This window comes from Periplaneta americana, chromosome 10 (assembly GCF_040183065.1).
Source record: "Periplaneta americana isolate PAMFEO1 chromosome 10, P.americana_PAMFEO1_priV1, whole genome shotgun sequence".
Taxonomy (NCBI): domain Eukaryota; kingdom Metazoa; phylum Arthropoda; class Insecta; order Blattodea; family Blattidae; genus Periplaneta; species Periplaneta americana.
Window position 1 is genome coordinate 151,606,156 of NC_091126.1, and position 72,089 is coordinate 151,678,244.

Below are 72,089 nucleotides of genomic sequence, written 5' to 3' on the forward strand. Positions count from 1 at the left end.
AATCTCCAATCTTTCCCATTTTCTGCCTTCCTCTTAGTCTCCGAATATGATCCACATATCCTAATGTCGTCTATTATTCTTTTCAACCAGAGACCCAACCAATTCCTTTTTCTCTTTCTAATCAGATTCAGTATCAGTCTTTCTTCATTCACTTTTTCAAACACAATTTTATTTCTTATTCTGTCTGTCCACTTCACACGCACCGTTTTTCACCACATCCACACTTCAAATGCTTCAATTCGTTTCTCTTCATTTCGTCGTAATGTCCATGTTCCTTCCCCATACAATGCCACACTCCACACAAAGCACTTCACTAGTCTCTTCCTTAGTTCTTTTTCCAGAGGTCCGCAGAAGATCCTTCTTCTTCTATTAAAAGCTTCCTTTGTTCATGTTTGCAGTTTTTCTTGGGAAGGATAGGTCCAAATGCGGTAACATCCCGTTGCTTTCCGCACACCACTACCTCTTTCGCATCTTATTAAATTCCAGGGGGCCCAAGCGTGGAGATGAGGAGAGTGGATTTGACTAATTGGGCCCTCCGGACTTCACCGAAAGTCACGGCAAGGGTTAAATATTAATTCTATCAGGATGTTTGACCCGATCAGAGACCGGGAAATCTCAATTAGCCTTTGCCCCCCGCATCCTGGACTAGCTTCTACGAATCATCACAAAATCTTGCCCTCGTAGCTCAGCGGACGAACGTCGGAATTTAGATGTCAACGTCTCAGGTTCAATTCCTCGTTACTCCTTTTCATTTTATTGTGGTTCAAGATAGTATAATGAAATAATAAAAAAAGAAAAACTAATAGCAGTATTATGCAACTGGATTTTTCCAAACCTAATATTACAATATAAATAACTTGATTATTATTTATACAGTATCACTAAAGAAAGATAACAGAATATAAATGATAAATATCGGTTTGTTTAATTAATATAAGATATTATATAATATGTATTTAATTATCTAAATAAAATAACCTATTTTACAAAGAAAGATGGTTATTTGTGTTATTAATAATTACTTACATAAAATACAGATTATTTATATTGCGAAAGAACAATAACAATATAAATAACTTGAATATTATTTTATAATGCTAATGAAGGAAAACAGAATATAAATGATAACTTGAATATAATTTATATCGCTAAAGAACGATAACAATATAAAAAAAACGTGAATATTTTTCATATCGGAATTTTACAGATTTATTACAGATGTATTTAAGAAATTGTAGGAGAATAGTAATTAGTAACAGTGTCCTATTTATTCTTCTTGGAGCCAAATTTGTAACTTTTAAAAGTGTGGTTACTATGTTGAAGTGTATGTGTTGTAACGGATGCTTGATTTGGTATGTATGTGAGTCAGTTATGGGGTGCTTGATGTCGTCGCAATGTCGTAATTATAGTTTGATTGTGTTTGTGTGATTATTGTGTATTAATTTATGATGTATGGTACGGAAAGCTGCATATTTGTGTTATAGAAGAGTTACGTATGTGTGTTGTTATTGTCTTTGTATGTTTCAAATTGATAACTGATATTTGCAATCGCAATGCCTAATTTACGGATTGTTTATATTTTGTTTACATCGCGTAAGCTAATTTAATTTTCTTTTTCATTTCTCTTTATGCTTATCTTTTTTGTGTATAAAACTATAGCCCTAACATACATATGTAAAATAGGACTAACCCCCATTGGAGATACAATAATAATTATTATTATTCATATCGTTATAAAACGATAACAGAATACAAATGATGACTTGAATTTTATTCATATCTCTAAAGAACGATAACAAAATATAAATAACGTGATATCCATCAAGAACGATAACTGGATATAAATGATAATTTGAATATCTTTTACATCACTAAAGAACGATTAAAAAATAAAATGAAAACTTGAAGAAGGCCCGAACCCACAACCTTTGAATCATTAAACAAGCACTCTACCGCTGGTCTACGAGGCACAGATATGGAACACTTTCACAGTTCCGGAACTGCTTGTACAAGCACGTGCATCGTGTAACATCGCCGCGACCCGAAGTGGACTTCGAAAATATTCGCTGTTCACGAGTGCGGCCACTTTTTTTGTGACAACTGTACATGGTGTATTCCTCAACTTATTCAGGATTTCCGAATGGTGCTCTTCATTTATTTATAAATAGTGTTTCAGGGAAGATGCATAGCTATAACCAGTGATCTTTATTAATTCTTGTTCATGAATGCCAATGCGAGTAATATTTGAAACTGCTGTGCATCGACTGGAGTGGTTTGTAATTTTTTGTTTTTTTGACGTCCAGACCAGTGGAGCTTGAAATGTTGGCAAACAAAGAAACAAATGCTAAGGAAGCGATAAAATTAAACAAATGCTAGGGAAGCGATAAAATTAAACAAATGCTAGGGACGCGATAAAATTGTGCGATAAGCAGCCATGATTGGTTGGAAGACGTCAGTCCTTTCGTACCGTTTTATTGGTCAAAAGTAGTTTGACGTAGTAAAAGTGTAATAGTCTATAAAAAGAACTTGAAATGGTGTTATAGTGCTAAAGGGAGGTTTTCTTCTCCAGTTTGAATACATTAAATTGTACTGTATGCACAATTTCATAAAATTGTCTAAAGAAATGTGGAATTTATGAGAGAATTGGATTTGGAAAATTTGAGTAACGGGAAATGAGGAACAAACTTACCCAAAATGAGAAGTTCTGTCCACATGTAAATGATCAAGTCAATAGACAGACTCATAATTCGAAAAGTATTAGGGATAATTAAACTTTTTTCACCATACTATTGAGGGAAGTCTATTCAACGAAAGAAAATAACTTTTTAGACTTCCGAAGGTGCACCCTACATGGACTCTCATTTTCTCTACAATCTTTTACCAAAGGTTTAAGTTCACAGACTCACAGTTTTAAAGAAGAAATGCCGGAAGACTTTCTCCTCACTTGGTATGAAGTGTGGTAACCTGGGAATTGACCGTAACGTAATAATGCAACATCCTCCCATTTTCTCAGTCTATTTCCCTTGTTCTCCCTGTCTTCCCCTCCGTTCTCTGTATAACTAATTCTGCTTCCTAGACCGTAAATTAATTTAGCTTATATTTTTCCATTCACCAATTCCACACTCTGCATTGCAGCCTGATGACAGCTTCACGAAAGAGGCTAACCCTAACAGATTCAAGGTACAACTGATTAATGTGGTGGAACCCCTCTGTTGCCATTTGAAAGCACTTCAAGCGATCACATTTTATTACCGGCCAGGGGTGTGGGGCTGCCACATCAAAGACTTCACTCTGGATAAAGGTGTGCATATGAAACGGTCCGCAAACCAGTGTGTGCCGCTCACAGGTGAGGTGCCATTGAATCCGCCGCGCAGTGGTTCAAAACGCAAATCTAGCTGGCCAAAATTAATAACTTTTCTCCTATCTATCAGATTCTCATGAAACTTTGTGCAGAGTTAAAGGTAATATATTTGTTTCGTATACAAACTCTCATTACGTTTGTATCAAAGAAACTACCATATTATAGGGAGTGACTTTATAATAATAATAATAATAATAATAATAATAATAATAATAATAATAATAATAATAATAATAATAATGGTTTATTTTAACTGGCAGAGTTAAAGCCATTCGGCCTTCTCTTCCACTCAACCAGTATGATATAAAATTACTACATTGCTATGAATATAACATAATTAATACAATACAATACAATACAATGCAATAAAATACAATACAATACAATTCAAAGCAATACAATACAAGACAATATAATACATAATTAATATAATAAAATGACAATTCTTTTTATCTTCATAACACCAATAAAATAATTATATAATGGTAGTAGTAATAATAATAATAATAATAATAATAATAATAATAATAATAATAATAATATAATAATAATAATAATAATAATAATAATAATAGTAATAATAGTAATAATAGTCATACCTAAATTAAATTAAATTATTAATCTCGATCACAATTGTAACATAAATTTGACTGCGCCCGTAAGAAATCTTTTTCTTGAAGGTGGTTATTGTCTGGCAGCCCCTAATCTTCTGAGGTAGAAAATTCCTTTCATGGGAGACTGAGACAGTAAAAGAGGATGAATAGTGGGATGTTCTATGGGCAGGAATTGCTAGGATTTGGTTCTCTTGTGACCTAGTGTTTAGATTGTGATTGGAGGATAAGTAGTTAAACCGGGAACGAAGATAATTTGGAATAGAAATGTGGAGAATTCGAAACAGAATAGACAGCGAATGAAGTGTTCTACGGTTACTAAATTGCAGCCAGGATAAAGATTTGAACGAGGGTGTAATATGGTCAAATTTGTGAGCATTGCTGATGACAAAAATTATCAACTCTTCTCCTATCTAACTGATTTTCATAAAACCTTGTACAGTAGTTACAGGTAACATATTTGTTATGTATAAAAATTCTCATTACGTTTGTATAGAAGAAACAACCCTATTATAGGGGGTGCTTTAGATAAAATTGTCAACTCTTCTTCTATATAACACATTTTCATCAAACTTTGTACAGTACTTACAGATAACATTTGTTTCGTATACAAATTCCCATTACATGTGTGTAAAAGAAACAACCCTATTATAGGGGGAGGATATAGACAAAATTGTCAAATTTCTTCTAACAGATTTTCATCAAACTTTGTACAGTAGTTACAGGTAACATATTTGTTTTGTACACAAACTCTCATTACATTTGTGTAAAAGAAACTACCCTAGTAGGCCTATAGGGAGTGACTTTAGACAAAATTAACAACTCTTGTCTATCTAACAGATTTTCATCAAACTTTATACAGTAGTTACAGGTAACAATTGTTTCGTATACACACTCTCATTACATATGTGTGAAGGAAACTACCTCATTATAGGAGGTGAATTTAGGTAAAATTAATTACTTTTCTCGTATGAAAGAGATTTTCATCAAACTTTGTACAATAGTTACACGTAACATATTTGTTTTGTGTACAAGCTCTCATTAATTTGTGTAAAAGAAACTACCCCAGTATAAGGGGTGAATTCATACAAATTTAATAACTTTTCTCCTACCTTACAAATTTTGATTAAACGTTAAACAATACTTATAGTAACATATTTGTTTCCTATACGATCTCATATTGCATCTGTGTAAAAGAAACTATCCTATTAGAGGTGGAGGAAAGCAAAAGGAATAGCTGGCTATAAAAAGTAGAACAAGAAACAAAATGAAAATAGCAAACCACTTCAAAGAATGAACTTCTGCAGAATGCCATGTGCAGTTCCGAATTAATGCAGATGAATTTGTAAGTCCGTTAAAAAGATCCAACGTGTATTCTTCGTTTTAGAGCAACAGTCTCGTGGCGATATGCATCAGTAGTCAATATACATGATCATTAAATTAAAAATAGTGAACAAATTACACTGAAAAACAAATTTTTTCTTTTTGTCTTGCTCCGAAATAAAAATAGGTGATTACCAAAGCTCGGAACTTGGGGACTTGTGTCGTGTGCATGAGTAAGGTTACAGGTACAACGTACATAAAGCTCACGTTGCAAGTGCTCAGGGACAGTCGTGTGTACTAAGAAAGTGGCCACAACTAATGAAAGGAAGACGGACGAAGAAACTGTTATGTCGAAGCCAATGACATTGAGAATTAAAGGTAAACGGTCTGTTTGAGGAAATAGAAAATACGTGTTATTTCGAATGGGTAAGCCTATTACAGAAGTTTGAAAATACATTTTGTTTTAAATTTAAGATACAGAATTTCGTGGAGAATTCGGAGGAGATACATTATTTTTTTCGAATGGAGAGTTTACATTTTGTAAGTTGTGACACACACAAACTAGAGGCTGGAAACGAAATTCATTGAAAGGAATTGCAGTCCCTCAAATTGTAGAAAAATCTGTGCATAGCCATGGATCGAAACGTAGAGGGGCTTGCCCTAGAAGTGACACATTAATTGAAAACTATTTTCGAGAACAATTTAGGATATACTTATCTTTCTCAGATACGAGATCAGCTGAAAATCGAACACAAAACAGTAACAGTGAAAACATTCAGTATTTTAAGTCTGCTACCGAAAAATCTTCGAATGTAGGTAGTCATACACTGTAATAAAATGTACACAGCAGAACAGGAAATTTGATATATTCCTCATGTTTATTTTTATTATTTTTATTTTATTATATATATATGCTATGAAATTACGTGTTTCAACCTGCCATAATATTATCAATATGTTGTCGCAGCCAGAAACCACTTTTGTAGCAGACCTGACAGTACCTCCGTGCTGGAAGCGGGAGTATGTTGACTTTGAAGTCCGGTCGCTTAGTCACGTGCAAAGACACAAGTCCCCAAGTTCCGAGCTTTGGTGATTACTACTAATATGTGTGACCTAAATCTGAATTTAGAATCCAAATTGCCCCATCACGTACCATATTCCGGAGAAAATGAATTGAATATTTTATTATAAATTTTTTATATTTAATTTTTCACTGCTACTCATAAAATTACAACACACTACGGATACAAAATGCTTCAAATACTTGAAAAATGTGTACTGGACACAAAAATGATGGTACATAGTTTAAAAAACAACAATAAAAATTTTTCATGCGTATAATGAGAAAATCTCGGAATTTGAACTTACATTAATTAAAATAATTTTCTAGATGACTTCTGTTTATAACTAGACCCGAGACTGTATTTTACAAGCAACCAACAATAGTCTGCAAGCATGCTGGATGATGATCTTCCTTCATATCGCCTTTCCATTTCAGATATTTCTTGTGAAATCTTTCCCCATGCTCGTCGCTTACCGCTCCAAATTTAGGAAGAAAAAATCCAAATAAGAATGTAACAAGTATATTTTGAGGGACATATTAATCTCCATTTTGTCATATACACTTAACATGGTTTCCACAACAAGTTCTATGTAGTTCTCTGCCCTAGAATTTCCAAGGAAATTTGAGCAAACGTCTTTGAAAGCGCGCTAGCCATTCTTTCTGTAAGGGAAAGTTTCCCCTCAAATAATGGGTAAGCCATTACTTTGTGAACTTGTGGACCGATGAAAATGCCCTCTTTTAATTTGCCTTCACTCAAACTGGTAAACTTATCCTTTAAATACTGAAAACCACACCCTTGTTTGTTCATTACATAAACCTCGCATTGAACCATTATGAAATTTACTTAATAGAAGGGACCAGTATCTGTTTATTTATTAGAAGTACTAAATAACTAGCCAACAACCATAACAAACCGGAAATAAGTCAAACTCATAAAATGCATTAGTTTTGTTTTGGGTTATACCCCCAACCCACGCCAGATGTTTCCTGGAGGAGCGCTTATCTAAAAGTGAAATCGTGGTATATCTTAAAAACCTTACGTGATACGAAGAAAAGAGATGCATTTTCGGATTCAGCGCACATTAAACCATAAGAGACACATTGTTTTTAAGTCGAAGCAAAATTCTTGTTGTTCAGTGTTATTATTCCGTATTGTAGGTTACATAAGACTAGTACAAATTTTTCTGTCATGGGGATTAGATTATATAATAAGCTTCTCAGTCAGTATTATAAGTTACCGACCAATAGTTTCAAAACTAGATTTTATAATTTGCTTCTAATTGAAGAGTTCCGAGCCATAGTGGGCCAAGCGCCATATATTAAAAACAGAGAAAACTAGAATTAAAATTAAGTGAATAACATAATTCAATAAAAGTATGCACATTAAAACTAAATTACATGTTATTCTTCATTAAACTATGCTATTCACTTAATTTTAACTCTTGCTGTCTCCGTTTTTAAAAAATGGCGCTTGGCCCACTATGGCTCTGAACTCTTCATTTAATCCTTTCTACTCTGCAGATGAGTTTTTTAAAACATATATTCAAATTAAATTGTTTTTTTTTAATAAATAAAGTTGTCCATCTACATTTAGTTACAAATAACACATTCAGAGTGGAGTGTTTTAATTAATTTTTATTGTTCCAAAATATTTTGTGTTTTCATTGTTCTGATTAAACTTGACTGTTTCAAATTATATGTATTTGTACTGTGTTTTTTTCACCTTTTGTATTTGTGACGAAGCCTATCCTGTTTGTCTAATGGCTTAATAAATGAATTGAATTGAACTGAACGTGTCATATTTATTAAGGTACACGTACCAAATAACCCCACCTTAACACTTAAGTCACTGTTGCTCTGGAAATAAGTTATGTACAAACACAAAAATTACGACAAAGAAATTTTAATCTTATCTTTAAAAAGTAGCACAATGAAAATGGTGATATTATATACTGGAGAAGAAATACAACTCAAATAGAAAAACTTTGTATACTGGCGTTATTAGGAAGAGCTCATCCAATTAACGCCACCTATTTTCTAGTAATCTATAAACTTATAATTATTAATTAATTATTTTTCCTAAGCAACACAAATTGAACTAAATAACTACATTTGAGTTTCTGTTAATAAAAGGTACAAAATCACTAGTGAAATAATCTTGATCTGAAGTTGAAACACCAAATGAATTAGGAAAATAAGTTTTCCGGTAAATTCTTACTTTAAAAAAAAAAAAGAGAGAGAGAGAGACAAAGAGACACAGTAGAAAGTTATAAACACGAAATCATTATCCTTAGTTAAATATGTATGTTTTCCACAAGTAAAGCAAAAAAGAAAAAAATTAAGAGTCTGATTAGAAGTTGAACCAAAAGCATCACTGTGTACATTCTAGACATTTGTAAGTTGAAAGGTTAGCATTTTTCCTTATGTTTCCACATTTAACATGTAAATACCTCATACAATATGAATATAAAAGCAATGAAAATACTATTAAATACTGAGGACCATTGTTAAACAAATGAGTACCGTACTAACATAACTTAAAATTTTATCTGCAGACCTTTAACGCCACAAGGCATTACTTGATGTCAATGATTTAAGTACTGTTAAGAATTAGGGCTGATTCTTACTTTATCATGCTTAAATATTTAAATGTGTATCTTAGGTAACAAAGAATAATATATGTGTGTGTGTTTCATGATATGTTAACTTCTAGTTGCATGTTAGTTATAATCAGTTATACTATTTTAATTGGAACACATGTTATAAATAAATAAATAAATAAATAAATAAATAAATAAATAAATAAATAGATACATACATAAATAAATAAATAAATACATAAATAAATAATTAAATAAATAAATAATTAAATAAATAAATAATTTATTAAACAATTAAATAAATAAATAAGTAAATAATTAAATAAATAAATACTTAAATCAATAAATAAATGAGTGAGTGAGTCAGTGAGTAAGTAAATAAATAAATAAATAAGTGAATGAATGAATGAATGAATAAATAATAGATAAATAAATAAATTAATTAATTAATAATAATAAATAAATAAATAAATAAATAAATTAGTAAATAAATAAGTAAATAAATAAATAAGTAAGTAAATAAGTAAGTAAGTAAATAAGTAAGTAAGTAAACAAGTAAGTGATTAAATAAGTAACTAAATAAATAAATAATCAAAGAAACGAACAAAGAAAGAAACAAACAAGTAAATAAATAAATAAGTAAATATGAAAAAATAAATAAGTAAATAAATACATAAATAAATACATAAATAAATAAATGAGTGAGTGAGTGAGTGGGTGAGTGAGTGAGTGAGTGAGTAAATAGATATAAGAACAGCCTTTCACTATCAACACACAACAGCAAAATGGTGGAATATCATGTCACTCGTAAATGTCAGCGGACAGCTAGTAACTCATTTCATCACTAAATGGCAAGCGATTGCAGGCTACTACCGAAATCGGTTGTCGTTAACAAGAATTAATAGGGTGGCGTTAAAGATATACATGGCGTTATTTGTCTCAGGGACATTATTATAAAAACTTTAATTTTTCAAATATATACAGTCAAATACTTTCGTTGTAATAGCAAATTATTCCTCGAACATTTAATTTCGTATTTAAATTACCTTCGGTAATAGCGAAAAAATTAAGACTTATGTAGGGCAAAAATTATTTTGAAAATGGGTAACGTCTGCCCCTCATTGGGATTCGAACCCGTGATTGAAGCCGACACCTAGACATTCAGTTCTCGCGTTCCCCACAATAACAATTCTTGACTATCTACGTAGTGCAATTCCTGGCGCCATTCTACTGTCGTAACTTGTTGCAATATAATCACGGACCTAAAAATAGTCTCTCCTTGTTTACTGAGGAAGTCGTCGTTATTGCCTTACTCAAGTTTATTGGTGTTTTATTGCCGTTGTGAAGGCTAGGGGAGGGGACAGTTTCCTAAGACTTGTTCACATCCTGACTGCACATTTCCAAGCCAAATTCAGTGTATCCTGAGTAGACATTTCTACAAATTGAACAAGGTTCTGGAGTTACAAATTTCCTTCATGTCTTAGTCATTCATAGGGCCGTATTCATAGACATTTTTAGCGCGGGCATTCGGTGGATTATCAGCGTTTTTCGTATTCATAAACCAGTGTTAGCGATAGGATATGATTTGAATTCTGTACTAGTAACCAGTGGATAGCCGGGGCTAGCTTAGTACGCTCGTAGCGCGTGCTGCGAAATGTCTATGAATAGCACCCTTGGTGTTCTACCCAAGGGTAAGTCTTTCACTGCAAGCCCAGCATTCTCCAGTCTTTCCTACTTTCTACCTTCCTCTTTGTCCCTTCATATGATCCATAATATCATCTAAAATCTGTAATCTTCTTTTGCCCCGATCTCTTCTCCCGTTCACTATTTCATCCATTGCATCCTTCAGAAGACAGTTTCTTCTCAACCAGGGACCCAGCCAATTCCTTTTCCTCTTTCTGCTCAGTTTCAGCATCATTCTTTCTTCATCCACTCTTTCCAACACAGCTTCGTTTCTTATTCTGTCCCTCCATTTCACACATTCCATCCTTCTCCATATCCACATTTCAAATGTTTCTAGTCGTTTCTCTTCATTTCGCCGTAATGTCCATGTTTCTGTCCCCATAAAATACCACACTCCACACAAAGCACTTCACTAGTCTCTTCCTCCGGAGGTCCGGAGTAACGGTCAGCGCGTCTGGCCGCGAAACCAGGTGGCCCGGGTTCGAATCCCGGTCGGGGAAAGTTACTTGGTTGAGGTTTTTTCCGGGGTTTTCCCTCAACCCAATATGAGCAAATGCTGGGTAACTTTCGGTGCTGGACCCCGGACTCATTTCACCGGCATCATCACCTTCATTTCATTCAGACGCTAAATAACCTAGATGTTGATAAAGCGTCGTAAAATAACCCAATAAAATAAATGTACCGAATTTACGTATAAAACTTATTTTTCACATTTAATTGTTTAGTTTATTTATAACTAGTTAGATATTTGTTGTTCTTGTACTTTTAGTAGTAGTGGTGGTAACGGTGTATAAGCATTTAAAATTATTAAATTCCAGAAGTGAATTCCTAATTATTTGGAACATATTTTTAAAGAAAACATTATTTTTTTGTTAGAGTCTATTTTCAGTTCTTTAGAGACTATTTCCTACACTTTTAAGCCTATTTTAGGCACCTAAAATTACATTTTAACGACCTAAAAATCCGTACCCTAGTCATAGGCCTTCAAAATATTACTCATGCCACAAATCACAGAACAAAAAGGGATTTTTCTTTAGGACAATGAAGAATTTGACCTTGAAATTTTTTTAGTAGCAGACACTACTTGTGCTCCATTTATTTTTCGATAAAAGTGTTACACTAATTTGAGAGTATTAATTAGTGTTTTTTTATGACGATTCGAGGATTTTAATAGCTGTACACGTATCTATGAAGTACTTGTCCAAGAACTGGGGAGCATAAAAGAAACGCATTGAGAATGAAAGTAGGTTACCAACTGAACTTCCATACTTCACTATAATAATCATAAAATAATGTACTAACCCTGTAGCGTGGTGTTGAATTACATTACGTACACAGCAGAGTGCTGCGTTGGAGTTAATTCGCTCGCTTGAACTCGGTCGAGTGTCGCACCCTCGAGTGAGATACGATCGGTCGTGATACGCTCGTAATAAATAGAAGCACAGTACAAGGTCATCTCACCGACATATCTTATCTTGTATGGAAGGCGACAGATAAGATACACATATGTTTTGCTCACACGGTAAAAATAAGGCTTTATTTTCTGCGTTTATGACAAACGTTTAATGGAACAGTCAATGGAACGTACCAAAACAGGAACATGAAGTTATAAATAAAATAGTATGAAAAACTTCGATATACAGTTATTATTGCTAATTAATAATTATTCAATATTTGATTTACCATATATATAATATGATAGGTCCATACATAGTGTTCCGCCTACATACTGCGACAATGTAGAAATGTTTTACAAAATATTATTGATATAGCAGTAGATTAATAACAATATTAGTACAGAGATAACGTCACAGAAAATACAGGGACATCATTTTATTTTTACTTCAATTTTTATTGTACCTGTGTTTTTAATGTACTTCAATCCCACCCCTTCTACTAATGAAGTTCAACCGTCCTCCACACAGAGCCAAACCTCATATACAGTCATAGTAGCCTTATGATCAGAGTAAACAGTACGTTCCAAAAATATGTTCACGTTTTCCAACTTTCTATATTGAATAATTTTCGCACAGGTACTGTCGTCTATTTGCCTACGTCGTATCCCGGTTTCCCCCACCAGCTTTTATTCGCCAGCTAGTGGCTGGGCTGTCTTAGCTCTTTTCTGAGAACATTAATTTCTGTTAGGAATTGGACGTCTACGTAATATTATACAACTGTTTAAAATAACTTAAATAAAAGGGCCTCGTTAAGTAATTAACTGTCACGTGATTTCCTACCTACGACATAACCACTTGGACGGACAGTAGATAGTATGTCTGAGTAATTTTATCTTTTCGGATCGGGCAGAAGTGAAGATTGAATTTGCAGTACGTAAGGTACTCTTTTATAGAGTAGGTACAGAATTATTTCAACTTGGGTTACTGGTACGAAGGACGAAACTGGTAATTGGAATTAGGTACAATAGTCTATAGTGCGATAATATGGACATTAGAACTGAAGCCTGTATCGAAATAAACGGCCACCATTTTAAAAAATATATTTAAATATCCATAATATGATTATTTTTCAATTTAACTTCATTCTCTATATTGTACACTAATGTGCTGTAGACAGTATAATATACACTGCATAATGAATACGTCCACATGGACAGCTCAGTTCGTGAGTAAAAACACTCACTGTTAATACAGTACTGTATTTTGATTAAACAAAAAGCTAATGAAAATGATCAAACTCAAAAGCGCAATATTTCCTAGTTTACGTAAATGGATGAACTACTTTTCTTCCCTCCTATACCTAGTAAAGTGATTTGTTTGTATATTACGTCAGTATCATCGAACTCCAGTCGTGGAAGGGAGTAGCAAACGGCATTGATCCAGAGCTATAGACAAGTTAATATTAAAAATGTTAGTAAAAATAAAATGATGTCCCTGTATAATAAAACGAATAATCATGCTGCACAACTGTTACAGACGCAAAGATTGATACACTAATTATTAGAGATTATTATTATTATTATTATTATTATTATTATTATTATTAGAAAATTTGATACAGTTCTTGCATTATCGTGATTCTGTTCTCCGTTTATAATAATTACATTTACAGCCAATAACATCTATCAGATGTGGCAAAAACAAAATCACTCCTGTGTGAAAAAAAAAAAAACATTTACCTACAACATTTATATTACATTTTAAAGCAAGTTTTGTAGTTGTACTATGGAGAGGTTAGTTAAACATTGCAAAGTTTTGAAATGACAAACATCTATGATGTTACTACACAGTTAATCACTGTATCAAGAACGAATGTCTAACGCTCGGCTTATACCGTTCGAGGATTTATCGCTCGTGACAATTTTACCCATCATGCATGTGCGCCACGTAACGGATTATGCTATGAACTACTTGGCGCTCGAGCGAAAACGTCCAATGCAGACCTCTGGTACACAGCTAACATGTTTCAACTGAGTCTGTGATCAAACACTGGGCTTTACTGTCAACACATTTGAAGAGTTGATATCTCTGAAATCAGTGTGATGAAATAAACGAGGCGATGGTGACGATTATAAATAGAACATTGAAAGCCAATGTTTACGCTTTCAAATAAAGAGAAACTTGTTTCTTAGTTACTTTTAACAAAACAAACCTGCTGTATCGGAAAATAAATATAAATAAAATATCTCTGCAACAGGAAATAATAAAACAATGGCGTTGTAGGGGAAATGCCTCCCACAGCCTACATTGGTTACGCTTTCCTCTTCGTTATTTCGAGGCACACGCAGTGGAACTAGCCTTCAATGGAACACGTGGCATTCAAAACGAATTTCAAAAGTAAGCCATTGTGCTTTTCTGTATTCATGCGCAAAGACCGACAAAACAAACGGAACGCCTGTGGTGTAATTTAACCACACGCTTCCCTTATTCTATCCTTTATGCTTTCCCTTAGCTGAGCAGTGAAAACACACTCTTTCAAATATTCACACAAATAGTAATTTAATGGCTTCAATACCGGATAACACGCAGTACAGGATAGTGGTCCTCCATGATATATTTAGTCTAAGTTTGCCTCGGAAAGCTTTCATGGACCAAACCCTGTGCTTAAGTTCATATTGGTCAGTTGTAAGCCTTATATACAGTGGCAGTGCGTCAATAAGAGCACAAGAGCACGTGAACACCTTGTTTCCATTAATGCACGACTAGTTCTATTATTTAATACCGTATTGGCGTATTGGGGATGTATAATATCAGGATCGAGTGTTTTAAACTTCCCGCATCTTGCATAAACTTCTTATGTAAACTTGGCAACATCCATTTCATGTTGTAGTTTGCCGATAAGCTATTAATGTTTGACTATAATTATTTGTTTACTATGCCGCCTTTGCTTATCTTAAAAGTAAATAATTTGCATTAACGTTTTCGATACATGTGTATCATCTTCAGATGTGAAGTGTTAAATTAACATTTTTAATGAAAACCTTGCCTATTAGATGGAACTTAATATGATGATTATCGGGTCATACTAGTGTGATTGCTTAGGCTTAACTTAAGTTGATCTATGATATACATGCTATGTTAGGTTAAAATCACTTGCAGTTCATGTGGTATAATCTAAAATATATACACCTATTTAAGAATTGTATACAACTGTAAATGTTGTCCAATATTCTTTTGAGAAGATTAACTCCGTACGTAATTGGGGATCATCAGTGCGGTTTTCGGCGTAATAGATCGACAATTGATCAGATTTTTTGTATTCGACAGATAACAGAAATAAAATGGGAGTATAAGGGTACAATACATAAGTTATTCATAGATTTCAAAAAGGCATATGACTCGGTTAAGAGGGAAGTATTATATGATATTCTTAATGAATTTGGTATTCCCAAGAAACTAGTTCGATTAATTAAAATGTGTCTCAGTGAAATATACAGCAGAGTCCGTATAGGTCAGTTTCTATCTGATGCTTTTCCAATTCACTGCGGGCTAAAGCAGGGAGATGCACTATCACCTTTACTTTTTAACTTCGCTCTAGAATATGCCATTAGGAAAGTTCAGGATAACAGGCGGGGTTTGGAATTGAATGGGTTACATCAGCTTCTTGTCTATGCAGATGACGTGAATATGTTAGGAGAAAATCCACAAACGATTAGGGAAAACACGGAAATTTTACTTGAAGCAAGTAAAGCGATCGGTTTGGAAGTAAATCTCGAAAAGACGAAGTATATGATTATGTCTCGTGACCAGAATATTGTACGAAATGGAAATATAAAAATTGGAGATTTATCCTTCGAAGAGGTGGAAAAATTCAAATACCTTGGAGCAACAGTAACAAATATAAATGATAGTCGGGAGGAAATTAAACGCAGAATAAATATGGGAAATGCGTGTTATTATTCGGTTGAGAAGCTCTTATCATCCAGTCTGCTGTCCAAAAATCTGAAAGTTAGAATTTATAAAAACAGTTATATTACCTGTTCTTCTGTATGGTTGTGAAACTTGGACTCTCACTCTGAGAGAGGAACATAGGTTAAGGGTGTTTGAGAATAAGGTGCTTAGGAAAATATTTGGGGCTAAGCGGGATGAAGCTACAGGAGAATGGAGAAAGTTACACAACACAGAACTGCACGCATTGTATTCTTCACCTAACATAATTAGGAACTTAAAATCCAGACGTTTGAGATGGGCAGGGCATGTAGCACGTATGGGCGAATCCAGAAATGCATATAGAGTGTTAGTTGGGAGACCAGAGGGGAAAAAGACCTTTAGGGAGGCCGAGACGTAGATGGGAGGATAATATTAAAATGGATTTGAGTGAGGTGGGGTGTGATGATAGAGACTGGATTAATCGATGGCTGGCTTATGTGAGGGCGGCAATAAACCTTCGGGTTCCTTAAAAGCCATTTGTAAGTAAGTAAGTAATACAACTGTAAATGTAGTCATAGAAATGTGAAAACTTTGTAGAAACACTTTAAAAAGTTTAAAAACACTTTGAACATATGTTGGCTGTGTTTGCCGGTTTAGACTTCGTTGAATAGGGCAGTTTCTGTTGATCTTGATGATTGACAACGGACTAAAGCACAGTATCGTTTTGTCACTAACATGTCTATATTTTATTAAAATGTATGTTGTTAAAACGTTTCATCCAATTGTGGTTGATAAGTTTATGTAAATTATAGATACATATTACTGATACAAGATGGAAGTTGTCGGGTCCATAAGTTTAGTACAGCCTTGCGTGTCTGTAACAATATGCATAAATATTAATATGCGAATGGATTACAGTACTGGTATAGGCTATAGTGTATCAGTGTGTTGTGAATCAAAATATATTACTGAACACACGCTTTTGTAAATTGGTTTATGTATTAATTTTTAACAAACGTAAACAATGAACTCTGTTCAAGTAATTTTGAAGAGTAAAGAACTGGGTGAACAGGATTTCCAGGAAAAATTGGAAATAAAAAGACTAGGTTTCATTATTATTATTATTATTATTATTATTATTATTATTATTATCATTATTATTATAGGTTGTTTTGAATTTATATACGGGTTTTTCGACAGCGAAACATTGGAATCATGACATTTCATATTAGGCTAAAAAAGTACGATTTCAAATTCTCTTCGATTTTGGAATACAAAATTGTGAACACACTATTTTATCACGAGCCGCCACAGCCTATATAATATGGTCTGGGTCTTGTTATTCTATACCTTAGGGGTGAAATCTAACCATTTTCCGCCAATTAGTACATATGCTGGTGAATTATAGTGACGTTTCTAGTTGCCAGGTGCCTATTTCACCATCAAACTTTTTCACTTCGCAACATCTCACTTTTCAACTTTCGAAAAGTGAAGTCCTTGTGTTTCTGAATTAATAAGGGACTTTTTTTGTACGTTTCATTTTATTCCGAAAAGTGTTTGCATACCTGTGGTCACTGATTACAGTATATAGGGTCATATAAACATTTGTCCTAATCTCAATATTTTCAGAGTTACACAATTTGAAATTGTTAGTAAAATACATTTTTTCTTTAGTTTTAAGGGTAAAAGATATTACAAATAGAGAATGAACTATTCAGAAGTGTCATTTCTTTAACCCATCAGAGATTGCATATGTAATTTATAATAGAAAATTAATAAATCTGATTTATGTTTATCCTGTTTATATAATTAACACACTTACAGTATGTACTAAAAATTTGATAATTTATGTCCTAAATAATTTTTTAATGGCGTCTAAATTTTCATACGCTAGGCTCTGAGGAATACTTTCAGAGACGTCTAAATTTTCATACGCTAGGTTCTAGAAGATACATTCAGAGCTTTGAAGTAGAAATTATATTTTGCCATTTTATTAAACGCACAAAAAATGTGTCAATTTAACAGTTTTTCGTAATTTGTAATCAGTTGATGCATATCCATCTACCTTTTTCCATATTTTACTAAATTTGACATGACATTATACAAGTAACTTTAATTTTATTGAAACTTTTTTACTACATTTATTGACATACGTAAGTTATGTATCAACGACAATACAAAATCTATATTTTTGGTGTAACGTACTGTAATCTACATGTCATTAAAAATAACTGTAATTATATTTATAATATTAGAAAATAATAATTATTCAATATATTTTCATATCACACACTTTTTAGAAAAATGCTACAACTAAACTCACATTCTCTAGAGTAAATACATGAGAGTCAACATACTCATGACTTAGTGTGGTAGAGCATGAAGCATTCAATGTGTAAGGCAACGTTGCATTTTGTGCAAATATGTGTTACAGCTTTGTGGCAGCGTGCACATCTTCTTTGAGTAGGACTTTTACCTGGCCAGTGTTCTTTACCATCAAAGCGTACTTCAGAGAGGACACCAGAACTACGTTGAGGATTCACAATTCTGGGTCGTGATACTGTTGGTGCTGCAAGCAAGGGTATACTTATTCTTCTCAAAAATTCAAGTAAAGGTATCCCGCGCTCCACATGCCTGTACAAAAGCCATCCATTTACTACAGCAGCGTTAAGACAGAATCGCACAACAGGCCAATACCATTTTTTAGACCGGATACCAATACGGTAGGCACCCCTGAATTGGTCAAATAAGTCCATGCCTCCCATACCTGTGTTGTACTCATTTACCAAACTCGGCTGAGGCATGTTTACTCTGTTTTTGGAAGATGCACTATATCTTGAACACTTGGTGAGTCCTGTAACAAGACTGTCAGTTCTATTGGTACTTGGTTACTTGACTGTTGTCATTCCAACGCACGAGAGTGATGTTGCTGGCTGGATCTCGTATAGAATGAAAGGAACCCCTGGCAGATTTCTTCAAATCCTTTAGCGATGCTTTTTGAGTCCTATCTGCTCTTATTGTACCAGTCACATTGATTTCTTTCCTAGTCATGTTTTCCAGTAGTGGAATCGAATTGAAATAATTGTCAATAAATACTTGACTTCGAGGTGGCACAAATCCTTCGAACATTTGTTTCGTAATAGAACTATCCAGAGTCATGCCTGGATCTCTTTCTTCGCGGCCTTCGTACAGTTTGAAACGAACACAGTATCCATTGGGTTTATTCAGACACCAGAACTTGAACCCAAATCTAATAGGTTTTCCTCTGATAAACTGTTTTAGATGGTGTCGTCCGTAATATGGTTCCATAGCCTCATCGAAGGAATAAACAGAAGGCAGGGGTTTAGCACATTCCTCACACTGCTTACTGATGTACCTAAGCAAAAGCTGTATTTTGTGGATACTCCCAGCATTTGCATTTTCACAGTTATCACTGAAATGCATGTACTTCAATATAGACAAAAATCTGTCTCTTGACATGCAATTAGATACAGCAGCATTGTTGACGTCACTCTGTGTTTCCCAATACATTTTTCTGTTTGGCACTTTAGCATATCCTGAGAGCAATAAAATGCCTAGCATCTTATACATTTCGTCAATATCAACAGTGTAACTGTTGTCTCCATATTTGTACTGTGCATATTTTTTGCTTTCTTTGCAGATATGACTTATGAACTCTGGTTTCCAGAAAAGCTGAAAGACTTGCAAAGGCTGCATGCCATTCCCAACAATGGTTTCAAGAATTTCCGGGGGATTATCACTTGAATATTTTATTTTGAATTTGGTGTCTTTGGCTGTCTCTGGTTTTAAAGTTATACTATCCCAATGCTTCTCCATAACTCTCTTTTCTTTCTTCGAATAAGCAACACCATCAGAAGATTTTCTTTTTGTTGCACTTGCTGATGGGGCTTCAGGTGTTGTAATGGCTGTCTTTTCTAGGGGTGCAGCAGTGGACGAAGAATTAAGTTCCAAACTAATTTTTTCCTTTTCTTGAGTAACGATCCGAACTTCTGCGCCACGACCCAAGACACCAGGTCCAAGAAAATGGGGATTGTTTACATTTACTTCTAGATATTCTTCAGGAATTTCATCTATGTCTGTGTCATTTTCATTGTCAGGAGGAAGAATAACCAAGTCAATAGTCTCTGCCTTCTGAATTTCATCGTCTTTTTCTTCTAAAGTTGTTAGAATTTCTTCAACAGTAAGATTGCGTGTCCTGGAAGGAATATTCATTACTTGATACTACGAAAGCCTAACGTATGAATTTTTCGACACTCACATTCACATTGTTTTGAAGGTTACAATTAGCATAATATAAAAGTCATTGTTGTACAGATGTAGCTACATCAATACGCTTTATGAATCAACAATCAATAAAACTTCAACAAATGTGTAAAAGGAAAACTAAACAATAAACTTACCGACAGCACGATATTGGTAATTTTTCTGCGACATCATCTTGTTTATAGGCTTTGGCAGCCATTTTGCACAAACTCACGCGGAAGACACTACTATAACCAAATGGTGGAATGGTTAAACATACCAAATCAACATCCGTAAGTTAAAAAAAATAAAAAATGCGGCGCGAAAATACCAATTAAATATTACACATTTTTCGTATGAAAATTTAGACGCTAGTCTTTCATGGGTTAATTGGCTGGTATTCTGTAGCTAAAATATATATTGTTAATTGCTTTGTAGAGATTTTTTCAATGTTTAACTAAAAATTACATCATTCTTAAGCATTTCTCACAAAAATTGTTACAAATCATACGACTTTCGGAACTTGATTTTTTACACTTCAATTATGCATCCTAATGTACAGTCTTGAAGAATTTACAAGAGTGGAGAGATTTGTAACAACTTTTGTGATAAATGCGTAAGAAAACGTAATTTTGTAGTTAAAAATTGAAAAAAAAATGTGTACGAATCAACTGTGAAATTCACAACACATTTTTAGCTTCAGAATAATACCTAATTTAAAAATGATACGCCAGAATAGTTCATTCTTTATCTGTCATATTTTTTTTTACATTTAAAACTAAAAAAAAATGGTATTTCACAAACAACTTCAAATTAGTGTAGCTCTGAAAATATTGAGATTAGGACAAATAATTATATGACTTTTTCTGCTCAGATTGTCTTCGAAAGTAAGCTCCGTAAGTGACGTTAAATTCTCGTTAATCACTCTGTATATGTTATACAGCGTGTTCTGAAAAAAGTTCCAGTATTTAGAGAGGAGGTAGTATGCACCAAAATAAGAAATAAAAGTGATACAAACATGGGTCCTTAAATTAATATCTTCTGAAATGAGCAAATGTTTACCATCACTGTAAGAGCAGCATATCTTCCACTGTGAGCTCTTTGGCAAGAAGGAAATAAGGATACAGAATGCAACCACAGTGTAATATATACAGTCACGAAGCTCAATACGTAGTAAATATGCATCCATAGATAGTTGCTAATCACTAGGATCACTATTATCGCCTCATTACAGACAATGCGAAATAGTACCGGCACAATCTATCGTTCCTAGCACCCTCACAACTCAAGCTTCGTGACTGTATATACGAGACTGTGATGCAACCTTTTTTCACTGTGTGTTTCGTTTCTTTGCTAAGAGCTAACAGTAGAAGATATGCTGCTCTCACAATGATGGTAAATATTTTGCTCATTTCTCAGAAAATATTAATGTTACTGTTACAACAAAACATGGTCCGATTCAACAGGTAAGAATCTAATTTACCCCACTCTTACAGCAATAACACCGTGCAGCATGATTTTCTATGAATTGAAACTAAATAGCGTTTCTTACCGACATTTGTGTGGTGATGACGAAAATATACTTAGTTTTTGTCCATCACATCAGAATAGTAAAAAATTTCGCAATTTTATTTTTAGCTAAGGGACGCGGGGACTGAATTTTCAAAATTCCACATTTCTTGATAGATTTTCTTAAAATTTTTACTGTCAAAATTAACAGTAACAATATTACCAAATTTGACTTTAATCGGACTAATAGTTATTATGTTATTATTTTTTTGAAATATGTTTACATGCAAATAACGCCAATTAAGCAAACGTTTCATGGGCCACTGTTTTCTAGATATAAAATTAAATTTAATAATATATATGTTGAGTACGAATTTAATCCATAGAAGTACTTTTACAGTGAGATATTTAGTATAACTGATTTTATTTAATTGTAATATTTTTAAGGGGGATTGTAGATCCTATCCTCTCCATGTTAATTTTACCTACTTTAGGTTCACTTTTCTCAGAAACTATTGCACAGTTATGAAACGGCACATTTCTATTTGGAGCATTCTGAAGTTTTGTGTATTTTTAAAGTGTGTTCGTACAAAAATTAGCCTAATATTTTAATTATTTTTGACAATTTTTTTTGATGAAGGATGGGTTGAGCTGAGAAAAATTCTCTCCGACACCGGGACTCGAACCCGGGTTTTCAGCTCTACGTGCTGAAGCTTTATCCACTAAGACACACCGGATTCCAGTTCCGATGCCGAATTAAATCCTCTCAGTTTAACTCCTTGAGACCTGCATGTATATTTTAAAAATTTGAAAAAAAAAATGGTCACATAATCATTCTTGGGATCCAAAATTCCCAAATCAAGTATTCACAGAAAAGAAATAAAAATTTGGGGACAATTTTGACCCCTGGGGCTCCGAAATTCTAAATTTTATTTTTCATTCAAGTATAGAAATGTTTCAAAAATAATATTCTCCATTTCTATCACATTGAATTTTTTAAAATATTTAAAAGTATCGAAGACATTTCAAAAAAGAAAAAAAAAATGTACACTATAATGTACATCAGGCCTGAAGGGGTTAAGTTCCATCTCTTAGTTTTCCTTCAGTGACCAACCCTCATGCACTGTGTCACAGATGTGTGACAGTGGCACAATGTCCAACACATTATGTGCAGAGGTGCACTCATTACGAAGGACTAAGTGGCCGGGATCCGACGGAATAAGCGCCGTCTTAAATCACTAGGCGATTATTTACGCATATCATATTATTGTGATGTACCGAAGTACATATATTTCCGTGCAGGATTTCTGCATTACCATATGACAAAGGATGGGTGGAGCGGAGAAAAATTCTCTCCGGCGCCAGGACTCGAACCCGGGTTTTCAGCTCTACGTGCTGACGCTTTACCCACTAAGCCGGATCCCGGCCACTTAGTCAAATATAATATAATGAAAATATTTTCAGTTCAATCCATAAGACATATCTATTTGCAAATGTTTATTTGCTACAACATGTATAGAATATTAACGTTTTCGCCTTTTCGGCATCATCAGATATGTTAAAAACACGTAATCTAGAACTTGAACAAATTAACGAATATATATTGTAATATACATGACAGATAGATTTTCATGAGTTTTATGTATTGTGTTATTATAAGTAAAAAGGTTTTTGCAGAAAATTATTTCCAGGACATGTAAATTTGGAAAGTCAAATGCGATCGCATATACATATAACTCATGTTACAAACTCATATGAATGATTAAATGACAAGCATTAAATTATTGCCAAGTCTGAATGTCAGCAATATAAAAGGTTTAAATTGAATATGTTAATTATGAGTGAAATGGTGATGTAATAGCAATAAATTTTATAAGACAAAATTTTAAAGAACATTAATAGATGATTAATAAATTAATAATACTAATGATGATAAAATTGACTATTACACTCTTACTACATCAAACTACTTTTGACCAATAAAACGGTACGAAAGGACATATTTGAACCAATCATGGCTGCTTATCGCACAATTTTATCGCGTCCCTAGCATTTGTTTCTTTGTTTGCCAACATTTGAAACTGCGCTGGTCTGGACGTCAAAAAAAAAAAAAAAAAATATATATATATATATATATATATATATATATATATATATATATATATATATAAAATTACAAACCACTCCAGTCGATGCACAGCAGTTTCAAATATGACTCGCATTGGCATTGAAGAACAAGAATTAATAAAAATCACTGATCATACCTATGCATCTTCTGACATCCGATTTACAAATAAATGAAGAGCACCATTCGGAAATCCTGAATAAGTTGAATACACCATGTAGGCCTAAATCAACGAGTTCCACTTCTATTACGCACACGTCCAATATAACATCAATTGAACCACCAACCACATTGAAATTTGAAAATTGTACATTCAATAATTATTCCTTTTAAAATTATTCATGTTTATTTTTTATGTCACCGTCGTTAATTAAAACTTTTCTAACACTTGTGTATATTAGTTAGGTTATGTTATAGCTTCTGCTATATGATATTATGGATAGTCACATATCAGAGATAGTTTAATATTGAGATTTATTGAAAATCATCTGTCAATTGACGTTGATTACTGGGACTCGGATAATTGAAGTGGAATGTTGTATTTTAATAAAAATGAAACAATCAACAAAGCCTTCTTCATTAGTAACATTGCCATCGCGTATAATAGATAGAGAACTTCTCGACGAGAAGGCATTGCTCACTACTGCCATCTAGCATGCATCTAGCGTAATATTTGTAATGTTGAGGTGGTACATTTGAAGACAGTTGTATTTTCGTAAGTCAATTAATATTTTATTGTATTGGAGTACTTCGTTACTTCTAATCTTTATATACGTTCTTCTAATCGTGTAATAGTCAATTAAATCCCACTCGAGTTTTGATTTTCTCTAGATAAATCAAAACGTCTAGTGAGATTACTGTTGATAATATCTTATGTGTCGTATTGTCATGCAGTTACAAATTAATCCTTGGTAGTTGTTTAGCAATACATTTGGCTGTTCTTCTTTCATCAATCTTGAATTTATTGATTACGTATATAGGTGACTGCATCCAAAGTAGCAAAAACATCATTGTGTTAGCAGAAATATATGCTTGTAGATTTAGAATGGGTGATATGCTGAAATAAAGGGGGGAAAAAGGTGTGAATTTGGATCAAAGTTGTATAATCTTAATAGCTTGCATGTGTTTCAACTTGTATAAACAGTTGTTAAGAGGGGCAAAAGAATGGAAAAAAGATAGTTATTTAATTTTAAAGAAGTGAATTTATGATGAATATAAGAAAGTTTGTCATAATAGCATAATGGAAGGGTTTTAAGATTAAAATAAAAAAAAAATAAAAATAATAAAAAATAGTCAAATATAGCCTAAGTTTCACTGTTCTACATACAGTCTACTATGATATCCCAAGCATTTATTCAACTCGGGAGTTTTCATAAAAAGCGACACAATATTTTACCAAAATATTAATAAAAAGCAAATCACTTATCATAGAAAGATGAAATTTTGTAAATGTGTTATTATTAACCAGATTTACGAGGGATAAATTATTTCTGAATCTAGCTTTAAAAGTACGGAATTTGGTAATTTTAGTATAGTGCCTCCTGCCCCCAAAGTAGTTACAGTGGATACAAAAAGTATTTGCACACCCTTGTTTTTTTAATGTTCAAAGAAATAACGATGATTTTATGAATATAAGTTTAGTAAGTAGCAGCATGGAAAGAACAACTTACATAGTCAATAAAAATTACATATAGTTACAAAATAAAATTACAAACTAAAAACTGCATTTTTAGATGTCAAAAAAGTATTTGCACAGCCAGTAAATTAAATAATAAACTCAAGCAAACTAGAGAAGTCTCTCTCAGTACTTTGTGTGCAATCCACTGGCTTCAACCACGGCTTCTAGTCTTCGTGGCATGGAGTGCACTAACTTTTTTGTCGTATCGGGAGGAATTTTAGTCCATTCTTCCATAAGAGCATTATGAAGATCGGTCTTGTTTGATATGCTGTGTCTTCTGATTTCTTTGCTCAATAAGTGCCACAAATTCTCAATTGGATTCAGATCAGGTGATTGAGGTGGGGTCACATGCCTTCTGGGTGTGTTATACAACAACCAAATCTTTATTATTTGAGCAGTGTGGTTGGGGTCGTTGTCTTGTTGGAAACAATAATTTTCAATCTTTCTGCGCTAAGTGCCTCGTTTTATCGTGACAACGTTTTTTTTAGTTCTTTTAGCACTCTGATTATTGTATTTATGTATTTGTAATATTAAGAATTTTAGATAAGGGCGCAAATAGCCATGGTAGCTGGCGCGCCCTTCTTTACTACTACTACCACCACCACTTACTACTACTACTTACTACTACTACTACTACTACTACTTACTACTACTACTACTTACTACTACTACTACTACTACTTACTACTACTACTACTTACTACTACTACTACTTACTACTACTACTACTACTACTACTTACTACTACTACTACTACTACTTACTACTACTACTACTTACTACTACTACTACTACTACTACTACTACTACTACTACTACTACTACTTACTACTACTACTACTACTACTACTACTACTACTACTTACTACTACTACTACTACTACTACTACTACTACTACTACTACTACTACTACTACTACTACTACTACTACTACTACTACTTACTACTACTACTTACTACTACTACTTACTACTACTTACTACTACTACTTACTACTACTACTTACTACTACTACTTACTACTACTTACTACTACTTACTACTTACTACTACTACTTACTACTTACTACTACTTACTACTTACTACTACTACTTACTACTTACTACTACTTACTACTTACTACTACTTACTACTTACTACTACTTACTACTACTACTTACTACTTACTACTTACTACTTACTACTACTACTACTACTTACTACTTACTACTTACTACTTACTACTACTACTACTACTACTACTACTACTACTTACTACTACTACTACTACTTCTGCGCTAAGTAAATTATAGCGCAACAGATCGATATACAATCTCGAATTCATTATTCCATGAATTATTGCTAAATTTCCCATCCAAGAGGATTCTATGCAACCCCAAACCAAGATATGACAGTTACCGTGTTTTACTGTGACTTTAAGATTTTCCTTTTTCAGTTCCTGATTAGGTCTTCGCCACACTGACTTTCTTCCATCAGAAGCAAATAGATTGTACTTGCCCTCGTCGGAAAAACTAAACTTATCCCAAAATTGTAGGGGCTTGTCTTTGTATTCTTTAGCGAAATCCAGCCGTTTCTTCCTATTAGTTTCACTAAAATAGGGTTTTTTTTCTCGGAGTTCGGCCATGGAATTTACTACTATGCAAAACATTCCTGATAGTCTGAAGACTAACCCGTTTGACAGACGTTGTAGAAATGTCAGCAGCTAAGGTTACAGCGCTTCGGAATGGATCTTTGATGACAGTGTGAATTATTTGACATCTCTCCCTAAGTGTAAGAATTTTTGGTCTTCCTGTTCGAGGTTTATTGACTGTTGTTCCAGTCTCCTCGTACTTCTTGCACAAATAACACACAGTAGAAAAAGGCAGGGACACATCTTTTCCTAATTTACGGCAATTCTGGCCTTGCCAAAGTTGAAAAACAGCTCTACCCTGCATGGACTCTGGTAACTCTTATGCTTTCGGACTCATGTTGTTTATTAGCCTTCTATTATTCAATACACATACTAATCCCCACTATAACATCAAATATTTCATTTGATGTGTCTTAGCCAATAAAATAGGACTTATGCATTGAGAGTTTTAATGTGCAAATACTTTTTTTTACTACAAGAAATTAAATTTTTCTTATCCTTATTTCAATTTGTAGCTGTACGCAATTATTATCAAGTACATAGCTCTTAATATTACTACTGCTACCTGTTGCAATTGTATTTGTAACATTTTCCTTGATATTTATTTAAATATTAAGAAAAACAAGGGTGTGCAAATACTTTTTGTATCCACTGTATTTGTAACCGTAATGCAAAATCAAACAACGTTACATATATGGCCGTTCCCCCTGCCATTTTACATAATCTCATAAACACTGGAACGCCGATTGATTTTTAAATAGCCATCTACCAAAGCAGATTTGCAGCCGATTAAGAAATTTTTTCAATATCAGCCGCTAAGAGGGAGAGTATCTTGGAGTTGGTGAGCTTTAAGCAAGTTGGAGACTTTCCAGCTGCCGGCCACCCCCAGGCATTGTCCTCGAGTGTGAACTCGGACCAGCTAATTGCACGACCTTTCCGGGCGTGACAGCAAAGGTCAGAACCGCACTGACCTGACAGGGAGCCGTCCTTTCATTCCTTAGCACGCTCCCGTGGGCGTGTGCTGTCACCCGGTTTCGACGACACACCGACAAACGAACCGTTACAATAAGAAATTTTTGAACATGGTCAAGTTGTCAAGTGTATCTAATTATAGAGTTGCACTTGATATTCAACCACTGTACCACAAGGCTATTCAATTCATTATGGTACTAAAAATAGTACATTATGCAACGAGCCTATAATGAAGGTAATTAAGAAGCGAGTATGGATGTTTATGAAACGAGCGCAAGCGAGTTTCATAATTTTCATACGAACTTCTTAATTACCATTATAGGCGAGTTTCATACGACTTTTTATGCTCGACCATATTTCTAACTTGATATTATTAATTTTCTTTGTATCTGACCTTGACCAATGTCCCGTATGTTGTGAGATGTGCGCAGACGCGAAAGTATTGATTTTTTCCGAGGAACAGATGCCCACATTGACCTTGGCAGGCCATAAGAACCTACAGAGATAACACTGAAATTAAATTAGACATTGAAAAACGAGATGACAAATTGAATTTATTTGAATATTATTTACAATTAACGCTAATTATTATAGTAACAGAACATAACCATCTGCGACAGTATTGGATTTCCAGCCTCCATGACTTTTCGCTAATTCTCTTTCGATTGCATATCCGAGAATAATCGATACTTGCGGTTTTATAACGGTAGAAAGCTGACCTGTCATTGGCTGAACAGTTGTAACCTGAGTCGTCATTGGCTGAAAGACCTGACCTTTAATGAGTAGGTGTACTTTAATGACATGCATTAAAGGTCTGCTACCAGGTGTATAATTACTACATTTCGGCATGGTCGAGCATAAAATTCATTAGATTTGACCTACGCATTAATATCAGAAGACTAGCTAGTCATGACTAAATCCGAGAACCATAATTATACAACACCCAGCACTCTAAGTTACTGTAATTGGAAGTTACAGAATTTCAAAAGAATAAGCAAAATTGTGTTGATTATTACACTTTTACTACGTCATCAAACTTATGACCAATAAAATGGTATGAAAGGACGCCTTCCAACTAATCAAGGCTGCTTATCCCACAATTTTATCACTTCGTTAGTATTTCTTTGTTTTTATCACTTCCCTAGCATTTGTTTCTTTGTTTGCCAACACTTCAAACTGCAAATTCTTTACGGTACTATAAAACATGCTTTGCGATCGTCATTTGATAGTCGACTGAAAATGGCGCCTCCGTTCAAATGTTTTGGTGAAAGGAACATTAGTGAAATAGAATTTTAGTAAGTCAATTAATATCTATTTTAGAGTACTTTATTTCTTGTAATCTTTATTTATTTTCTTCCGTTTTTATCACCTCCTTATCTTTTGTTTCTTTGTTTAAAAACATTTCAAACTGCAAATTCTTTACTGTACTATAACATGCTTTGCGATGGTGATTTGATACTCGACTGAAAATGGCGGCTCCGTTCAAACGTTTAGGTGAAGGGATCATTAGTGAAACAGAATTTTAGTAAGTCAATTTATATCTATTTTAGTGTGTTAGAGTACTTTATTTCTTCTAATCTTTATATACTTTCTTCCGTTTTTATCATCTCCCTATCATTTGTTTGTTTGCCAATATTTCAAACTGAAAATTCTTTACAGAACTATAAAACATGCTTTGCGATCGTCATTTGATAGTCGACTGAAATGGCGGCTTCGTTCAAACGTTTTGGTGAAAGGAACATTAGTGAAATAGAATTTTAATAAGTCAATTTATATCTATTTTAGTGTGTCAGAGTACTTTATTTCTTCTAATCTTTATATACTTTCTTCCATTTTTATCACCTCCCTATCATTTGTTTCTTTTTTTTAAGGGGAGGCAGAGGTAAATATTTCAAAATCCACAAAATTTATCCGATTTGTTTGAAATTGATCATGGGTACTAAGTATGTTATTAGTAATGGACATACCAAGCTTCAACTTTCTAAGCACAATAGTTCTGTAAATATTAATTTTATAAATCTTTATATCGTTTGATATGAAATGGTCCATGCACCATATTGTAAGAAATGTTCAATATTTCTTTTTACTTATATGTTCAGAGAAGGTATATAAATAATGATGAGTATTAGTTTATTATGGGAATAATATAGTAATACAGTTATCTTGGTTTTAATTTCATACTTTTAAGGACACAAAATCAAAAATTAACATCGGAATATCAAAATAAAGAAAATAAAAATGGAAAAAAACAAATTTTCATTTTTTCTTCAGTTTTGTTCGAAAATTTCACCTCTGCCTCCCCTTCACAACATTTCAAACTGCAAATTCTTTACAGTACTATAAAATATGCTTTGCGATCGTCATTTGATAGTTGACTGAAAATGGCGGCGTTCAAACGTTTTGGTGAAGGGATCATTAGTGAAATAGAATTTTAGTAAGTCAATTAATATCTATTTTGGAGTATTAGAGTACTCTATTTCTTGTACTCTTTATATAATTTCTTCCGTTTTTATCACCTCCCTATCATTTGTTTCTTTGTTTAACATTTCGAAATGCAAATGCTTTACGGTACTATAAAACATGCTTTGCGATCGTCATTTGATAGTTGACTGAAAATGGCGGCTCCGTTCAAACGTTTTGGTGAAAGGAACATTAGTGAAATAGAATTTTAGTAAGTCAATATCTACTGTATTTTTTAGTATTAGAGTACTCTATTTCTTCTAATTATTATATACTTTCTTCCATTTTTATCACCTCCCTATCATTTGTTTCTTTCTTTAACAACATTTCAAACTGCAAATTCTTTACAGTACTACAAAATATGCTTTGCGATCGTCATTTGATAGTCGACTGAAAATGGCGGCTCCGTTCAAACGTTTTGGTGAAAGGAACATAAGTTAAATAGAATTTTAGTAAGTCAATTAATATCTATTTTAGAGTATCAGAGTACTCTATTTCTTCTAATCTTTAAATACTTTCTTCCATTTTTATCACCTCCCTATCATTTGTTTCTTTGTTTACCAACATTTCAAACTGCAAATTTTTTACAGTACTATAAAACATGCTTTGCGATCGTAATTTGATAGTCGACTAAAAATGGCGGCTCCGTTCAAACGTTTAGGTGAAGGGATCATTAGTGAAATATAATTTTATTAAGTCAATTTATATATATTTTAGTGTATTAGAGTACTTTATTTCTTCTAATATTTATATACTTTCTTGCGTTTTTATCACCTCCCTATCATTTGTTTCTTTGTTTAACAACATTTCAAACTGCAAATTCTTTACAGTACTATAAAATATGCTTTGCGATCGTCATTTGATAGTTGACTGAAAATGGCGGCGTTCAAACGTTTTGGTGAAGGGATCATTAGTGAAATAGAATTTTAGTAAGTCAATTAATATCTATTTTGGAGTATTAGAGTACTCTATTTCTTGTACTCTTTATATAATTTCTTCCGTTTTTATCACCTCCCTATCATTTGTTTCTTTGTTTAACATTTCGAAATGCAAATGCTTTACGGTACTATAAAACATGCTTTGCGATCGTCATTTGATAGTTGACTGAAAATGGCGGCTCCGTTCAAACGTTTTGGTGAAAGGAACATTAGTGAAATAGAATTTTAGTAAGTCAATATCTACTGTATTTTTTTAGTATTAGAGTACTCTATTTCTTCTAATCATTATATACTTTCTTCCATTTTTATCACCTTCCTATCATTTGTTTCTTTGTTTAACAACATTTCGAACTGCAAATTCTTTACGGTACTATAAAACATGATTTGCGATCGTCATTTGATAGTTGACTGAAAATGGCGGCTCCGTTCAAACGTTTTGTTGAAAGGAACATTAGTGAAATAGAATTTTAGTAAGTCAATTAATATCTATTTTAGAATATTAGAGTACTTTATTTCTTCTAATCTTTATATACTATCTTCCTTTCTTATCACCTCCCTATCATTTGTTTCTTTGTTTAACAACATTTCAAACTGCAAATTCTTTACAGTACTACAAAACATGCATTGCGATCGTCATTTGATAGTTGACTGAAAATGGCGGCTCCGTTCAGAAGTTTTGGTGAAAGGCGCATTAGTGAAATAGAATTTTAGTAAGTCAATTAATATATAGAATTTTAGTAAGTCAATTAATATAAATTATAGTGTATTAGAGTACTTTATTTATTCTAATCTTTACATATTTTCTTCTGTTTTTATCACCTCCCTATCATTTGTTTCTTTGTCTACCAACATTTCAAACTGCAAACTGAATCGGTTAGATCAATAACCATTCAAGTCCACTTCTGGCCATTCATTTTTTGCAAATTTGAAATTAAATTTTGGATATTTAACAAGAGTTACGACTTTAAAATTGGTATACTACATTGTCTTGATCTCTAAAACAACTAGAAATATTACGTGCAAAAAATTATAATTACGTAAGAAATAAAAAAAAACTTTTTTGCATTTTTCTCGAAACTTGTGTAAATGGACTTGAATGGTTATTGATCTCACCGCTTCAATTCTTTACGGTACTATAAACATGCTTTGCGATCGTCATTTGTTTACAGTATATTCAAATGAAAATCATGGCTCCGTTCAATTATTTGGGAACGTTAACATTAGTTATTCTTTTAGTTGGTTATTTAACGACGCTGTATCAACTACTAGGTTATTTATAGTCGATAATATTGGTGATAGAGATGTGATGTTTGGCGAGATGAGACAGAGGATTCGCCATAGATTACCTGGCATTCACCTTAAGGTTGGAGAAAACCTCGGAAAAAACCCAACCAGGTAATCAGCCCAAGCGGTGATCGAGTATCATACATACATACACATATACATACATACATAAATACATACACGCAGGGCGGCGAACTGGAACAAACACCATAGTGAATTCAATGCTAAAATTTATAGACCTTTATTCACAAGTAGGTTAACTCATACCACATTATCTTGAAGTATTTTCCATTCCCGTGATACCCTGTATGTGTTTTCGTGTTGTTTTCATAAGGTGGTTTCGACGTCAAGTTGATTCCTCACCAGAAAATTCCCTCCACTGTCCATGTCTCGTGTACGATCAAAAGAATTATCTTTCTTCTAGGGGCATTGGCTTGTAAAACTCACACTGGAGGTTAAACAAGGCTAAAGAAAAAGAAAATTACACAGAGTGGATGGTTTTCAACGACAGACTCTTAAAGGGACGAAAACTTAACTTAATATAAATTGGAAAATGTTCTACCACTTTGTTTCTTTACGCTTAGATTTCTTAAATAATTAATTAAAAATAATGCGATAAAAACTATCATGTAAACGTATTTAGGAATATAGATTTGATTCACACAGAATAATAACGGCAGATCCCAACCGACCTCGAATTTTCAGATCAATGTACGACTGTGCCATTTATTTATCTTTCATACGGTGAAGTGTCATATTAATTGGAATATTTCAAATTGAAAATTAGTCCTTAGTAAGAAAGAAAGCTTTGCAGTGAATAAATGTCTACCGTTGTGGCTCAGGGGTTAGGGAGTCTAAGAAAATAATCAACTAAGAAAACTACCACCTATAACAGCTATAATTAATAAACCAACAAATTGAAATTCTACCCCCAATTTAAATCTTAATCCAACATCGAGGTCGCAAACCCAACCGCTAAAGTAATAAGTTAGCAGCTTTTACTTGTTCTACACATTTCCTTAACTGGAATATTTAATTCAATTTTTTCCAATTGGAATAATTTTATCTTCAATTTCCATATTGGGTTTAATATTATGTACATTATTAATAAATATCTTTTAAAGGCTTCAAGTTAATTTTAAACTGCACTTATCTGTCAAAATAGTAATAATAATAATAATAATAATAATAATAATAATAATAATAATAATAATAATAATAAATTATTCTAAATATCTGGTCCTCTCGTCTCCGAACCCAGCGGTCCCGGGTTCGATTCCCGGTCAGGACGGATTGCCTGGGTGAGGTTTTTTCGGGGGTTTCCCTTCACTCCTATGGATGAATATCAGGTAACTTTATCAGGCGATTGGAACCCCACTCATCTTCGCCACTTCCTTCCCTCCCCCATCATTCTTTCCTCATCATCCCGTTTCTGGTTTTTCAGAATGTAGCTAAACGACGTTGGATGGCTTCTGCAACGAGCACCTGAGGCAGACCTACTCGGGGGAGAAGTTTCGCCTCGGACCGACGGGGGGGGGCCTTGGGGGAAGTTGCCGAAGCAGGAATGGTATATGAATTTCTGTTGGCTGTAGCGACCGGTCATCAGGGAGTCATGTGGTTGGGTTGGTGCGCGTAGGGGATCTATGGCACGCAACTCATTCCATATCGAGGGTTAGCGCAATAGATCTCAACAGGTCGCAATGCTGGGCCATCCGTGCCCCCTAACTTAAATTCCATTCCATTCCATTCCAGTGAATAAATGGAGTATTCCAACTTCGTGGGCTTTTGTTTACGTCCACTATAAATTCATGGTAGTAGTCAATATGATGGCGTCCACTAACAAATTTTCTGGACATTCGTATTGTCCCTCTTTGGATTTACTTAGTAAAAATTAAAGTTTACGATTCAATCATATATAGATTATTCATACCAGGACATATAAAGAAAGAAAAACTCACCATTATCCCATTTTCTTTTTAATTTCCATATACTCCCTTTAACTAAACACAGAGAAACATAACTACTAACGACAAAGGCTCAAGAATTTGGAGGTAAATTTTTAAGCACCATATTTAACAAATCCTGAAAAAATGAAGTCTTTCATTTGGGATCTGCCGTTATAATTCTCAGCGCCTCATTTTATAAACGTCTTCACATAGAGCTGTCAGTTTCAACAAGTAGTTTGCATAATATCTCTCTCACATAACCTCTTAAAATATAAGAACAAATGAGGATGAATCCGCTAACTTTAAGTATTGGTTGCGCATTCCATTTTATTAATGTTATAGTTTCAGGAAATGCTATGATGCTCATAACCTCTTCTATTAAATTCCTAAGTTAGAAAATTATCTTATGACGAGTTGCCAAACTAACTTACTATTATGACAAGTGTTGTATTGCATGTTTCCACGTATTCACATTTTTTTATATGTTCTAGTGATATTTAACTGTTTATTGCTACTATTAATATTATTATTATCATTATTCCTATTATTACTATTCTTATTTTTTATCATTATTATCATTATCATTATTATTATTATTATCATCATCATCAATAATTGTCTTATTTTTTATACTTTGTATGTCTCATTTATTATTTATTATGCTTTTTTCTTTCTTTCTGTATGTTATATATTATGTCTGATTTCTACTTACTCGTTTACATTTTATTATTATTATCTTATTCAGTTTTGTGTGTAAAATTGTAGTGTACTTTGTAAATTTGTAGTTTTTTTTTTGTAACGCAGTTTTACTCCTGGTTGAGTGTTAGAGAAGGCCGTATGACCTTAACTCTGCCAGGTTAAATAAATTATTATTATTATTATTATTATTATTATTAAAATATAAATTCAAATGAAGATGGACGTGTCATTATGATAACTGTAGGTTGCGCATTCCATTTGATGAATCTGTAGTAGAAGCACAACGTGGGAAAAAAAAATGAAGAAATTAAGTTATTTAACTAACGAAAGCAATTCGGGTGGTATAGACACATTTCCCATAAGGAGCAGTGTTGTAATTAATGTTACAATTTTTCTCTAGTGCGCACGAAAACGTTCCAGGTTAAAAAGAAACTTGGATTAGTATTGAATCTATGCATGCATTCCATTGAGTCACCGGAAAATAATGAGAAACGCCAACAATAAAACCCCACTGTTCTTTTGTGAACACAGTGTAGCCTACATATCGATCGTCCAGTTCAAAAGTGCGACAACTCAAAAATTGCCATTTTTTAGTTATTTATTCTACTGAAAGCCCCTTTCTGAGCTCTTTCTGATTCAGTATTGAGATAAGTCATATTTACAACCAAAAAGAATAAAAACGAAATAAACTGCTTTAGAAATAAATAACTATGGACTTTACCAATTCATTATTAGTACATTTCGAAATGTATTAATAATGAACTGGAAGATTGTGATAAACTCGTCCTGAATACCGACTCATTTCTAATTGTCGCGGTTATGAACCAGAACTCTGTTCCTTTCTAAGTTATTTATTTGAAACTTTCAACTGAAGATATCTCAAAACTTTTTTTTTGAGTTGTCGCACTTTTGAACTAGACGATCGATATATTGACTCGTAATAGCGAATATGGACAAAATCCGTTCAATAGTTCAGGAGAAATTGATGAACACAGAGGTACAGCTTTCCGGATTTACCTCATGGGTAACAGGGATGAAGAATACGCTTATATCCAGTAAAATCTGGGAATTTATATTTCGGAGCGTCATAACGTTTTCCCTTTTACACACCGTCTAATGACAAAGTAAAAAGTAAGAGTGCAAACAAAGGCTAAGGGTGCAGACAGAGACAAGCTCCTTCCCCAGCCGCTTGAGAATTCTCAAGAGCCCTTGTGTTGCTGTGCAAGTATCAATAACAAGAAGCAGTTTATTCGTTAAGGATGAAATTAACGTTCTCTGTCTTTAAACTAACGTTAAATGACACGGTAACTGTGAAAGACATATCGTGAGGTTAGAACCAGAAGGTTCTATCTCACTTTTAGTAACTTTTTCAAGAGAGCGATTTAAAATTTGAGACTAAGTGTGAAAAGAAGTATATATTCATATATAATTTTTATTATTGAAAACTACTGAATTAATGCAGAAATCAAAGGAATTATACTCACATTTTATCAATTTATATAAACTTTGCCCGCAGTTCTGACTCTGAATATAATCCACGACTTCAAAGCCATACTTACATACACATAGATTTTAAAGAACCCGGAGGTTTATTGCCGCCCTCATATAACCCCAAAATCTGTCCCTATCCTGTGCAACATTAAACCAGTCTCTATTATCACACCCCACCTCCCTCAAATCCATTTAAATATTATCTTCCCAAATACGTCTAAGCCTCCCCAAAGGTCTTTTTCTCTCCGGCCTCCCAACTAACACTCTATATGCATTTATGGATTCGCCCATACGTACTACATGCTCTGGCCATCTCAAACGTCTGGGTTTAATATTCCTAATTATGTCAGGTGAAGCATACAATGCATGCAGTTCTGCGTTGCGTAACTTTCTCTATTCTCCTGTAACTTCATCCATTTTAGCTCCAAATATTTTCCTAAGAACCTTATTCTCAAACACTCTTAATCTCTCTTCCTCTCTCAAAGTGAGAGTCCAAGTTTCACAACCATACAGAACAAATGGTAATATAAGTGTTTTATAAATTCTAACTTTCAGATTTTTTGACAGCAGACTAAATGACAAAAACTTCTCAACCGAATAATAACACGCATTTCCCATATATATATATATATATATATATATATATATATATATACATATATATATATTCTGCGTTTAATTTTCTCCCGAGTGTCATTTATATTTGTCACTCTTGCTCCAAGATATTTGAATTTTTCAACCTCTTCAATTTTTATATTTCCGTTTCGTAGAATATTCCGGTCACGGGACATAATCTTATACTTCGTCTTTTCGGGGTTTACTTCCAAATCTATCGCTCTACTTGCTTCAAGTAAAAGTTCCGTGTTTTCCATAAACGTTTGTGGATTTTCTCCTACATATTGACATCATCCGCACAGACAGGAAGCTGATGTAACCCGTTTAATTCCAAACCCTGTCTGTTTTCCAGAACTTTCCTAATGGCATATTCTAGAGCGACGTTAAAAAGTAAAGGTGATAGTGAATATCCTTGCTTTAGCCTACAGTGAATTGGAAAAGCATAAGATAGAAACTGGCCTATACGGACTCTGCTGTAAATTTCATTGAGACACATTTTAATTAATCCAACTAGTTTCTTAGGAATACCAAATTCAATAAGAAGTTTATATAAAACTTCTCTCTTAACCGAGTCATATGCCTTTTTGAAATCTACGAATAACTGATGTACTTTACACTTATACCCCCCTTTTTTTCAATATCTGTCGAATACAAAAAATCTTATCAATAGTCGATCTATTACGCCTTAAACGGCACTGATGATCCCCAATAATTTTATCTACGTATGGAGGTAATCTTCTCGAAAGAATATTGGACAAAACTTTGTACGACGTCAACAAAAGTGATATTCCTCGAAAGTTACCACGGTTAGTCTTGTCCCCATTCTTAGAAATATGTACAATTATCAGTGGCGGTTCCTCAGGGGAGGGAAGGGAAGAACGTCCTCCTCACATTTTTCTTCTTCTGAAAGCAAATACCAAATAAAATATGTGCCTTAAAATTCGGGGAAGATTCGATAATTTTTAAGTTCACAGCTATGAGTAAACCTTGGTTGATCGAGTTTTAAACGACGTGCGCTGATGTGCTGTAGAAAACTGTGAGAAGGATGCGAGATGGTTTGTGTGGAGGAAAGCCAATCCTTTCCTCCTATTACTGTAGTTAACACACATAGACAACAGCGCACTAGCGGCCGGAGAAAGAAGCAGAGTTTTAAAGCAAGTAAATGAACGGAGAGTGAGGAGATCCTCCTCTGAATCAGCGCATGGGCGGGAAATAGAAACCGACTGGTCGTGCAGCAAGCTCGCTACCGCTGCCATCTAACGATGCTGCATTCAACCAGACTGTAACACATCTAGGAGGAGGCATAATAAAAACAGTTTTAACGCAAATTATAAGACACCATATAAACTTTTTTAAAATTATAAATGAAAATATATTATTCATTGCACTTTATATGTATAGGGTACTATTCATGTTTTGAAACTTTCGAGGATATTTGAAAGCTAAAGTCGGGTTTGTATAAAACAAAGAGGAAGTAGATCTACGTTAGTATCATAGATCATTTTGGCCACTGAAATTCACTTCCATTCATTGTCTACTAGACAGGACAACATCCAAGTTGTCAGTTTTGTACAAATATATTTGAAATTGAATGTAAGTGAAAACGTATTATATTTTGGACAATTATTTAGGAAACTCAGTTTACAAGAACAGATTATTGCTATACAAAGGGGAAGCCAACCCGAACACTATCTGGTCTTACATGTATGCATGTAGGCTAATTTGTAGCATGTTTCATTCAAGAAGGTGTCATTTTGGGCAGTTAACTTCTTTCCTCCTCTTAAGAAATATGCGGGAGCCGCCACTCACAATTATGGACTCCTTCCATTGTTTTGGTACAATTTCCTTTTCCCAAATAGCAAGTACAAGCTTATAAATTTCACCATAAGGATATTAATTTCAAAATTGTTTTGTTGAACTCTACATCGACAGTAGGCATCCATTTCATCATTGACTACTCCTTCGGAATATTTTTCCCTGGAGCTGAAGAAGATTTAAGTTTTGGAAGTCGAATATGCTGCTTGAGGATATTGACTTTATAATATCTACTGTTAAGAAATCCGACTCTATTCCACGCCTGATCTCCATGACATGTTTTATAGTAAATGCTGAAGGAATCATCTGCAAGTAATTGAAGCTGATACACCTTCACGTACGGCACGTTACTATAATTAAACATTTTACTTTGAGTGTGCAGTCATGGAAATCAGATACTGTCATCTGAACAACTGTATAAGGTAATCTCGTGTTGCAAGAGAGAAGAAGTCTAATTAGAGAAACTGGAGACCAAACTTCTGTTCTGAAATAAAATGAGTGCGAATTTATTTTCCGAGACCGAACATTATCATTATTTCTAATCGTAAATTAGTTACGGGAAGCAATATTTCAATTTTATGCGATGCATGTTTTCAAATATGTTGAAAAATAATCCAGACCTAAGCAATTTACACATTCTTAAGTTTAAAAATAAAGTGAAAATGTTTGTATGATATTTGAAAAATTTTATTATAATTTCTTTAGTGTTACTAGTATTATGTGGTACTAATTTTATTGTATTTATCTGATGCATGTACCCTATAAAATAAAACATTGTAATAAATATAAATAGATCATTTTCTTAATTGATAACAGTGTATATCTCCAATAAATGATTTTCCTAGCATCGCCACAGATACACTTGATTGTACTTGTCACTATATCTTGTCACTAGAAAGTTTTTGAAATTTATATTTTCCCCGCCATTCATAAAATATTTTGATATGATACCTCTTACATAAAAGGAGAGATCTATAACTGAAACTCGATTAATTTATTTCAGTATTATTTGTATTTATCCTGGTAATAATGAACAGTTTGACTCCTAGACATTTTGTTTTTTCAGCATTAACTTCCCATGATTTTACGAGAAGATTAGAAGAGAATGGCAGTTACGTACACTTTCAGCTCCCCACTACTGGGTGTTCAGTTCAAAGTGTGTCATGGCTCGCTGTATGTCGTCATGTGGCTAGCCGATAAGCCTAGAGAATTCAATATTCCTACATCTCCGCAAAGGCGTATTACCTATATGCAAGAGAAGTTGCCTACCAAGTACGGCGTTCATTCTGAAGAGTACTTACCGATACGTACGGTAACGCCTGTAGTGGCAGGAATGTGAACTGTTTGGAAACACGTACTGAGGTGAGTTTTTTTCTTACTGTCGGGATATGGGGAGAGGGTGAAGACGATTACTTACTTACAGTATTTGTTGACATTAATTTCGACGGTCAACATGGACACGGAGCATTTGATTTGTATTGTGGAATGTTGCCGTACGCAACCGATGATAACAAATACCCTGGGTACGACTTGCCTTCGCAAAACACAGTTCGAAAGAGGTTATTGTAGCACACAGACCGTACAGACCGCCATCTGTTGCTACGACGTTCAAGTTATACCGTACACGTTCTTAAGTTCAGATTGAACGCCTTGATTAATAGGCAACTTCTCTAACATAAAAGCTGAAACTCGCTTCAAGTCGCTGACTCACCAACAGTGATGTCATGACACACTTTGAAATGAACACCCAGTACTACCATTAATGCACAACACAATGTCAATACGGCGGTTGCTGTCGTCTGCGATACAACGAACTTTTTTTGTTGATTTTCGAGTTTCGTACTTTTTCCGGTTATTATATGCTTATTTAAGTTGTGTTAACTCTCGCTAGTGGTTTTATATTTTATTTAATCCGTCTTAGTATTTATTTTATTATTGTAAATATTTTTGTTTTATCACTATTATTATTATTATTATTATTGTTGTTACTATTATTTATATCATCAGCATTATTATTTGAACCCTGTAAAATTTATGTAGACTACTGGACTGTACCTTAGCACGAGCATATGTCCATTTCGGGTATCTGTTCAGATGTATTCAATTCAAATGTGAATTGTAAATAAATTTGAAATTTGAAATTTGAAATAACGAATATAATTTCCTAATAAAATTATGAATATCATCCCTGCAGAAATTTTCAGTCCATGTCAGTGAAGTTGCTTGCATTCCCAATAGCTGGATTAGCACGATCTGTATATTTTCTCGGGGAACTCTCCTCTGCATTGTTAACTGTGGTTATCACCTACGGTCCAGCAGTGTAACAATTAACAGCTTGCATGTCCTGGTTCAATAGGGAGACTGCTGACGTTCCACATTGCCTGAATCGTAATCGCACCCCGTGAAGCGGGTGTGGCTCATTTCCAGACCCACACCTCCCTCTAGTCTCCAGTGTATTAGTTCAATCTGGTCCGAACTTGGCATGAATGCAACAGATCATATAATCACACAACCTGTGTTAAAATAAATAGGCTATATAGAATGCAAGCAGTAGCTGCCGGTGATCGAAATCCTCGGTGAGGCCAGATGCAACTAGTTTAAGTGCCTCCGATAGGAAATATTTATTTATGATTTTAATTATTATTGTTATTATATTAATATAAATATTACTGAATTATTATTAGTATTATTATTATTATCATCATTATCATTATCATTATTATATTATTATTACTATTAATGAAAAATAGAAACTAGTTCGATTAATTAAAATGTGTCTCAGTGAAACGTACAGCAGAGTCCGTATAGGTCAGCTTCTGTCAGATGCGTTTCCAATTCACTGCGGGCTAAAGCAAGGAGATGCACTATGACTTTTACTTTTTAACTTTGCTCTAGAGTATGCCATTAGGAAAGTCCAAGATAACAGAGATGGTTTGGAATTGAACGGGTTACATCAGCTGCTTGTCTATGCGGATGACGTGAATATGTTAGGAGAAAATCCACAAACTATTAGGAAAATCAAGGGAATTTTACTTGAAGCAAGTAAAGAGATAGGTTTTGAAGTAAATCCCGAAAAGACCAAGTATGTGATTATGTCTCGTGACGAGAATATTGTACGAAATGGAAACATAAAAATTGGAAATTTGTCCTTTGAGGAGGTGGAAAAGTTCAAATACCTGGGAGCAACAGTAACAAATATAAATGATACTCGGGAGGAAATTAAACACAGAATAAATATGGGAAATGCCTGTTATTATTCGGTTGAGAAGCTTCTATCATCCAATCTGCTGTCAAAAATCTGAAAGTTAGTATTTATGAAACAGTTATATTACCGGTTGTTCTTTATGGTTGTGAAACTTGGACTGTCACTTTGAGAGAGGAACATAGGTTAAGGGTGTTTGAGAATAAGGTGCTTAGGAAAATGTTTGGGGCTAAGAGGGATGAAGTTACAGGGGAATGGACAAAGTTACACAACACAGAACTGCACACATTGTATTTTTCACCTGACATAAATAGGAACATTAAATCCAGACGTTAGAGATGGGCAGGGCATGTAGCTCGTATGGGCGGATCCAGAAATGCATATAGAGTGTTAGTTGGGAGACCAGAGGGAAAAAGACCTTTGGGGAGGTCGAGACGTAGATGGGAAAATAATATTAAAATGGATTTGAGGTAGGTGGGATATGGTAATAGAGACTGGATTGATCTTGCTCAGGATAGGGCCCTATGGCAGGCTTATGTGAGGGTAGCAATGAACCTCCGGGTTCCTTAAAAGCCAGTAAGTAAGTAATGAAAAATAATAATTTCACTCACCAAATAATCTGTTATGCTGCGTGTTTCAGTGATTGTTTCAGTGTGATGAAGCAACCCATATTATGCGTTAAATTCCCCTTTCTTTCTTTCCTTTTTATTTTTTTCCTTTGACAGCAACAAACAAGGCCAACCGAAAAGTTTATTTTGCACCACATTACCACTTAACCATTTATGTTGCCCATACCAGGATGCAATATAAATTCGCGTTTTAAGATTATCTGTCAGAAAAATTTATCAGTGATGTCGTAGGTATCTCGGTAGGCTCTTTCTTTATTTAAAACTTCCTGTCTTTCAATTCTCGAAAAAGGACATTCTAACAATGAATTAACTACACCAGCATTATTTCTTGCATTTGTTTCTGTTTATATTTTCCCGAAATACATAACAACATTGGCCCAGATTCACTACTGTACTACGAAGTATAATAGTAGACCCTCGCTTAAGTCATAAACTCAGATATAAGGGGTGAGAATAGTGTGGTCTCTGCGTGCCAAGGAGCTAGAATTTTTATTATTTATGGCCTACTTAGGGAAGACAAGTCACTATTGCTATTCCCACCCCACTCTACCCTTGAGGCCGGCCCATGGATGGGAGGAGTGAAAGCTGACCAGGCCACGAGGCCAGACGAATTGTGCCTCAGCTACAGCGCTTCAAGCGCAACCTCAAAAGCCCGCGAAGACACACGAAATGCAGAAACCAGACCCGGCACGAGCGAGCCTGGTCTCAGTAACAAATTTTACTACAAAACAGGTCTATCTACATCACAAAGTTTTCAAATGCTTCTACAGCGATATACGTTTCATTCAAATAACTAATACATTATATAAAAACACAAAATTTGATTTCAGTTAAGCCAAGTGACTGAGGCCCGGCCTCACTTGCCTCAGTCAATCATCCGCCACTGAATGCAAGTAATACAAGAGTGTAAATTTTAATTACGAATTCCTTGGAGTGAATATAAAAAATCTTTATTGGTGTCAAATTCATCGGCAATGCTTGCAGATTGGGCCATATTACACCCACGTTCAAATATTTATCCTGGCTGCGACTGAATAACCGCAGAACATTTCATTCGCTGTCTCTTCTGCTTCGAGTTTTCCACATTTCTACTCCAAATTATCTACGTGCCCGATTTAACTACTTATCCTCCAATCACAATCTAATCACCAAGTCACAGCAGGGTCAAATCCTAGCAAATCCTCCCCATAAAAATCCCATTATTCATCCTCTTTTACTGTCTCGATCCCCCGTGAATGGAATTCTTTATCTCAGAAGTTGAAAGATGAGTGGAACGGAGAAAAATTCTCTCCGGCACCGGGATTTGAACCCGGGTATTCAGCTCAACGTGCTGACGCTCTAGCGACTTAGCCACACCGGTTTCCCATTCCGATGCCGGATTGAATCCTCTGAGTATAAGTTCCAGCTCTCGGGTTTCCTCTAGTGGCCAACCCTCATGCATACGTCATAGATGTATGACAGCGGCACAATGTCCAACACAGGTGCAGAGGTGCACTCTTTACGAGTGACTATGTGGCCGGGATTCGACGGAATAAGCGCCGTCTTAAATCACTAAGTGATTATTTTTCTCATATCATATTATTGTGATGTACCGAAACACATATTATATTTCCGTGCGGAAATTCTGCTTCATCATATGATGAAGGATGGGTGGAACGGAAATATAATATGTACTTCGGTACATCGTAATAATTTACCTCAGAAGATTAGGGGCTGCCAGACAATAACTACTTTTAAGAACTGGCTAAGCGATCTGTTACGGACGCAGTCAAATTGATGCTATAATTATAATCCTGATTGAGTTAATAATTTCATTATACTTACAGTAGGTATGATTATTATTATTATTATTATATTATTATTATTATTATTATTATTATTATTATTATTATTATTTTCTTATATTATTGGTGCGTTGAGAAGAGAAAAGGATTTTTTATTGTATTATACTAATTATGTATTGTACTGTATTGTATTAATTATGTTTTGTTTATTAGTAGTAGTAGTAGTATTTATTTATTTAACCTGGTAGAGATAAGGCCGTCAGGCCTTCTCTGCCCCTCTACCAGGAGATTCCAACTACAATATCAACAATAAAATTACAATTAAGTTAGTATTAAATTTACAATTACAATTACAAATAATATTACAATTAGTATTAAATTTACAATTACAATAGAATCAAAGTATGAAAAGATTACCTGAATAATTAAAGCTAGATAATTTATCATAGAGAGACAAAGAATATTTTATATTTACTGAATTACAAATTAAATCTAGAATAACAAAATTGTATAGTGATGAAATTACTGAATATTGAAATATTTTGTGATAGATTAAAGAAACTATTTACAAGTAATCAATTACTGACCAAGAGCCTAGTAAGTTTTCGTTTGAATTCAATTTTATTTCGACAGTCCCTGATGCTAGCAGGTAGCGAATTCCAGAGTCTTGGCAGGGCTATTGTGAAAGAAGATGAGTATGAGGAGGTGCGATGGGATGGTATTGTTAGTATTGTTTCATGACGAGAGCGTGTGTTCAGATTATGGTGGGAAGAAAGGTAAGTGAAGCGAGACGACAGGTACGAAGGAATAGAAGAGTTCAAGATTTCGAAGAGAAAGAGAAGTGAATGTAAATTTCTTTTCTTATCTAGTTTAAGCCAACCTATTGCTTCCAGGGATGGGGTAATATGATCATATTTACGAACATTGCTTACAAAACGTACACACAAATTATGAGCACGTTGAAGTTTCATTTTGTTGTCGCTGGAGAGGTCAGTCAGTAAAATGTCCGCATAGTCGAAATAGGGAAATGCAAGTGTCTGCACAAGGGACTTTTTTAAGCAAGAGGGGAGATGAACATTTATCCTTTTTAGCACATGGATAATAGAATATACTTTTCTGTTTATAGTAATAGTATCATACTGGTTGAGTGGAAGAGAAGGCCAAATGGCCTTAACTCTGCCAGTTAACAACAACATTAATAATAATAATAATAATAATAATAATAATAATAATAATAATAATAATAATAATACTTACTTACTTACAAATGGCTTTTAAGGAACCCGAAGGTTCATTGCCGCCCTCACATAAGCCCGCCAGCGGTCCCTATCCTGTGCAAGATTAATCCAGTCTCTATCATCATACCCCACCTCCCTCAGATCCATTTTAATATTATCCTCCCATCTACGTCTCGGCCTCCCTAAAGGTCTTTTTCCCTCCGGTCTCCCAACTAACACTCTATATGCATTTCTGGATTCGCCCATACGTGCTACATGCCCTGCCCATCTCAAACGTCTGGATTTAACGTTCCTAATTATGTCAGGTGAAGCATACAATGCGTGCAGTTCTGTGTTCTGTAACTTTCTCCATTCTCCTGTAACTTCATCCCGCTTAGCCCCAAATATTTTCCTTAGCACCTTATTCTCAAACACCCTGAACCTATGTTCCTCTCTCAGAGTGAGAGTCCAAGTTTCACAACCATACAGAAGAACCGGTAATATAACTGTTTTATAAATTCTAACTTTCAGATTTTTCCACAGCAGACTGGATGATAAGAGCTTCTCAACCGAATAATAACACGCATTTCCCATATTCATTCTGCGTTTAATTTCCTCCCGAGTGTCATTTATATTTGTTACTGTTGCTCCAAGATATTTGAATTTTTCCACCTCTTCGAAGGATAAATCTCCAATTTTTATATTTCCATTTCGTACAATATTCTGGTCACGAGACATAATCATATACTTTGTCTTTTCGGGATTTACTTTCAAACCGATCGCTCTACTTGCTTCAAGTAAAATTTCCGTGTTTTCCCTAATCGTTTGTGTATTTTCTCCTAACATATTCACGCCATCCGCATAGACAAGAAGCTGATGTAACCCGTTCAATTCCAAACCCTGCCTGTTATCCTGAACTTTCCTAATGGCATATTCTAGAGCGAAGTTAAAAAGTAAAGGTGATAGTGCATCTCCTTGCTTTAGCCCGCAGTGAATTGGAAAAGCATCAGATAGAAACTGACCTATACGGACTCTGCTGTACGTTTCACTGAGACACATTTTAATTAATCGAACTAGTTTCTTGGGAATACCAAATTCAATAAGAATATCATATAATACTTCCCTCTTAACCGACTCATAAGCCTTTTTGAAATCTATGAATAACTGATGTACTGTACCCTTATACTCCCATTTTAATAATAATAATAATAATAATAATAATAATAATAATAATAATAATAATAATAATAATAATAATAATAATGTACAGTTCTCTTGAAAAAAATGTATAGAATTTAATTAGTTTATTACTTGACAATCTCAAGTCTGATTATTTTAATATCTTATTACTCAGTGATGTATGTATGCAATGGAGGGGAGAGAGGAACTGATAAGCTTACTCCATTATATCCTGGCTTAGTTGACTTAAGAGTGTCTTATTGCTTTCACTTCTGAGGTTCAAAACTGTCTTCGGGCAGTTTACTAAACAAGAATTACTTGACACTGATTATAAATATGGGCCTGATTTTCACACAGAAGTAGAACAACTTTTTCATTTGTGATTTTGCTTTCATGTTGTCGATTTTAGAACAAATTGAATGGAGACGATATTAAATAACATTGCCGAGCGAGATGGTTCATGCGTATTGCAAGGGACTCGCATACGGGAGGTCCGTGGTTCGATTCCCGGACCGACCAACCAACCAGAATGTGGTTTTTCACAGTTACTTAGGCAAATGCCGGGTTGGAATTACCATTGCTACGGTCCATTTTCCCTTCCCTCCCGTGAAGAAAAATAATTTAAATTTTCATATCATATCATTCATATTCCTCCTCTCATTCAATAGACATATTCATGTCAAGACGCACGTCTTCATCCGCTTACGGGAGAGGGCATCATCTCCGCAACCGTTCTTGGGTTCCCAGCATTCCGCAATATCTCTGCCAGGATTCGTTCCTTAAGAGCACTTTCAAGGGAACTTCGACACCTTGGAAGGGCCGTTGGAATGGATCTTGTGCTGCTTGGTCACCTCGGCGGCATGAACTTACAGCGAAGGAGAGTAGGAGGCCCCATTGGGTGAGCGAGTGAGGGGTCACATGCGGCCGGTGGGCTGGTACACCCTCATCCTCATTCATCCAATAAAATCGCGGTGCACAACAGGCCTCAGTATGTCGACATGCAAAGGATAGTCCTAACCCGTCCGTAGCCATAGTGACCTATCTAATAATTTATTTAATAATAATAAAGGGTGCGTCAGAAAGAGCGCATGGATTTCACAGGGCAAGAAAATTGTAAGGATTCACCAAATCAAAAATTTATTGTTATCAACAGATTCACCAATACATGCAGTTTATTTACGGTATACAACATCATCCATATGATGTCCTTGGCTTTCGATACAGGCATCGAGGCGTTTTCCGAAGTTCGCCGTAACTTTCGCAGTCATAGTTGGTGGGATTGCCGCAATTTCTTCACGAATCGCCGTCTTCAGTTCGTCCAGTGTATGTGGTTACTTACGCCTTCAAATGGTCCCAAAGAAAGAACTCTCAGGGCGCGAGATCTTACCGTAACCTCGGACAATCTCACTGCAATAGCATGTTTGCGGCTGATCGTTGAGGTGGCCGGACAACCTAGTGTCTATCTCCACATTTGCAGGTGTACACGCGCTCCGTGTTCGTCCAGGTGATTTCTTCTTTAATGTTGAACCTGTGGTACGAAATGAAGCCACCCACCGCAAAATTATATTCCGAGTTGGAATCCTAGCGTGACGTCCGATGTCGAAATGAGTCCTGAGTGACGATCACAGACTCTTCATTTTTCAAAAATGTCTCTACGATGAAAGCACGTTGTGCACCAGACCACTCCATGTTCTCAACTGAAACTGCATTCTCTCGCTGATCCAACAGTCGTGGTCCCCCTCACTCTATCCCTCCCCTCGCTGCGTATCGATAGTTTGAAATCCATCCGTTCTTTCTGACGCATCCTGTATATACATGAAAAACGCTACATGAAAGTACACCGAAAGAGCAAATTTCGTGTTTGGGGACAGTTCCGTTCTGACAGAAAGACTTGAAAATGACATACAATTTTACATTGTTCACCAAATATACCTATCAATATTTGTGTTTACATACTTTCACGCTTATTACCGATCAATATGACTCTTACAGTATTTTCAAATACTTAAAATACAGCGTAGAAAGCAACATATTTTATTAATTCACAGAGATAATAGATGAAATCGTCCACACCTGTGGAGTAACGGTCAGCGCGTCTGTCCGCGAAACCAGGTGGCCCGCGTTCGAATCCCGGTCGGGGAAAGTTACCTGGTTGAGGTTTTTTTCCGGGGTTTTCCCTCAACCCAATACGAGAAAATGCTGGGTAACTTTCGGTGCTGGACCCCGGATTCATTTCACCGGCATTATCACCTTCATTTCACTCAGACGCTAAATAACCTGAGACGTTGATACAGCGTCGTAAAATAACCCAATAAAATAAAATAGATGAAGTCAACGCGAACAAGTTTTGTCCAGTAAGCTTTTTGATACTTCCAGTAGTTTTGGAATACGAAATGCAACGTGTTGCAACCATTCTTAAGGTCATTCCTCCGCAGTGGAAGTGAGTGTAACTCCAATCATCCACTCTGCAAGATTTGCGAGAGGAGAATGTAAACAAAAACGTTTAATCAGATACGTTTCGATCAAATTACTGTGGATGAAAACATATAGTATTGAAACAATTAACTACGCAAATGGTTTGGTTCTTAACATTCTTTATTACGCTGTAACCTCTTAACTGTAAATTAATACCATGAAATTTATTTAACATTCACAGTAAAGGTAAAAGGTAAAGGTATCCCCGTAACATGCCATGAAGGCACTTGGGGGGCATGGAGGTAGAGCCCCATGCTTTCCATGACCTCGGCACTAGAATGAGGTGGTGTGGTCGGCACCACGCTCTGACCGCCTTTTACCCCCGGGAAAGACCCGGTACTCAATTTTATAGGAGGCTGAGTGAACCTCGGGGCCGTTCTGAAAGTTTGGCAACGAGAAAAAATCCTGTCACCACCTGGGATCGAACCCCGGACCTTCCAGTCCGTAGCCAGCTGCTCTACCAACTGAGCTACCTGGCCGCCTTAACATTCACAGTACTTGTTTATTTCTTTGCTTTTTGCGTAATTACAAAAGAGTAACGAATATAGAATCGTCCACGCCTGTGGAGTAACGGTTAGCACGTCTAGTCGCGAAATCAGGTGGCCCGGGTTCGATTCCCGGTCGGGGCCAGTTACCTGGTTGAGATTTTTTCTGGGGTTTTCCCCTCAACCCAATATGAGCAAATGCTGGATAACTTACAGTGTTGGACCCCGGACTCATTTCACCGGCATTATCACCTTCATCTCATTCAGACGCTAAATAACCTAAGCTGTTGATAAAGTGTCGTAAAATAACCTACTAAAATAAATAAAAATATAGAATCTTTTATAACAAAACTATTTCCATTAAGGATTTCTTTGCAAGCAAGCAAATAAATAAATAAATAAATAAATAAATAAATAAATAAATAAATAAATAAATAAATAAATAAATAAATAAATAAATAAATAAATAAACTCAAAATAAAATTGCGAATACATATTCTGTAAATCATTCTCCATTTAAGTCACTTTCTATAAAGAAATTAGAAACAAATTAATTTAGGAAAAGAATTCAGTTTACAGTAATGTTAAGTAATGTCTTAGGTGTTACAAATGTACAGTAATTTTATTAAAACCTAATGAGACGTGTTTCGTTACATTCTCCTCTTGCAAGACTTACATAGATGGCGATTCTAATTACACTCACTTCCACTGCGAAGCAATGATCTCAACGAACGTTGCAGTGTTGCAACACGTTACATTTCGCATTGTCAAAACTATTGGACGTATCAAAACCTTATTTGACGAAACTTGTTGGCATTGACTTCATCTATTACTTCTGCGAATTAATGTAACAGGTTCCCTTCCACCCTGTGTAACTTACTTATCTAAGCATCTTTCGCTAAATCGGTTAAGAACACTACAATACTGGGTGTTCAGTTCAAAGTGTGTCATGGCTCGCTGTATGCCGTCATGTGGCTAGCCGATGAGCCTAGAGAATTCAATCTTTCTACACTTCCGCAGAGGTGTATAACCTATGAGGCAGAGAAGTTGCCTAGCAAGTACGGCTTTCATTCTGAAGAGTACTTACCGATACGTACTGTAACGCCGGTAGTGGCAGGAATGTGAACTGTTTGGAAATACGTACTGTCGGGATATGGGGAGAGGGTTAAGACGATTACTTACATACAGTATTTGTTGACATTAACTTCGACGGTCAACATGGACACGGAGCATTTGATTTGTGTTGTGGAATGTTACCGTACGCAACCGATGATAACAAATACCCTGCGTACGACTTGCCGGCGCAAAACACAGTTCGAAAGAGGTTATGGTAGCACACAGACCGTACAGACCGCCATCTGTTGCTACGATGTTCAAGTTAAACCGTACACGTTCTCAAGTTCAGATTGAAGAACGCCTTAAACAATACGCAACTTCTGTGACATATAAGCTGAAACTCGCTTCAAATCGGTGACCCAACAACAGTGACGTCATGACACACTTTGAAATGAACACCCAGTATAAGTTATGTTAAATTTCTTAAAATGCATTAAAGTTGATCAGTTTAAACGTGTTTCAAGTCCTTGCTGCCTCGTCTTCAGTAGCTGTATGTCTGTAAAACAGAAAAATCTTAACTTTTGGATCTAGTAAATTATATAGAGGATTCAATCACATCTAGACTTTAATTTATTGGATTCAACAATTAAAATATTTTAATTTTACAGACATACAGCTACTGACAATGGGGTGGCAAGACCTTGAAACATGTTTAGACTTATCAATTTTTTTTGTACTTTAAGAAATTTGAACATAACCTGTATTGTAGTGTTTTTAAGCTGTTGTATTACAGAAGATTTTAAGATAAATAAATTGAGGAGTGTGAACTCAAAAAGAGTCAAGGCCATTTTTATGAAAGGAGTGGGCTAGATTTTAATCCATCGGCCTATGGAGAGAGCGGGTTTTCAAGTGACATGTATAATAACAAACTTTTATACAATGGTTGGCGTTGTTATGGAAGAATATGAGCTTAAAATAAAATTATAAAGGTCTAAAATATCATACATAAAAAGCAGAATGGACCTGACGACATTTGGGATCACATTCTTCAATTGAAACGGTGAGTTCAAAAACTCTCCAAGCCCAAAAAAGTAAAATTTTCAGGAGCTGAAAAAGAACTGTGTAAATCTGCAGCCTATTTTTTTAAAACAAACTTAATTTTTCATGTACCATACATTATAATGATATATTAATTGAAGGGTTCAGAGCCATAGTGGGCCAAGCGCCATTTATTAAAAACGGAGAAAGCAAGGGTTAAAGTTAAGTGAATAACATAGTTTAATGAAAATTGATATATCACTTAGTTTTAATGTGTATACTTTATATTACTTGCTATCTGTTTCCATTGAATTATGGTAATAACTTCATTTTAACCCTTGTTTTCTACGGCTTTAGTAAATGGCGCTTGGCCCACTATGGTTCTGAACCCTTCAATTGCTCAATAAGTTTTTTTATAAGTTTGTACATTAAGGCCTTATTAAACGATATTTCAAGGTTGTGGATTGGGATACATTTGAAATCACTTAATTTTTTTATAATGGAAACGCATTGAACAGAGGTTGATTAGTGTATTAAGGGTAGAAAATTATAAACTATAAACTGACCTTTTCATGGTCATAATCTCCATTCTCATTAACATAATCACTAGTACCAAAAAGGGACTGAATGAAATTCACAGCATCATCGTATAAGAATTTCGTAAAAGATTTCAATCATTTCATGTCTTTTCATCTACAAGATTCTGACCTTTGTACGCTTTCTTGGAGGAAATTACTGGTTTTGAATTAGGTTTCAATATCCTGATATATTGTGTCATGATACCACTCATTGTGGTATCAACACAAACGTTTAGCAACCGGCGTAGCTCTGTCGGCTAAGGAGCTTGCCTACCTACCGATCCGGAGTTGCGTTCGGGCGCGGGTTCGATTCCCGCTTGGGCTGATTACCTAATTGGATCTTTTCGGAGGTTTTCCCCAACAGTAAGGCAAATGTCAGGTAATGTATGGCGAATCCTCGGCCTCATCTCGCCAAATACCATCTCGCGATCACCAATCACATCGACGCTAAATAACCTCGTAGCTGATACAGCGTCGTTACATAACCAAGTAAAAAGGACAAACTTCATCAACATGGTCACTACTGAACCTGAATCGCTTCTATTTTGTTACATTAAACTTTCCTTTATTTTTGGTGTCACTGTCCTTAAATATATTTAAAATTCATTCTGAGAATCAATTATTTCATTGTAATTCACTGTATAAACAGGGAATTTCTTTTCAATTAACTGAATCCATTCTTGATACATTTCCATGGACTCAACATTTCTTCTCGTTTTCAATGACAGCAAAATGCCGGTCACAAGGTAGGAAATAATGTCCCCGAACTGGGAACATTTGTTCCAATTTCTTGAATCTACCAGGTTCTGGACTTGAGATCATATTGAAATTATTGAATATTTCAAGGCTGTCGAAATATTGTGTTAGGGGCTTGGTCTTGGACATTTCTTACCATAACTGGATGAAATGTGTCTAAACCAATGCATTTAAATAATAAAAACACATTTCGAAAGAGAAGTGACACTGGCAGTTTTTTTAACTCAGCGTTTCCATTGCATTTGCGATTACTAGAGCCCGGATGTTTAGGCATTTATTTTGGTTAAAATAGGCAGGCATATAGGCACTAAAATAGTAAAAGATAGGCAGTGAAATAGGCATTTATTATTCATGGAAACAGACAAAAAATAGACTAATACTTAATAAACTGTCCCATACGCTACTCTTTTTCCTTGGTTACATGTCACAACAAGATGTTTTTTTTTAAGTTATCAATCAACTGTCATAGTGAGCCACCTGTTAGAGAGGACGTTTTTCATGGCGGAAAAAGATCTTTCTACTTCTACTGAAGATTGGAGCAAACTTAAAACAACTTATTTCGGAAGAACTGTCTCTACTTTCTTTCAGAGATCGGCAAAAACAGACTGCGTATTGTCTCAAAAAGAGGGGTGTGAAAAGCGATTTGAAACATCAAAGTACACCGGAGACAGAACATCTAGAAGCCTGGAGACCGTTACTTTTAAGCGTCCGACCACCCCCTCCTCCAGCAGTATTAGGTACGGTGTCATTCAGCTGCAAAGCATTTTCTGAACGGAAGTTATTGTATCAGCTGGATCAGTGAAAGCAAGTGGTCAACGTTTTCAGTTTGTAGTGTAACGAACAATTCTGCTGCGTGTGGGCTCTTCTGTATAGACGTCACTGAAGCCTCTAGTTTTTTTGTCCCTTGTGTACGCGTGACTTGTGCGTGCAAGCGACAACAGTAACATGACCTGGAGACTTGCTTTTAATGCTTCCCTCATCCCCTTTCTTTCGCTGGGAAACCCCGAAGTGACCTAAGCACTGAGGATTATACTATTCAAACATCTTTGTTAAGTGACACAAAAGATGGAATCGGTACGGGAGAAAAGTTTAAGACTTCTTGGAAACATATGTATTGCTGGAGAATAAGATTCTCAGAAAATATTTGTGTGAGGTGAATGTATATTTTTAATTTGTGCAACCGTTCTTTTTTGTTTTTCTTTTATATAATTTATGTGCGGTTTATTTTAAATGCATTAAATATATAGAAAATGTACAATAACCACGTAAAAAGGCTAAAAAAGGCATTCAATATTAAAATAGGCAACGGAAGCTAAAACAGGCAAAAAAGGCAAAATGAAAATTGGGCCTATCATCTCCAAATGTGTGGAAACGTGTTTATCTGTAATAGATCTTTCATACACACACTCAGTTAAAAAAAAGGCATTTTGCCTAACATCCGAGCTCTACTGATTATTTTCACGTAAAGCGGTATGACGAAAATACAGTGAAGTTTAGGGTGGGGGTGGGGTGTAGTGTGAGGGATGGTTAACGTATCAGGAATTCAGTCAACAATACAACACGTACTTTGAAAGTGGAGCGAGCAAATCATCTGAAAATGCAGTTCACACCTGAAGAGTTTTTAGTTAGAATTCTAATTTATGACAAAACTAAAATATAACTGCTGTAAAGCATAGCTTCTATGCAGTGAAAGATTTCCAGGTAGAAGCATTCAAAATCAAAGCGCATTCATTTCATATGCCAGCGAGTTCGTAATACTGGTCGTGTGTCCCAGAATTCCGTAACCATAGTAATCAGGAAATACAGAACAATAGAGGTGTTTTCACTCGGATGCGTCAAAACTGGCTTGAGACGATCTGCAGCATGCATTGAAGTTAATGGTGTCCACTTTACACAAATTTTCTTTCAAGATTGTACACTGCCTGATGTTTCAGTAAGTTGTAAGCACGTTTAGTAGAACGTTAATGTTAATTAAATACAAAAGTATTTAATTATGAAATGAATGTGGGGCTAGTTTTCCAAATTTGTTAGTGTTATTTTTACGTCGGTTATTTTGTAATACTTACAATACTTACAAAGAATTCAACAATTTGATTTAGATAAGAGCTACATGTATACAAGAGTTATTTACGAATTAAACAACAAAATACTATGAACTATTAATTAAACACTGAAATACAAACTATGTGGCAGAATTAAGCTAAAATACATAGAATGTTAATATATTTCAAATAAAGTTAGATAACAGAAAGAGATTATTACGAGACAATTTTGAAAATACAACACTATCAGGATGCATGTCTAAAGGAAGGAGTAACAATGTAGACAGTGATAGTTTAAGTCATTATGATTGGATTGAAATGCCAAGAAAGTTATTTTTTAAGCTGTTTTTAAAAGTGTTTATTGTCTTGCAGCCCCTAATAATTTGTGACAGGGAATTCCATTGTCGCGAGGTGGATACTGTAAAAGATGATTAATAACGAGATGTTCCATGAAGAGGTATACTTAACTCGCCACAGATAAGTGATCTGGTATTTACGTCGTGGTTAGAGTATAGATAAGAGAAACGAGACGAAAGATAATTTGGTGTTGAAGTGTGCAGAATTCGAAAGAGCAATTGCAGAATTCGAAAGAGCAACGACGCTTTATCAACTTCTATGGTTATCTAGCGTCTGATGGCGAAGTGCATCAACATCAGTTAAAAACGCAGTAATCATAGATTACGAAACAACGGTTAAACAGTAACCGTGGTTAAAATGTAATTTCTGTGCACCATTCATAATCACCGATTACTTAAACATGGCTAGCTGACACCTCATTTAAGCAGAGTGAAGTCTATGGTGGTACACTGTTTCTACAAAATGACTTAAGGAAAGCATCCATACCGCTGCAAAGATAATAGCCAACGTCTAAATACGACTGCGCTCACTCAGTTCTACATCGAAATGAATATGTCCTAAATCGAAAAATCGAAAAATCGAAAGAGAATTGGGAGGACAAATTTAAAAGTTACGCAAAACGCGTCCTTGCAAGGGATTGGGGGCTGTACAAAATTTAAATATGTGAGCTCCAAGCCTGTTGGCCACTAGTCTCACTCCGGGTTACGCTGCTCCCCTGAGGGAGCTCTAGAAAATTTTGAAGGGGAAGCCGAAATTGGACGTAACCTCTTAGGTACCACATACGCGAGGCGGACTGAGATTGATCAAGTGATCACGGAACGGGAAGAGGAAGAGCTGGCTGGTGTTTGCCGTTAGGATGGCAAGACGCTGTCATCTGTTGTTCGATGACAAAGCATGTGAAGGCCGTCGGAAGAAGCGCCGTGAAATCTAAATCTGCAATTTGAGAGGTCCCTGTCCTTTCAATTGCGAATAATTGAGTGACCTCCTATATTTAATAGACAATTTATATAAGTTCTGAACTAGGGCATACTTCGTTTATAATAAAGGGAATATATATGAGGAAGGGCATATAGGTCCGTGGCCCATTTCTTATAGGGCTCATCCCGACATTTGTCTTACGCCTGAGGAAAACCACGGAATACCTTAGGCAGGATGAGTTGTCTCATATAAGAGACGAACCAAATTGGCTATTATGTAGGAGGTGATTGTTGTCATGAGCCTTGTTGATTTGTCTCAGTTCCGAGACCAGCCATTTGGCTATATGATGGCTCAATTGCGAAGAGGGGGGAGAGATGTAATTGTTAATTAATTTAGAGTTAATTAGGGAGATTCATGGGGATATCAATGTGTCCTACATTTTTGCTTTGCATTTGTCTTCCTTTGGTCGCTGTTACATTTGCGAGTTGCATTACTTTGTTTTTCAGTGTTGTTAGGTTAAAATCGTACAAAATGGCAAATTGAATGCAAAAATGATTATATCCCAATATGAGGTTGAAGTATCGATAGACTTACTTACTAGATTTAAATATATTAGGCTACATAAAAAGAAGGAATATCCAAAAAGGAAAAGGATGCAGAAGATTAGTAGGAATGTGTGTACGATCCAGGACCCCATTTACACCAGGGAATTGTTCATTATCCTAAGATCAATCCATAACTTCTCTTTGTTCAGCCAGTGACATAGAGAAAGAGATATTCGAGTATTCCCCCTTTTAATACAGAAAATAACAGTTACATAGAATCGTAATATAAGCAGCCGATCCATAGGAGAAATAAGCCTGTTTTGTGTTATTTAAAATGATCCATTTGTATATTTTGATAAACGAAATCCCTCCTGAAATTTTCTGTCGCCTAATTCCCCGTAAGAATTCTCTCTTTCCACTAAAGAAACTTCACGCTCACGCTCCATTCAAGTAATTCAAGTACTGTACAAAATAATCGTCTTGAAATAATCATCTATGGTTCTTGCCGCCATTTTGCTTTACTTGCTCTACTAATCACTGGTTATCCCCTTTAACCGCACGAAAATGGCCGGTTAGAGATTACTGTGGTTAACCTCCTATTTAAGTCGTAACCAAGGTCGATGCACTGTAAAAATGCTTAACCAGGGGTTAGATGACAATTTTAATCGGTGGTTACACTAACCGACGTTGATGAACAAGGGCATGAGTGAGAATAAGGTGATAATGCTAGCGAAATGACCCAGGGTCCAGCTTCGAAAGTTACCCAGCATTTGTTCTTAATGAGTTGAGGGTAAACCCCGAAAGAAACTTCAACCAGAACCCAATTCCACAAAAGTATAGTATAAAACGTTACAAATATATTGAGTTGTAACGAAACTGCAGCCTAGTGTCTCCGATTCTCGAGACTGATGGCGAAGTGCACCAACATCGGTTAAAAACGCAGTAATCATAGATTACGAAATGACGGTTAAACAGTAACCGTGGTTAAAATGTAATTTCTGTGCACCATTCATAATCACCGATTACTTAAACATAGTTAGCTGACACTTCATTTAACCAAGGCAAAGTCTATGATGGTACACTGTTTCTACAAAATGACTAAAGGAAAGCATTCATACCACAGCAAAGATAATAGTCAACATCTAAAAACGACTGCGCTCACTCCGTTCTACATCGAAGTGAACATGTCCTACATTTTCGCGTTGCATTTGTTTGCCTTTGAGCGCTGTTATATTTGCGAGTTGCATTTCTTTGTTTTTCATTGCTGTTAGGTTAAAATCGTACAAAACAGAAAATTGAATGCAAAAATGATTATATCCCAATGTGAGGTTAAGTATCGATAGACTTGCTTAATAGATTTAAATATATTATGTAATAAAGAAGGAATATCCATAAAGGAAAAGGATGTAGAAGATTAGTAGAAATGTGTGTACGACCCAAGATCCCATTTACACCAGGTTACTGTTCATTATCCTAAGATCCATCCATAACCTCTCTTTGTTCAGGCAGTGACAGAGAAAGAGATATTCAAGTATTCCCTCTCAAAATACAGAAAATAACAGTTGCATAGAATCTTAACATAAGGAACTGATCAAGAGAAGAAATATGACTGTTTTTGAGTTATTGCAAGTGAGCCATTTGTAGATTTTGATAAACAAAATCCCTCCTGAAATTTTCTGTCACCTAATTCCTCGTAAAGATTCTCTCTTTCCACTAAAGAAACTTCAAGCCCACGCTCTATCCAAGTAATTCAAGTACTGTACAATAATAATCGTCTTCGAAGTAAACATCTGTGGCTCTGGCCGCCATTTTGCTTTACTTGCTCTACTAATCACTGGTTATCTCTTTTAACCGCTCGAAAATGGCCGGTTATAGATTACTGTGGTTAACCTCCTATTTAAGTCGTAACCGAGGTCGATCCACTGTAAAAATGCTTAACCAGAGGTTAGGTGACAATTTTAACTGGTGGTTACACTAACCGACGTTGATGCACGTGGGCGTGAAGTTTGGAACTCACCGAGTATAAATGACGTCATAACACATGGGGTGGGATAGCACTGTGAGAGTACAGTTGGTTTCGTAAGACATTACATTACCGCCTTTCTAATTCTGTTTGGCGTGGGTCCTGCAATCACCACACGTACTTGAGATCCTGTTAGTAAACAAGTATATTTTGTTTACTTCCGTTTATTTATTTTATTACTTATACATGCATATTTATGTTAATGTTAATTTCGCTATTTCATAATTCACACTACTGAGGAAGATGTGGGAAATAAGGAGCGCCAAGCGTTCCCTTCAGAACGAAAGTTTAGGGGGAAAAAAAGACACTGAATTTTTCAAATTATTAAAGAAGTATAAAGGCAGATAGAACTCGATTCTTTCAAAAGTAGTGTACTAGCCTAGATCATATATGTAACAGATAGGTCGGCCTTATAGGCTTTGACGTTAACAACTTTTGTCAGGTTTACTACGCTGCCATCTAGTTATTACATAAGGAGTCACGTCAAACTTCCCATTTGAATTGCATTAGCGACTGTACTGCCATCTCGTGTTCGTTTATGGCGGGCGGGTGGCGATCCTGGCGGTTGTTCTCTTCAAAGTGCTGCCGATTTTAACATAGCCATGAGTTATCTGTTACATATATGATCTAAGGTAATAGCAAAAGGTACATAAACATATATTTAATTCTGCAGTCAAAACTGGCCTTCAAATCAAAATCAGATATAAAACAAGAAAAAGGATTTCATCGAGATATGTTGGTACATTCCAACATCTCTTTCAACAATATTTCAAAGCGTTTCTTGAAAAAAAAGTTTTCTTTTGATAAGTTGCGAATGTACCTTGTAATTGGGTGCATTGAATTGTGAAGAAATGTATTTTATGTAAGTACTGTATATATTTTTTTCTTTTCTGCTTACACGGAAATTATTATTTTATATTGTTAAACCTTGTACAGTATAATGTAAATTGAAACATATAATGTTAGGAAATAATTTTTTGTACTAGAAAAATACTGTATATATATTATACTTGTAAATGCGGACATTTATTTTGTGTCCTACTGTGACAATGTTTACATGTTGAGACAAGGAGTAACTGCAACCTCTCTCTCCCATTCCCCTCGATCTACACAACACAGTGGTCAGTGGGTTCGTAACTTAATGCGTTTCGGTACCCTACGTCACAGTCTTGTCGTAACTAATAGTTATTAATAGAATGGTGTTCCACAAAGGTTTCTTGTACGTTTGTACTATATTACTCCATACTTACAACAGTAGAAATGATTTTTCATTGACCTGTTCCACGTAAGTATTAGTATTCTTCAGTCTGTTATAATTTGTACAGATTTTTCCAAAACTAAAATAATGCTAGTAACTTCAAACACCAGTGAATTTTTATGTGTGTATGTATTTATTAACACTACAATTGGGTATACACCCGGTGGCAGTGATATATAATATACAATAATACCATTACAATTGTACAATAATTACAGCAGAAAAGAAACAAAAATAAAATAAAATAAACAAATTTATTTCTAACTATAAATAAACATATGCAATAAACCTAGGAATATAAATAAAAACTATTCTATATTCTATAATAAAAACTATGCCTACAATAAGCAAAAGTAAACCTAACTTATAAGTACTTCTATTTCATCCAACTGTTACCAATTTAAGTAATTACATATCACCTTAATTTATTTACATATCAACTAAATTACATATCATCTTAATTAATTATATATCAACTTAATTAATTACATGACACAACTTAGATAATTACACTGCACCTACAATTACATTTTCAGTCTAATCTTCTGAACCTCTCCTTAAATGTATTGATTTTGAGAGGACCACCCTGAAAGATTGCCGCAGGTAAGCTGTTCCAGTCTACTATTGTGCGGTTAACAAAGGAAAATTTTGCCACTCCGTTCATTGTTTTCTGCATTTAAACTTCCTAATATGATCTGCCCTGCCTAAGTATGATGGTGTTGCTAATCTAGCATTGATGTCGGTCCATGCTTTGTGTCCCATTTGTGTCTTAAACAATGCGGTGAGTCTGGTATTTCGTCGCCTTGATTTGAGAGATTCCCACCCTAAGTATTTTTACTATCACTTCACCATGTGCCTTTCCCATTTTGACATATTTTGCTGCCTTGCGTTGGACCTTTTCTATTGAATCGATTTGGTTTTTTCTGTACGGATCCCACCCTACTGCTCCATATTCTATAATTGGGCGAACAAGGGTTTTGTACGCTAATTCTTTTGACCTTTGGTTACATTTCTTCAGAATATGCATAGAGAAATGTAGTGCTTTCCAGGCTTTCCTTGTGGTATTAGTGACTTGTTCCTCCCAACCCAGTTTGTTAGTTAAGTTACTTAAGTTATGTAATTCAAGGAAATATTTGACTGAAATATGTAATCTAATATTAGTCGAAATGATTATAATGATAATGAGAATATCCGTGTATGCAAAGGAAGAACGAACTTCCATTTTAACTTGTATTTAAGTACAATGAACGTTTTAGGTTAAATGCACTTTAAGCATGTAGAAGGGCTTTTCCCTAAAATTAGACATAGATTAGAGTATCGAACGAATCCAAGTAAGCCATTACCAGCTAAGCGTGCGTTACTAAATACACTTCACTAATAGGATAATGGCAGTGAGTATCCTGGCATAGCAGATATGCATGGAATATCACAGATTTCAGTATCTGGTTGAATTCACTCTGTGATAGCAGCTATATATAACTGACATACAATTTCAGTACAGCTTATTAGGCCTATGTTTTTTTTTTTCTTTTAGGGTTTGCTCTAAATGTAACGAACAGCATATCTTTCCTTGGATTTAGCTCTTTTAAAATAATTAATTTCGTCCGTTTTGACAAAATTTTCACGAATTTTCCTTGTTTGCGAAACAATAACACACAAATTAACACGTACACATGTCAAGATCGATACTTACACTATTTATCGACTGAAATTTATACTGTTACCCACGGAAAATTACGACGACCATGTTAAAGTGGACGATTAAGTTTAAATATTGACAAATACATGATAAAGTATTTAAATTATCATTGTTCCTGATAAAGTAATTCAGATATATTATAGGAATGATAATAAACCGTCTTTTTTGCAGCCTGAAATACGAATTTATTACCAAGGAGTTGAATATAACGTGATTCAAGGTATCACGTCAGTGGCAAACAACAGTTCCTTCACCATACACATACATGACGTCACTAATAATTTTTACTAACACTATACAACTGCTGTACATTTTGGAACAGAAAGTTACAACTTCATACTATACAATAAATATTACTAATATTGGAAGTTGCAGATTTTCGAGTTTTACTTTCTTCTAAGTTTCAAATTTCGATTTATTTTCGTCTACTCATTTTCCTATATTGCTATTTAATAACTGTCAGTAGAAATATGAGTTACAGTACCAGTAATCGTAGCACTTCAGATATAGCTGTACCAGTAGCTGTTATAGTACCCGTAGGTTTCAGAACCAGTAGCAGTAGAAGTTGTAGTATCAGCAGCAATATTAGTTGCAGTTGCAGTAGTAGTCACAGTGCCAGTAGTAGTAATTGCAATGCCAGTAAAAGTAGTAGTTGGGGTGCAAGTAGCAGTAGTAGTTGCAGTGCTAGTAGCAAAAGTAGTTGCAGTGCTAGTAACAGTTGTAGTTCCAGTACCAGTAGCAGTAGTAATTGCAGTGCCATTAGAAGTAGTAGTTACACTACCAGTAGCAGTTGCAGTGCCAGTAGCAGTAGTTGTTGCAGTAGCAGTAGTAGTTGCAGTACCAGTAGCAGTTGCAGTACCAGTAGCAGTTGCAGTACCAGTAGCAGTTGCAGTACCAGTAGCAGTTGCAGTACCAGTAGCAGTAGTATTTGCAGTACTAGTAGCACTAGTTGCAGTACCAATAGCAATAGCAGTAATATTAGCAGTAGCATTTGCAGTAGCAGTAGCAGTACCAGAAACACTAGTAGTTGCAATACCAATAGCAGTAGCAGTTGCAGTACCAGAAACAGTAGTAATTGCAGTACCAATAGCAGTAGCAATTGCAGTACCAGCTGCAGTACCAGTAGCAGTAGTAGTTGCAGTACCAATAGCAGTAATAGTTGCAGTGCAAGTAGCAGTAGTAGTTGCAGTAGCAGTAGCAGTTGCAGTAGTAGTTGCAGTACCAGTAGCAGTTGCAGTAGTAGTTGCAGTAGCAGTAGGAATTGCAGTAGCAGTAGCAATAGTAGTTGCAGTACCAGTAGCAGTAGTAGTTGCACTACCAGTAGCAGTAGTAGTTGCACTACCTGTAGCAGTAGTAATTGCAGTAGTAGTTGCAGTAGCAGTAGTAGTTGCAGTAGCAGTAGCAGTTGCAGTATCAGTAGTAGTTGCAGTAGCAGTAGCAGTAGCAGTTGCAGTATCAGTAGTAGTTGCAGTACCAGTAGCAGTAGCAATTGCAGTAGTAGTTGCAATACCAGTAGCAGCAGTAGTTGCACTACCAGTAGCAGTAGTTGTTGCAGTAGCAGTAGTAGTTGCAGTAGTAGTAGTAGTTGCAGTAGTAGTAGTAGTTGCAGTAGCAGTAGTAGTTGCAGTAGTAGTAGCAGTTGCAGTACCAGTAGTAGTTGCAATACCAGTAGCAGTAGTTGTTGCAGTAGCAGTAGTAGTTGCAGTACCAGTAGTAGTTGCAGTACCAGTAGCAGTAGCAATAGTAGTTGCAGTACCAGTAGCAGTAGGAATTGCAGTAGCAGTAGCAGTAGTAGTTGCACTACCAGTAGCAGTAGTAGTTGCACTACCAGTAGCAGTAGTAGTTGCAGTACCAGTAGTAGTTGCAGTACCAGTAGTAGTTGCAGTACCAGTAGTAGTTGCAGTACCAGTAGTAGTTGCAGTACCAGTAGTAGTTGCAGTACCAGTAGCAGTAGCAATTGCAGTAGTAGTTGCAATACCAGTAGCAGTAGTAGTTGCACTACCAGTAGCAGTAGTAGTTGCACTACCAGTAGCAGTAGTAGTTGCACTACCAGTAGCAGTAGTAGTTGCACTACCTGTAGCAGTAGTAGTTGGACTACCTGTAGCAGTAGTAGTAGCAGTAGCAGTACCAGTAGTAGTTGCAGTACCAGTAGCAGTAGCAATTGCAGTAGTAGTTGCAATACCAGTAGCAGCAATAGTTGCACTACCAGTAGCAGTAGTTGTTGCAGTAGCAGTAGTAGTTCAAGTAGCAGTAGCAGTTGCAGTAGCAGTAGCAATAGTAGTTGCACTACCAGTAGCAGTAGTAGTTGCACTACCAGTAGCAGTAGCATTTGCAGTACCAGTAGTAGCTGCAGTACCAGTAGCAATAGTAGTTGCAGTACTAGTAGCATTAGCAGTAGTAGTTGCAGTGCCAGTAGCATTAGTAGTTGCAGTAGCAGTAGTAGTCCAGTATCAGTAGTGATAATTGCAGTGGCAGTAGTAGTAGTAGTAGTAGTAGTAGTAGTAGTAATAGTAGTAGTAGTAGTTCAGTAGCTGTAGCAATAGTTCAGCAGCAGTAATTAAAGTTCAGCAGCAGTATTATTAAACGTTTCAGTGGCAGTAGTAGTAGCAATAGTCCAGTGGCAGTAGTAATAGTTGCAGTCGCAGTATTAATCGTTCAGCAGAAGTATTAATAATTGTAGGACTGCAATAATAGTTGAGTAGCAGTATAATAGTCCAGTAACTGTAGTAAAAGTTGCGCTGGCAGTATTAGTAGTTGAGTGGCATTATTAGTCGTTGAGCAGTATTATTAATAGTTGCAGTGGCAGTAGTAACAGTTCAGTAGCAATAGTATTAGTTGCTGTGGCAGTAGTAATCATTCAATAGAGGTGGTTATACTTGCAGTAGTATTAGTTTTAGTTACAGTAGCATTAGTTTTTTCGCATTAGCATTAGTTTTAGTTGTAGCAACATAGGTTTTAGTTGTAGCAGCAGTAGTAATACCAGTAACAGTGGTATTAGATTTATTTAGCGTCGATTAAAGTGGGGTGTTGTTGCATTTTGCCTGGAGTTATTAGTCAGGATCAGTGTGCATTTACATACCGTGAATCTAGGACCAGAGTCTCCATCCCAGAAGAGGTGATATCAGGATTTTATTTCCCTTCAAAATTCATCGGCCTCTGCACTCTTTAAACCTGGGAACTTATGTGAGCTTATGATTGGATGAAGTGAACAGATTTGAAAAATGGAAAAAAGGTAAAGCGGATATCAGGTAATTAAGGGCGAATCTTCGGTCTCATCTCGCGAATAACACTCTCACCACCAATTCTACTCACGTTAGATAACCTTACAGTTGATACAGCGGCGTTAAATAACCAATTGAATACAAGCTATTTTCATCAGTATTACAAGTTTTTTACAACCTTGGAATCGGCCGAAATTCCGTAAAGCACAATTTTCGTTGCTTCTTAGATAATGAAACTGATTAGAGAACTTATGAAGTTATAATATTTTATTGGGCCCTGTATGCCTTATTTGAGATTTCTACGCCGTTCACCCAGAAAAGCAACCAAAAGAGCTTTTCATGCGAGCGCACCTGTTGAGTATATTCCACGTTTCACTAGCATCTGGGGCCGTCACAGTGTAACCTGTACCCAATTTCCCGATTGTATGTCGACAGGCGATGTAAGGTGTGACGGCATGTGTTAACACAACGTCCAATCCTGTTATTCTCATGAAATATAAATAAAATAGCCAGTACTTAGTTCCTGGGAAGACAACGAAATGAAGGCCGTGATTTACCATCTGATACTGAGACCGGCGTAGTTCAGAAAATTTTGCTCCTGGATGCCTGGTTAACACAGTTAAACACCCAATATCAGTCATGATATGGTCTGTAATATCAGGCAAAGGTTCAGGACGACTCAGGGAACAATGAAACAAGATCAATATATTCCGGTGTTGGAAAACAGGCTTATCCCTCAGCTGAACGAATGGTTCCCAAACGAGGAGAAATATATTTTTACGTAAGATGGTGCACCTTGCCACACTGCTAGGAGAGTCAAAACGTTTCTGGCTTCCAAAAACATTCCACTTTTGTCATGGCCAGGAAAATCACCGGACTTGAATCCCATTGAGAACGTCTGGGGAATCGTAAAAAGAGAGATGGCAAAAGCATTTATTACTACCAGAGTTCGACTTATTAAAAGGCTGATACATGTTTGGAATCACAGTGAGAGGATCCAGGAAATAATACAGAAGTGTATTGTAAGCATGCCAAAGAGAATTGAAGCTGTAATTAAAGCCAATGGAGGTCGTACGAAATACTGAAATTTCTGTAAAAATGAGGTGTGGTTGGTTATTTATCAATATTTCTTGAATTAACATTGTTATAATTGTAATTTTACTTAATATTGTTTAAAAATTAAATATGTAATATGAATTCTGCTTAAGAAAGGAAACCAGAGTTCAAATGAGGAAGTAATATGTAAAGTATAGTAAAAATGTGAGTGATTATAATAATGTGGGCAGGTACTGTAGTGTGCTTGTCTTACGTTTAAGGCAGCGCTTGGAACGTAGGTTCGAATCCCTCTTAGGTTGATTGATTACGTAAGTCTATCGCGAACGACCGCTGATGATCCCTGGCTTGAGGGGGGACTGAATTCAAATTCATATGACCTAAAAAGGTGATTTTTTATTTTTACATTTAAAAAATTCTAAATATAGTTGTGAATCATTTCACCAACTTTCATTTTCATATTCCACTTCTAGCAGGTGTTTCTCCATGTATTGTGGGTCCCTATCACCACAGCATGGCGCGTCCTCAGCTTGCGGATCGAGGAGACGTCCTCCAGATATGGAGAGTAGCTGTGAATATATTGAATAAGCAGTCGCGGACAGCCGATGAGGGGAGGTCCTACAGCCTGGGGGTTGGGCGAAGGGCTAACAACCCTTCACCGTAAAAAACAGCTTGTTACGAATCCTTCAAATAAGATAATATTAAAATGGATTTGAGGGAGGTGGGATATGATGATAGAGAATGGATTAATTCTGCTCAGGATAGGGACCAATGGCGGGGGTATGTGAGGACGGCAATGAACCTCCGGGTTCCTTAAAAGCCAGTAAGTAAGTAAGTAAGTAAGTAAGTAAGTAAGTAAGTAAGTAAGTAAGTAAGTAAGTAAGTAAGTAAGCAGGTGTTTCTGTCGCCATTTTTAAGTCGTGCGCTATTTAAATGTAAAATTACTATGGTTTTCATCAATTTTCTAAGCCAGCGGTCATAAAAACTCTGCAAACTCGGGCTAGCGTCCCTTACCCGCGGACAAGACAGCCCTAGCGTGCAATCGTCGCTGCTGGCGGGTATGCTGTCTCTCTATCCCTTGTGCACGACGGAGCAGAGTTCCTTACCCTCTATGCACTCTACCCTAGATCACATATGTAACAGATAGCTCATCCCTATGTTAAAATTGGCATCACTTTGAACAGAACAACCGCCAGGATCGCCACCCGTCCGCTGTAAACGAACACGAGATGGCAGTACAGTCGCTAATGCAATTCGAATGGGAATTATGACGTGACTCCTTATGTAACAACTAGATGGCAGCGTAGTAAACCTGACAAAAGTTATTACCGTCAAAGCTTATAAGGCCGAGCTATCTGGGTATATATGATCTAGGACTCTACCCATTTCAGCTAGTGCTGACGACCATTGTTCTAAGCGATTCTTTGCACATTAAAACACAGAGTCCGTTTCGGATAATTTTCCAACTGATAGAGTTTCAGGATGTATGCTTCCCTATATTATATTATCAAAATATTGACATAAAATTAATATTAATAATTAATAATGCTGATATTACTTACACCACAGCTTTGAAAATTTGCATGTATATGCCAAGTAGCACCTGTGCTAGTGCTTCTTAGGCGCAACCGAGATAAGAACAACGTACAAACTGACAGCGGAAAGTAAGTCTCTATCAATGATGCATCTAATTTAAGACTATATAAGACAGTGATGTGAAAGCAAGCTCATTTTTCTGACCTTGACGTCGTGCGCGGGCAGCAAGCGCTAAGTATGGAAAGAGGAAGGATTGTGTATATGAATAAGCAACCTGTTGGATTAAGAAAACAGTGGTGCACAAACTTCAAACGGAACATGAAATTTTATGTCGTTATTTTTATATGGCTTCTTTCTGTTTAATATTAGCTATATTGTCTGTAAAACAAAAGTACTAACACCGATTTCTTAATATTGCACTTGTGTTTTAAATCTTAATAACCTAAGAGAGAGTTAAGAAGAAATATTCATTTAAATTCCATAATAGTATAATATTATTATGTATTAAGTGGATGAAACACATCAATCATAAAGAAAGTGATATTCCAAAGAAAGAGATTGAGTAGGCCTATGACATGATAAGTTGGAATTTATATTGATGGTATCTTTAGCCTTACAAATGTAATCAACAAACTAATCAAAACAATATTACAGTACAAAGCAAAGTTACCTAGGTACTGTATCTGTTTTAATTGTAACTAATATTACATAAGAAAACTCTAATCGCATTATGCTTTTAAGGTGATATTTGTGAGCAACTTCCTATCATCAGAATATTAAATTATTTTCTTGAAATCTGCTGAAACTATAGAGCTGACATTTTTACAACACATGGGCACGTATCTTTTGCTTATGATGTAACAGTAGTTGCTTTGTTAATTCATTTCCTTACAAACAATTTCCATGCGAATATTTTCAAAATTTTGAATACATTATCTTCAGTAATACGTATATACAGTATATTAGATTTAAGAAAACATTCTGTAAGGCTACTAAATAAATAGGCCTATATCTGAAAATTTCACTTTTCTATACGAAAAGTTGAGAAAATATTTCTTTTGAATAAAAAATTCAAACTTGTGTTTTAATGAGCATTAAAATTAAAACTTACATTCTTATAATGCACTTATACTTCTCAGGCAAATCTAAAAATTAACATGGATACAGTTTTGATAAGTTCTCTTCCCTTTATCTATTGAATCAGTGCAGGCCATCCCTGAATATAGCTCGACCAAGCGGCATATACCACCTTTTTCTTCTGTCTCTTTTTTCCGCTGTAAAGCGCTCAGGCTCTCCTGAGCTCTAAAGCGCGCGCTTGCTTCTGTCGGCATCAATTGTCATGCCTGATATAAGGGATTTTCTCTTGCGACTCCATGTGTTAACGCTGATTTTGGTGCAAAAGGGAAAATCGTCTAAATATGACGATTAAAGCCAGACGTATTTAAGTAAAACCCACGGCCGTGTCGCCGATACAACCACATCCCGATTTTTTAAATATCACAAATTCCATCACTATCTGGCTGAGATCGAACCCGGGCCGCCTCGATGCAAGACCAGCGTGCTAGCGCCTGAGCCACAAACGCGACTAAGATTAAGACTTACATTAACGTAAGGGGTTACGCTTGGGAGCCACACCTAGCGTATTTCATCGCTGAATACATCGAGAAGGAATTAACCCACGTATAAGGTTAATAATTAAAGCATATCCCAGTCGTTTCCTTCCTCTGTTTTCTGCTCAAGTTGCTGGTTAAATATAAATGGAAACTCCAAGAAGCTGCGTGCAAATCAGCAGCCGTTGAGTATCCATTACAATAGAGGAATTTGAGTCTGTGCATGAAGTGTTGGCATATGAGCAGTGTCCAACAAATCTAAGCCGCAAATAAAATAATGGAATCAATTGCCATGGAAACAAACCGAATGCCTGACTTTCCTCTTAGGACGCCGCAGGCTCAAGATTTCGACCCAGGGGACTGACAACTATCTGCAAGTTTAAAGTACGTAAACTGGGAACTTGTCTCTTCAGACCCACAACAGCAAACACGATGAAAAGCAACATGAACCCTACTACAATATATTTCTAACAGTTCGCAACAGTAAGGAGTAGTCCTATTGAACTAGCGTGGTCCTTTTTAGACAAAGAGTTTCTGAATATTATATATATATTAATTTGTCTTACAGAATTTATCTGTAATATGACACTTAATAAGAAACATTAAAGGTTATGTATTACAGTTATATGAACACTAATAAATATAATATTAGTACAATATGCAACGAGCCTATAATGGTAGTAATTAAGACGCAAGCATGTTTGTTTATGAAATGAGCGCAAGCGAGTTTCATAATTTTCATACGAGCGTCTTAATTACCATTGTAGGCAAGTTTCATACGACTTTCATATTTCTAACTTGAAATTATTCAAAAGTAGGTCATGTTGTAGTTATGTGAGTAGCGAACTGACCTGAATTGTGAGATGTGCGCAGACGCGAAAGTATTGATTTTTCCGAGGCTGAATGTCATTGACCTTGATATAACATAGAGAATTCTTGATATAACCTGGAAATTGATTTAGAATTGAAAAACGAGATGACAAATTGAATTTATTTGAATATTATTTACAATTAATGCTAATTATTATAGTAACAGAACATAACCTTCTGCGACAGTATCGGATTTCCAGCCTCCGTGACTTTTCGCTAAGCCCTGGTTGGCAAGTTGGTATAGCGCTGGCCTTCTATGCCCAAGGTTGCGGGTTCGATCCCGGGCCAGGTCGATGGCATTTAAGTGTGCTTAAATGTGACAGGCTCATGTCAGTAGATTTACTGGCATGTAAAAGAACTCCTGCGGGACAAAATTCCGGCACATCCGGCGACGCTGATATAACCTCTGCAGTTGCGAGCGTCGTTAAATAAAACATAACTTAACTTAACTTGTCTTTCGATTGCATATCCGAGAATAATCGATACTTGCGGTTTTATAGTGGTACAAAGGTGATTTGTCATTGGCTGAACACCTGAACTTTAATGAATAGGTGTACTTTAATGAGGTGCATTAAAGGGCTACTACCAGGTGTATAATTACTACATTTCGGCATGGTCGACCATAAAATTATTAAAGAAATTAGTAATAGATATGTTTCGGAGATGCTTCTCCATCTTCAGTGACTATTTACCACGAGTGCAAAATGAAAACAAATGTCATTAATTTCATGTATAATTATATTAAAAAAATTAATGACAAATGGAAAATATGAGATGTCTGAATAGTAATATTTAAGTCTTTCAATAGCTGGAAAAGTTAAAAAATACTCATTTATAACCAATATTATTATGTCTTCTATATATGCATATGATAATTAAAATTATAAAAGAGAATATGACAAGTATAATAAAAAATGTGATAGTAAAACTGACAATGTAAAATAATTAACATCTTATGATGTATGTACATTCTTATAATAAAAAGTTTACACAGATCATATTTAAAAAATGAAAATACAAAAAATGTATTAAAGAAGAATGGACAAAATTACAATTTGGATGAAAGACTCACCGGAAGGTTCCGGTGATCGAACCGCGTTGTTGTTTGGCTTAAAGGAGACTGGCTGATGATCTGTGTAAACTATTTATTATAAGAATGTACAG